This window comes from Salvelinus sp. IW2-2015, linkage group LG13, assembly GCF_002910315.2.
Source record: "Salvelinus sp. IW2-2015 linkage group LG13, ASM291031v2, whole genome shotgun sequence".
NCBI lineage: Eukaryota > Metazoa > Chordata > Actinopteri > Salmoniformes > Salmonidae > Salvelinus > Salvelinus sp. IW2-2015.
The window spans coordinates 39927270-39999172 of NC_036853.1; the positions used below are offsets into that span (position 1 = coordinate 39927270).

The 71903-nt window shown below is 43.7% G+C and overlaps 5 protein-coding genes across 8 annotated transcripts in view; all 5 read left to right on the forward strand.

Annotated features, from left to right (window-relative positions):
• Positions 1-1818, forward strand: part of LOC111971442 (ceramide synthase) — a 17771-nt gene extending 15953 nt beyond the window's left edge. The window contains exon 7 of the mRNA XM_070446259.1: positions 1-1818. This exon is cut by the window's left edge and continues 2284 nt beyond it. The gene's annotated coding sequence lies outside the window, so the exon portion shown is untranslated.
• A 10300-nt stretch (positions 1819-12118) lies between these two features.
• LOC111971443 (major vault protein) lies at positions 12119-33695 on the forward strand. 4 transcript variants are annotated; one of them, XM_023998219.2, is made up of 17 exons: positions 12119-12210; positions 15317-15486; positions 15949-16144; positions 16749-16872; positions 17693-17824; positions 17983-18077; positions 19218-19454; positions 19647-19772; positions 20007-20216; positions 23764-23999; positions 24235-24432; positions 24578-24722; positions 24922-25133; positions 25869-25985; positions 32067-32193; positions 32386-32574; positions 32949-33695. In XM_023998219.2, the coding sequence occupies exons 2-17, from the start codon at positions 15317-15319 to the stop codon at positions 33069-33071; spliced, it is 2637 nt and encodes an 878-aa protein (XP_023853987.1). In that variant the 5' UTR covers positions 12119-12210; the 3' UTR covers positions 33072-33695. The 4 variants fall into 4 exon arrangements, with proteins under 4 accessions (XP_023853987.1, XP_070302361.1, XP_023853990.1 ...); XM_070446260.1 differs by having other exon boundaries at positions 20010-20216; XM_023998222.2 differs by having other exon boundaries at positions 20013-20216.
• A 962-nt stretch (positions 33696-34657) lies between these two features.
• LOC111971445 (trafficking regulator of GLUT4 1) lies at positions 34658-50534 on the forward strand. Its single transcript, XM_023998224.2, has 5 exons — positions 34658-34967; positions 40920-41171; positions 42907-43193; positions 44745-44877; positions 45789-50534. Exons 2-5 carry the CDS (start codon positions 41003-41005, stop codon positions 45803-45805), a joined length of 606 nt encoding a protein of 201 aa, XP_023853992.1. The 5' UTR covers positions 34658-34967; positions 40920-41002; the 3' UTR covers positions 45806-50534.
• Positions 50535-62276: 11742 nt separating this feature from the next.
• On the forward strand, positions 62277-71614 carry LOC111971446 (uncharacterized). Its single transcript, XM_023998225.2, has 3 exons — positions 62277-62563; positions 62849-63767; positions 71152-71614. The coding sequence occupies exons 1-3, from the start codon at positions 62356-62358 to the stop codon at positions 71354-71356; spliced, it is 1332 nt and encodes a 443-aa protein (XP_023853993.1). The 5' UTR covers positions 62277-62355; the 3' UTR covers positions 71357-71614.
• Positions 71615-71857: 243 nt separating this feature from the next.
• LOC111971447 (uncharacterized) overlaps positions 71858-71903 on the forward strand; it is a 3901-nt gene continuing 3855 nt past the window's right edge. Inside the window, exon 1 of the mRNA XM_023998226.2 lies at positions 71858-71903. This exon is cut by the window's right edge and continues 261 nt beyond it. The gene's annotated coding sequence lies outside the window, so the exon portion shown is untranslated.

Genomic DNA, 71903 nt, shown 5'->3' on the forward strand with positions numbered 1-71903 from the left:
CTATACTTATTGCATCAAGTGAACACAGAGGGACTACTTTATAATATGCTGGACTATACTTATTGCATCAAGTAAACACAGAGGGACTACTTTATAATATGCTGGACTATACTTATTGCATCAGGCTGTCTTCTGCTGAATAGCTGCATGATAGGAATGAGAGAATGGCTTTTTGACCATTGGCCGATATTAACTTGGGAACACTGTAACACTTAACTTAGTTACTATTTACAATGGTCAGTTATGGTACTATTTAAAATGGCTTATTGAGGATTTGTTAATCCCCGCACCCAGAACCGAATCATCTGCTCGATTTTTTGTTTTGTTTTGTTATGATAGATTTTTCTTTTCATTCTTGCTTTATAACTGATTTAAAGGCACTGATTAAAGGTACATTGATTGGGAAATTGTATGATCAACATTATTTTCCATGCCAAAAAGTAGACCTAAGCGTCCGACAAGGGATATCAACTGTAGAGTTGATCGTACAAATCAAATGTCATTCCTAAAAAATGAATTATGTTCACAAATGTCAGTTCACATGCGCCCAATACAWCAGGTATTACAGTGAAATGCTTACTTACAAGCCCTTAAACAACAATGCCGTTTTAATMAAAATAAGAAATAAAAGTAACTTCATTAAAGAGCAGCAGTAAAATAACAATAGCGAGGCTATATACAGKGGATACCTGTACAGTATCAATGTGCGGGGGCACCGGTTAGTCGAGGTAATTGAGGTAATATATACATCTAGGTAGATGTAAGATTAGGGGGTCTATTCAATCTGCATCACGAAAGTTCAGCTTTTCAGTGTGATTGAAATTTAAAAGGCAATGTTCCCGCTTTATCAGAGACTGCATTGACGGTAAACGCTGCATGTCGACTCAATCTGAAATTGCCTACACATTTCTATAGCGGAATCTGTAACGCTTCAGCTTTACAGATTGAATAGAGCCCTATGATTTATTTTTATGCGTATTCAACACCAGAGCAATTTTTTTCTATTCCGCATCTGTCAGAGGTCACTGAAACTGCCACTAAATATAATTTGTACTCGATTACAAAGTTTAGTTCGAGGAGATACGCTTTGAGTGAGTGAGAGAGGTGTTGGGAGTTAAGACAAGTTGATGATGATTTAAGCCAAAAATGTGATATCTTTTTCTAGTGTTTACTTTTGCAACTGGCCCCCTCTAGTCCATTATAAATGATGCCTTCATGTTAAACCCTATGAGCAAAAAAATATGTCTTTGACCAATTTTGCTCACTAGGTAGTGTTACCTCCCAAAAGAAAACATCATCCATTTGACCAGTTCCTACAGTTCGGTATGTCCTCTGACATGGAAAGTATTACAAAAAAATCGACTGCATCTTCCATATTGTTTGTTTTATACATTTATTTTAATGTGTCTCTGTTATTTATTGAAATGGTTTGAATGTACATACGAATACATATATAAATGATATATTTCTTGTACATATGGGCTTGTGTTCTGTCTGTTGACTGCTGCTTGACTAACCGTGGGCTCTGTATCTGAAATGGCACCCTGTTCCCTACATAGTGCACTACTTTTGACCAGGGTCTGGTTAAAGTAGTACACTACAGTATGTAGGGAACACTGGGGTGCCGTTTCGGACGCAGACCTGTTCTGTTGGCTGACATACTCTGCTCTCGTCTTCTGCTCTGACGACCAACATGACATCATGATTCTACTGTTCTAGCACCACTGCACYGCTTTTCAAAATAAGCACCAAGAACTTTGAGTGAACTTTTGCTTTACATGCAACAGATTGACCAATAAAATCCTCCCCTTTGTTTGTGCATAAAGAAGATTCCTGGTTGAGTCCATTTATTTCATTCAAGAATCACTATACTTTGAACAATGATGTCACTTTAAATGGTGTTCATTGAGACTGCTATTGTCATGTCTGTACCTCAATTTCATTTTTAAACTTGAGTGGGATTCTATAAATGAAAAACATATATACTGTATTATATTTATAATATATATTTTAGTTGACATAGACTAATTCCTTTTAGCTATGATAACATATTAGTTTGTAGAGAATTGTGTACGGTGCCAATAGAAAGTCTACACCCCCTTGAACTTTTCACATTTTGCTGCCTTAAAATCCAATCGAAAAGGGATTCAATTATATTTTCTTCTACAAATCTACACAACCTACACATTTTCAAAGGGAAAGAAAGTTAGACATTTTCCAAATTAAGAAAAAATATATAATTGGATAAGTCTCCATCCCCCTGAGTTAATACTTGGCGGAAGCACCTTTGGCAGCCATTACAGCTGTGAATTATTTTCATTAAGATTTTACCAACTTTGCACAACTCTTAGGGCATTATATATCGATAGTTATATAAGGCTCAGTAAATTTGGTTGGGGATCATTGATGGACAGTGATATTTAAACCTCGCTGATTTTTTAAAGCAGGACTGAGACTAGACCACTCAGGAACACTTAACACCYCTTGGAAAGCAATTCTCGTGTCTTTGGCATTGYATTTTGTGTAATTGTCTCGCTGAAAGATAAACCTCTTATCCCAGGGTTAGGTTTTTAGAAGACTGAGGCAGTTTTCCTCTAACGTTTTACCTGGGCTTTGCTCCTTTCATATTTATTTTGATCCTGACAGTTRTAAGTAACAGCAAACTTTCCAGGACATAGATATGTCTTATATGGGCAGAAACGTAAATTYGTGTTAATATAACTGCACTGTCCACTTTACAGTAGCTATKACAGTAAAACAAAATGCCATGCTATTGTTTGAGAGTGCACAACAACATCACAGAAACTGGTTTGATACATTCACCTCTGAACGTAAATAATGTACTTACTTTATCTTGCTCTGATTTGTCATCCTGAGGGTCCCAGAGATAAAATGTAGCATAGTTTTGTTTGATGAAATCCATTTTTATATTCAAATGTAGGAACTGGGTTCTACAGTTTGAACCCCTGCTGTCTCTGGCTCCACACCCACCCCGCCCGGCCATCTAGATGTGTGAAAGTTAGTGTATAAGCTAATGATCCATCATGTATGACATTCCTGGGAGTGTGTAAACTTACAAAAATGATATGGTAATACAAAATGTATGTTCTCTATAGTTATGTACTTGAAAATGTATCAATTGACCARTTCGGCACATTTGGGCACACTTGATACAAAATATTGTCCAGTATTGCAAGRCATCACTGGATTAATCTGAAACTTTGCACACACACTGCTGCCATCTAGTGGCCAAAATCTAAATTATGCTTAAACTGTAATATATTATGGCCTTCCTCTTGCATTTCAAAGATGAAAACGCAGTTTTTTTTGTTTGTATTATCTTTTACCAGATTTAATGTCTTATTCTCCTACATTAATTTCACATTTCCACAAATTTCAAAGTGTTTCCTTTCAAATGGTATCAAGAATATGCATATCCTTGCTTCAGGTCCTGAGCTAGAGGCATTTAGATTTGGGTATGTCATTTTAGGCAAAAAAAAAATTAAAAGGTACGATCCTCAAGTGATAATGCCCTCGAAGCCGGTGTTTGTTGGATATATTGGCACGGGTGTTGTTAGGCCCCAGAAGAAGTCGAGGGCCGGCAAACCGTGCCAATATATCCAACAAACACCGGTTTCAAGGGTATTATTCCTTTTATACAACAGCTTACCAACATATTCAAATAATGATCGACATATTTTAATTAAAAGTAAAAGTCACCCAGTAAAATTCTACTTGAGTAAGTCTAAAAATATTTGGTTAAAAATATACTGAAGTATCAAAGTAAATGTATAAATCAATTCAAATTCCTTATATTAAGCAAACCAGATGGCACCATTTTCTTATTACCTTTATAGGCAAGTCAGGTAAGAACAAATTCTTATTTACAATGACGGCCTACACCCGCCAAACCCAGACGACACTGGGCCAATTTTGGACCGCCCTATGGGACTCCCAATCACAGGAGTCCCATAGCCTAAATTCGAACCAGGGTGTCTGTAGTGACGCCTCTAGCACTGAGATGCAGTGCCTTAGACCGGTGCGCCACTCGAGAGCCCCAAAGAAAGCCACGGGCACACTCCAACATTCAGACATAATTTACAAACGAAACATGTGCATTTAGTGAGTCTACCAGATCAGAGGCAGTAGGGATGACCAGGGATGTTCGGTTGATAAGTGTGTGAATTGGACWATTTTCCTGTCCTGCTAAGCATTCATAATGTAACGAGTACTTTTGGGTGTCAAGGAAAATGTATGGAGTAAGAAATACAATATTTTCTTAAGGAATGTGGTGAAGTAAAAGTAAAAGTAGTCAAACATATGTATAGTAAAGTACAGATACTCCAAAAAACTACTTAAGTGGTACTTTAAAGTATTTTTACTTAAATACTTTACACCACTGCTGGAAAGACTGCAAACTAAACTCAGCAAAAGAAGAAACGTCCTCTCACTGTCAACTGCGTTTATTTTCAGCAAACTTTTAACGTGTAAATATTTGTATGAGCTTAACAAGATTCAACAACTGAGACATAAACTGAACAAGTTCCACAGACATGTGACTAACAGAAATGGAMTGTGTCCCTGAACAAAGGGGGGGTCAAAATCAAAAGTAACAGTCAGTATCTGGTGTGGCCACCAGCTGCATTAAGTACTGCAGTGCATCTCCTCACGGACTGCACCAGATTTGCCAGTTCTTGTTGTGAGATGTTACCCCACTCTTCCACCAAGGCACCTGCAAGTTCCCAGACATTTCTCGGGGGAATGGCCCTAGCCCTCACACTCTGATCCAACAGGTCCCAGACGTGCTCAATGGGATTGAGATCCGGGCTCTTCGTTGGCCATGGCAGAACACTGACATTCCTGTCTTGCAGGAAATCACGCACAGAACGAGCAGTATGGCTGGTGGCATTGTCATTCTCGAGGGTCATGTCAGGATGAGCCTGCAGAAAGGGTACCACATGAGGGAGAAGGATGTCTTCCCTGTAACGCATAGAGCTCAGTCCGATGATGCTGTGACACACCGCCCCAGACCATGACGGACCCTCCACCTCCAAATCGATCCCGCTCCAGAGCACAGGCCTCGGTGTAACGCTCGTCAGAGCAGAGCACTTTTTGCCAGTCCTGTCTGGTCCAGCGACGGTGGGTTTGTGCACATAGGCGACGTTGTTGCCGGTGATGTCTGGTGAGGATGTCTGGTGATGTCTGGTGAGGATGTCTGGTGAGGACCTGCCTTACAATAGGCCAATAGGCAGTTGTTGCCATCCTGTACCTGTCCTGCAGGTGTGATGTTCGGATGTACCGATCCTGTGCAGGTGTTGTTACACGTGGTCTGCCACTGCGAGGACGATCAGCTGTCCGTCCTGTGTCCCTGTAGAGCTGTCTTAGGCGTCTCACAGTACGGACATTGCAATTTATTGCCCTGGCCACATCTGCAGTTCTTATGGCTCCTTGTAGCATGCCTAAGGCACGTTCACGCAGATGAGCAGGGATCCTGGGCATCTTTCTTTTGGTGTTTTTCAGAGTCAGTAGAAAGGCCTCTTTAGGGTCCTAAGTTTTCATAACTGTGACCTTAATTGTCTACTGTGTCTTAACGACCGTTCCACAGGTGCATGTTAATTGTTTATGGTTCATTTGAACAAGCATGGAAAACAGTGCATAAACCCTTTACAATGAAGATCTGTGAAGTTATTTGGATTTTTACAAATKATCTTTTAAARACAGGGTCCTGAAAAAGGGACGTTTCTTTTTTTGCTGAGTTTAGCTGCACTTCGTTTCACCTTTTTTCAATTGACATTTGTATATATCCATAAAAAGTATGCCAGCTGATTCGTGATTTCGACTGGCTGAGAAACGCTGCCCGCCTCTCCCTCTCGTCCCGACTCCCACACGTCCATTACTATGGGACAGTTGGAAATCGAATATTGAAACAAATTAGTTAGTCTAAAATAAATGTGAGATAATGTCTAGATGCTTTTTATGATGGAGATCAAATTTATAACTTCCCTGCCTGGGCTGATGAGGCAGTTAGATGGAAAAGAGTAAATAGGACATTTTAATGTCATAGATTTAGCAGGTGGTAATTTGTGGAATAGACACCAYCATCACACAATTATATCCAGTGCTGTGAAAAAGCATTTKCCCCCTTCCTAATTTCAGATTTTTTTGCACATTTGTCACACTTAAATGTTTCAGATCAAACAAATGTAAATATTACACAAAGATAACCCAAGTAAACACAAAATGCAGTTAAGTGAAGATTTTATTTATTAAGGGRAAAAAAGCTATCCGAACCTTCATTGCCCTATGTGAAAAAGTAATTGCCCCCTAAACCTAATAAATTGTTGTGGCACCCTCAGCAGCAACAACTGCAATCAAGTGTTTGCGATAAATGGCAATGAGTCTTTCACATCGCTGTGGAGGAATTTGGTCCACTCTTCTTTGCAGAATTGTTTTAATTCAGCCACATTGGAGGGTTTTCGAGCATGAACCGCCTTTTTAAGGTCATGCCACAGCATCTCAATCAGATTCAAGTCCGGACTTTGACTAGGCCACTCCAAAACCTTCATTTTAAAAAAAAAAGTCATTCAGAGGTGGACTTGCTGGTGTGTTTTGGATCATTGTCCTGCTGCAGAACCCAAGTGCGCTTTCAGCTTGAGGTCACGAACTGATGGCCGGACATTCTCCTTCAGGATTTTTTTGTAGAGAGCAGAATTCATGGTTCCATCAATCACAGCAAGTCATCCAAGTCCTGAAGCAGCAAAGCAGCCCCAGACCATCACACTACCACCACCATATTTGACTGTCAAATCAACGTTTTTTTATAATGCCTTCGTTACAGTCAGCTAATAATCTCGAAGTGCTGTAAAGACACCCACTAAACCCCAAAACCAGCAAGCAATGCAGTTAGAAGCACGGTGGCTAGAAAAACTCCCTAGAAAGGCCAAACCTAGGAAGAAACCTAGAGAGGAACCAGGCTATGAGGGGTGCCAGTCCTCTTCTGGCTGTGCTGGGTGGAGAATTATAACAGAATCTATGCAAGATGTTAATGTTCTTAAGTGACAAGCATGGTCAAATATATAATCATGAATAATTGCAGTTGGCTTTCATAGCGACAATCAGAGAGGTTAAAATAGCAGGTGCCGGGACGGGTGGCGGTTCCCTAACCGCAGGCAGATACAGCTGAAACTGGGAATGAGCAAGCAAGGCCAGGTGGACTGGGGGACAGCAGGAGCCATCACGCCCGGCAGCCCCCGACGCACGGTCCCAGGCTCAGGTCCCCGAGAGAGAGAAAGAGAGCAAAAGATTTCAAAATGTTCATAAATGACAAGCATGGTCAAATAATAATCAGAATAAAAGTCAGTTGGCTTTCATAGCTGATTCATTAAGAGTTGAACAGGTAAGGGGTTCCATAACCGCAGGCCGAACATTTGAAACTGGAACAGCAAGCAAGGCCAGGTGGAGCTGGGGACAAGCAAGGAGTCATCAATGCCCGTTTTGCCGTGACGTATTAGCTTTAACATTTAACGTCTTTAGCAGACGCTCTTATCCAAGAGCGACTTTACAATATTGTGCATTCCCTGTATGATATCCAGTGGAACACCTACTTTACAATTAGTGCATCTAACTCTTTTAAGGGGGGGGGGGGGGGGGGTTAGAAAAAGGATTACTTGATCCTATCCTAGGCTATTCCTTAAAGAGGTGGGGTTCATGTGTGTCCACACAAAGGTGGTGATTGACGTCCGCTGACTTGGCGTCTGGAGGGAAGTTTGTTCCACCATTGGGTGCAGAAGCAGCGAACAGTTTTTGAACCCTGGGCTGAGCGGGAACTGTACTTCTCAGAGGTAGGGAGGCCGAGCCCAGGCCAGAGGTGGATGTAACGCAGTGCCCCTTGTTTGGGTGTAGGGGCCTGATCAGAGGCCTGAAGGTACGGAGGTCGTTCCCCTCACAGCTCCGTAGGCAAGCACCATGGGTCTTGTAGCGGATGCGAGCTTCCAACTGGAAGCCAGTGGAGAGAAGCGGAGGAGCGGGGGACGTGAAGAGAACTTGGCGAAAGTCCTGACACCAGACGGGCTGCGGCGCTCTGGATGAGTTGTAGGGGTTTAATGGGCACAGGCAGGTGAGCCAGCCCAAACAGCGATTGCAGTAATCCAGACGGGAGATGACAAGTGCCTGGATTAGGACCTGCCGCCGCTTCCTGCGTGAGGAAGTGTCGTACTCTGCGAATGTTGTCAGAGCATGAACCTACAGGAACGGGTCACCGCTTGCTGTTAGTTGAAGACGAACAGGGTGTTGTCCCCAGGTACGCCAGAGGTCTTAGCACTCTGGGAGGAAGGCCCAATGGAGTGTCAACCGTGATGCGAGATCATGGAACGGGCAGTCCTTCCCCCGGGCGGAAGAAGCAAGCTCCTGTCTTGCCGATGGTTTCAGCTTGAGGTGGTGATCCGTCATCCAACTGATATGTCTGCAGACATGCAAGAGATGCGATTCACCACCCTGGTTATCAGAGCGGGGGAAGAGAGAAGTTATGTGTGTGTCGTCTGCAATAGCAATGATAGGAGAGACATATGTGAGGATATGACAGAGCCAAGTGACTTGGTGCTATAGCGAGAATACTGGAGAGGGCCTAGAACAGAGCCCTGGGGGAACCTAGTGGTGAGAGCCATCGTGGTGCGGAGACAGATTCTCGCCACGCCACCTGGTAGGAGCGACCTGTCAGGTAGGACGCAATCCAAGCGTGGGCCGCGCGGAGATGCCAGCTCGGAGAGGGTGGAGAGGAGGATTCTGATTGGTTCACAGTATCAAAAGGCAGCCGATAGTCTAAGAAGGATGAGAGCAGAGGAGAGGAGTTAAGCTTTAGCAGTGCGGAGCGCCCCGTGACACAGAGAAGAGCAGCTCAGTTGAATGACTAGTCTTGAACCTGACTGATTTGGATCAAGAAGGTCATTCTGAGAGAGATAGCAGGAGAGCTGGCCAAGGACGGCACGTTCAAGAGTTTTGGAAGAAAAGAAAGGGATACTGGTCTGTAGTTGTTGACATCGGAGGGATCGAGTGTTGGTTTTTCAGAAGGGGTGCAACTCTCGCTCTCTTGAAGACGGAAGGGACGTGCCAGCGGTCAGGATGAGTTGATGAGCGAGGTGAGGTAAGGGAGAAGGTCTCGGAAATGGTCTGGAGAAGAGAGGAGGGATAGGGTCAAGCGGCAGGTTGTTGGGCGGCCGGGCCTTCCCAAAGCAAAACGCAGATTTCCTCCTGGCGAGAGAGGGGAGAAAGAGGTGTCCTAGTATGGTCCTAGGGCTCAGGTTCTCCGAGAGAGAGAAAGAACGAGAGAACGAGAGAATTAGAGAGAGCATACTTAAATTCACACAGGACACTGGATAAGATAGGAGAAGTACTCCAGGTATAACCAACTGACCCTAGCCCCCCGACACATAAACTACTGCAGCATAAATACTGGCTGTTGGTATGATGTTCTTTTTCTGAAATGTTGTGTTACTTTTACACCAGATGTAATGGGACGCACACCTTCCAAAAAGTTCAACTTTTGTCTCGTCAGTCCACAGAATAATTTCCCAAAAGTCTTGGGGATCATCAAGATGTTTTTTGCCAAAAGTGAGACAAGCCTTTATGTTCTTTTTGGTCAGCAGGGGTTTTCGCCTTGGAACTCTGCCATGGATGCCATTTTTGCCCAGTCTCTTTCTTATGGTTGAGTCATGAACATGAACACTGACCTTAACTGAGGGAAGTGAGGCCTGCAGTTCTTTAGATGTTGTTCTTTTGTGACCTCTTGGATGAGTCGTCGCTGCGCTCTTGGGGTCATTTTGGTAGGCCGGCMACTCCTGGGARGATCCACCACTGTTCCAAATGTTCTCCATTTGTGGATAATGGCTCTCACKGTGATTTGCTGGAGTCCCAAAGCTTTAGAAATGGCTTTGTAACCCTTTCCAGACTGATGTCAATTACTTTGTTTCTCATCTGTTCCTGAATTTCTTTGGATCGCATCATGATGTCTTGCTTTTTGAGATCTTTTGGCCTACTTCACTTTGTCAGACAGGTTCTATTTAAGTGATTTCTTGATTCAACAGGTCTGGCAGTAATCAGGCCTGGGTGTGGCTAGTGAAATTGAACTCATTTCTTTTGATTAACCACACTAAATTCATGATTTAACAAGGGTGGGCAATTACTTTGTCACATAGGGCCATAAAGGTTCGGATAGCTTTTTCCCCTTAATAAATAAAAGTATCACTTAAAAACTGCATTTTGTTTCCTTGGGTTATCTTTGTGTAATATTAAAATTTGTTTGATGATCTGAAACATTTAAGTGTGACAAATGTGCAAAAAAATAAGAAATCAGGAAGGGGCAAATACTTTTTCACAGCACTGTAGTTGCCATGGCGCCCTAGTAGCAGCCTAAGCAGAGAGCTCCTGTAAATGTGTAGCTACAAATGTAGTTATTTTTTAGGTGATTTCAATTATTGTTTTTTAAGCAGCTCTTCTATTTTTGATAGCATTTAGATTGTATTGCATATATCTGATGTTTATAAGCCACAGATTTGCAGATTGACYGAAAAGTTAAGACGTTTTGAGAAATAGAAAAAAACGAATAGCCTAAATCAAACAAAACAAACCATTTCGACATTGCAGCAAATTGTTGACTGTGATGCATTTTAAACTGTGAGTCATGGGTGGCGCATTAGAGGAAATCCCTCACGGATGACGTAACATGCTGACCAGACCGGACACGTCGCATGCGCTAGCTTCGCAAAATACATTTAGAAATCCATGTTATTCAATTATTGCACCCACACTGCTCGCGCCGCCAACGAGCGTCTGTGATGCCAARGGCTAAAATATAACTAATTTCTATTTCTGACGCAGATCGCGCTGAAAGTCCTGCCTCTCCAATCTCCTCATTGGTTTATAGAAGCAGGTACTCACTTGCCATCTCCTCATTGGTTATACCCACGTGGTTGATTGAAAGACGAACTGTTTTGCCGTAGTCGTGGTAATACTATGAAAGTTTAGATGCCAATCACCATATAAATTCAAAGATGAAAAAGCCTGGAAGGAGGAGAGATGACTAGAAACGATTCGGTTGACCGTTTTTCGTGTGGATTATTTGGGGGAGTAGAGGAGCTTGTGCATTTCAGGTAAAATAACAACTCAATGTTTATATCCCAGGACAAATTAGCTAGCAACAGCAAGCTAGCTAAATAGGACAAATTAGCTAGCAAGTGCAAGCTAACTAGCTAAATTACCATACATGTTTAATGCTTTTTGACCTGTCCCCAAATTAATGTCATTGGTTGAGTTTGTTTTGATATTTTAACCTGCGTTTGGTGTAGGGGGACAAAATACATTTATGCACGATGGCGCACGCGCGCAGMCGGTTTGGGTTCAGTGTTAAGAAACAGTGCAGTAGTACCACAGGCTTATGCCGCGTTCATGTGCCAGTCGGAATTTAGAAACTCGGATATTTCAGATTTGTTAACTGTTTGTAGTTATACACGTGCCGCGACATTTCTGAGTTTCCTGGTTCCGACTAGCACTTGAACGCGGTATTTATAAAAAAAAATATTTGGCAGTATTGCGTCAATAGGATCCTAGAGCAAAGGAACTAGACACTACAATGGTCAAGTGTATCTAGTACATGTATGAATGGGCGGCAGGTAGCCTAGTGGTTAGAGCGTTGGGCCAAAAAACGGAAAGGTTGCTGGATCGAATCCCCGAGCTGACAAGGTAAAAATCTGTCCACATAACCCACTGTTCCCCGGTAGATCGTCGTTGTAATTAAGAWTTTTTTCTTAACTGACTTGCCTAGTTAAATAAAGATCAAATAACAGCTGTCGTCCAGTAAACCACGTCACTTGTAATCGTTCTTCCGGGATTACTTCCGCATGGTTTCCACTAGATAGCCCAGACACAAAGTCAAAATGTCTATATCATTAAAAAAATATTTTTGGCTTGCCTACGGCATAACCGTATGAACTTGAAGGTTGGTGTTTAGGCAGTTAGGTTATAATCACATTTTAATGAAGAGAAATTGTAGAAATAGGCGGGGTTTATGACTTTGTGGCTGTGGTAACTAATGACAGCACGCCCACCAACCAACTGAAAACACACAGAAGCGTAATAAAAGCAAAATAAAAGAGAAGCGCATTGATCCATTTGACTCTGCCAAGCTAGGAGAAGAATCTGTCCAATTATTCATCAAAGGTAAGAAATTCTCTGGGCTACCAACTCTAGATTGGTTGGTTGCCATTCTCAAATGCATTGAATAGTGGCAATAAAGTAGACCTAATAAATGTAGATTGCCTTAAAGCTCTGGTAGTGGATAAGTAAACTTCTACTTTAAAAAAATGACAGCGTTTATTTGTATGACGGTTAGTTGTGAAAAAGGTTGTTCACAGATTGCTCTTTCAACTTAAAAAAAATAAMATTTACACCTCAACTTGGTCGATGGTTTACATTTACATCTGCTCAGAAGACATTTAAAAAGTTGCTAATAAAACGCCTAGAACGGAACTACTCTTCCAAATGACTAAGGCTATTATGTTGATCGATAAATTTAGCCTTAAGATGATTTTGGGAAACCGGGCCCAGATCAGTGAGGACTGAATAATGTACTGTTAAAGTATTGGAACTAGCCCTTACTAGAATGTTTTGTGTTCTATTTCCTAATTCTATAAGGGAAACACCCATATCACCTGGTACTGAACTCACTGCAAAACGGTTGCACTTTGCCCCCTCAAAGAAACTTTATTATGTCCATATCTCCTACACCACTGATAGTAAATGCTATATCTATTTGGTTCCTCCCTCCCCCCAAGCAACAGAGATGAACGTTATGCTCTGTGACTCTTTCTGGAACCTTATATTTTCCACTGTGKTGTTCAATGTAGGACAGGGCAGGCTAACTTTTCTGTGGTCTGGAAGTTGACTGTCTGGCTTAGATTTTACCTAAGTTTAAAAGGGAGATTTATTTTGTAGACACGCACACTTACATCTGTATTTCTGCCTCTCAAACACAGGGCATTATCAATGCCAAACATGTTGCTGTGGAGACAGCAAACTTCACATGGCAGATGAGTTTTGGAGCATAAGCGGTAATTGCAATTTGTGTCACACCTTTTCTAGAATTCTTTTGTTGTTAAAGCCACTTCAACAGAAAGCACTACCTCTTACACTCAAGAATGCACAAACAAATCTTAACCTCAAYTTAACCACACCCCCCTATAGTCCAATAACTAGGACACATTTATTTGACCATTTTTTATTTAACTAGACAAGTCAGTTAAGAACACATTCTGGCCAAAATAGCAGCACACAAAGTTTCACACACCGTACTGCAGTATGTGTGCACAAGCTTGCGTGTGGGCCTAATCATAGAGTTACATATAGAATCCCGATTTGTTCAATAGGATCTCTGTGGGCCTAGTCGTAAAGATTTGTCATTTAACTTTTAAAATGTATTACCTTTTTACTGTGACATAAACACAACCAGTCAATATGTTGTCATCTGATTGTCAAACAATCACTTCAATGAGCTCCTTTAATACACGCACACATTCATCCACTCAACATATTTCCAGCCTCCAAATAGTGGTGAATGGAAAGAGACAACAAAAAGTGTAATGACATTTAGCCATTGTCATTAGGCCAGAATTTATGCTTCCGCTAACTTTCCTGAACCAACACTTACACTTGATAGTTCTTGAGTGGGTGGAGGCACTGGAATGTATAGTGAAATAGCAATAGTATTGGGCGTGCCAGTTTGTGAAAGGTGTGCCTGTATGACCGATTTRTCATGTTTGGCTCAGATTTGTGTACATGGTGGGAGTGTCCATAGTTTTGTCATATAAAAAGAGACATGTAGTACTTAAGTTTTGTTCTCTCAAGCCCCCCTGTGTACCTAGTACCTGGTCCAGCCAGTTTGTGTCAGTCATTATGTAGTGTCGTTGTCAGGTGTATTTGCTCTCACCATTCAGGAGCGCTCCCACAAATGTCTGAGTATGTCAAAGGACACTGTCTAATGGGAATCTTTTCTCTTTAGTTATAGCATACACTCTAGTACAGTATAAAKAATAGTTCTCTGAATGCAGACAGCGGTGGAAAAAGTACCCAATTGTCATACTTGAGTAAATATATAGATCCCTTCATAGAAATTACTCAAGCAAAAGTGAAAGTTACCCAGTAAAATTATTTGGTTTTAAATATACTTAAGTATCAAAAGTAAATGTAATTGCTCAAGTATTAAGTGTAAATTATTTCAAATTTGGTATATTAAGCAAACCAGGTGGCACCATTTTATTTTTTGTGTAGCCAGGGGCACACTCCAACACTCAGACATCATTTACAAACGAAGCATGTGTGTTCAGTGAGTCCGCCAGATCAGAGGCARTAGGGATGACCAGGGATGTGTGAATTGGACAATGTTCCTCATGCTAAGCATTCAAAATGTACTTTTGGGTGACAGGGAAAAGGTATGGCATAAGAAGTACATTMTTTTCTATAGGAATGTAAGTTAAGTAAAAGTATTGTAAAAATACTTTAAAAGTACTACTTAAGTAGTTTACACCACAGGTGACTGTAAGCCTTGTCCTGGTCTGAAAGGCACTTCTCTATTGGACATCTTTTTAGTCCAGAAGTAGGCTTGAAGCCAATCGAATTCTTGGCACATGTTCTTACACAAGTGTTTCAAAATGGCAGAGAGAAGCTACTTGAGAGAAGAGCTAGATAATGGATTCCTAGTGGGGGATCAGCTTTCACCTGGTCAACTCCTTCAGATCAGAACCACCGAAAGAAAAGAGGCAAGAAGGGGAGAAACATTTTAAATGCCCAAAATGTAACAGACTCATCCAGAGGGACTTGCAGTCAGTGCATTCCACTTGCGGTAAGATGGCTACAGTCTGAGGAGGAGATTGAGATCCACCCAATGRGGCAGGAGGTCAGTGGGCGTTTTCGAAATTGCAGTCGACTTTAAAGGTGGGTCGAAAACGGATTGATATACAAATAACCTTGCATCATAATTAACTGCTCAATATTATTTGTAGGTCAGTCTGTCACAATTGACCTATGATACATCACGGTTTTGATGCTCTCGAACATGACCAGTGTCGCCTTTAGGCAGTAGGGCAGGCTACTTCAGGGGCCTGTTCTGGAGGACATAACATTACAGAACTTTTCAGATAATCATATCTGTTCTACACAATACTTGTCKATCTGTCAGATAGAATAGGAAATCGTGCCAGCTCAATTATATTTCGGAATGTTTCACATCACTGAATAGACCCGTTAACCCTTTCCACTCCGGCCATTCCAGATGACGTCCATGAATGGCGGGAGCTCAGGCGGGATGAAATTTGAGGGCCTGGTAGATGCATCAATCATCCGTGTCCCGCCCCACCACTTCATCCATGTCCTGGACCAAAACACCAATATCGCCCGTGTGGAGATTGGACCGCTCACCTACATCAGACAGGACAATGAGAGGTGAGGAGTGTGTGTGTGCGTTTATCTGTCATTTATCTGTTAGTCTGCGTGTAATTACCTAATTACAAGTGCGGTTGGTTGTTGGTTTCTTCTAAGCCTAATGACACCAATCAAGCTGTTATCGCTGTGGTTACAGCGTCACACAATGTGTGACAGCACACTTTGAACGTTGCTAAATATCACGTTTTTAATGGCATCTTTTACCCAGATTAAATCAGCATGTGCTCCTCTGTGGCTGGTTTAACCATATGATTACTCACTCACACATGCATACACATGAACAGGTGCGTAGAGGTTGATTACATTGCTAGAGTGGAAGTAGATGGTTCATTCTGGGTGTTTCTTTACAAGTTTAGGTTAGTCAACWTATGCCATGTACAAACACGTTTACACTCAGTATGTACAGTATCTGTGTAGACTAGTATTTCAGTCAGTAGGTGACTATTGTGCCCTACTTCCCAGAGTGCTGTTCTCCCCCGTGCGAATGACCATGGTCCCTCCTCGCCACTACTGCGTGGTTCTCAACCCCGTTGCTCGCGATGACCACGGACAGGTGCTCTTCGACCAATCAGGACAGGCCAAGCTGCGCCATGCCGACCTGGAGATCCGGCTCACCCAGGACCCCTTCCCCCTCTACCCTGGAGAGGAGATCCAGCAGGTACGGTCTGTTTGTTAGACGTCAGCGCTAAAGCCTAGGTGTTAGAAGTGCAGGGAGCTAATGCAAGTCTTCAGGTCTCAGTGCAGAGATTGCTCAGCACACAAGTGTGGTTCACTGAACCACCTCCATTACAATCACGTTGAGCTAAAGCCTAGGCATTCACTTGGAAAGATAATATAACTGTCTGGGACCTGGGTGCTAACCTGGTTCTTCTGCATGCTACAACTGTGTTAGCTTGCAGAGTTAAAGCCTAGGCATTAGAAGTTTGGAGAGTTGAAGCAATTCCTATTACATGTGTGTTAATCTCTTTTTTTTTTATATATACAATTGAAGTCGGAAGTTTATATACACCTTAGCTGAATACATTTAAACTCAGTTTTTCACAATTCCTGACATTTAATCCTAGTAAAAATCCTAGGTCAGTTGTTGGAAAAATTACTTGTGTCATGCACRAAGTAGATGTCCTAACCGACTTGCCAAAACTATAGTTTGTTAACAAGAAATTTGTGGAGTGGTTGAAAAACKAATTAATGACTCCAACCTAAGTGTATGTAAACTTCTGACTTCAATATATATATATTACACTCTCCCCACCCCCTCCCAGCACGTGACAGCGCTGCAGATCGTCTACCCAGACACCGCCCTGCGCCTTCAGGCTCTGCTGGACTTTGAGGAGGTGGGAGGAGAGAAGAGGGTGGGTGGAGATGAGTGGCTGTTCGAAGGGCCAGGTGAGTTCTCTGGGTACAACTCCTAACACATCCATTACAATTTCCTTCGGTCCTTACACATTCATCAATATGACTCCTGTATATTTTCTTCCACCAAATCAGAGCATTGTTTTAACAAGATAAATAGTGCTCTTTCAATTTGTTTCTAATTTGACTTGTTGAAGTCAAATCCAATTTGATTCATCACGTACACAGTTTATAGCAGGTATAAAAGGTGCAGTGAACGACTTTCTTGCATTCTCCCTCAACAATGCAGTACAAATATTAATAAAATAACAAGTAGTAGAAGAAAGTAGTATGCAAGAAACGTAGTATGTTCCACCCTAGTCATAGACTGTTCTCTCTGCTACCGCATGGCAAGTGGTACCGGCGCACCAAGTCTAGGTCCAAGAGGCTTCTAAACAGCTTTTACCCCCCAAGCCATAAGACTCCTGAACATCCAATCAAATGGCTACCCAGACTATTTGCGTTGCTGGTGCTACTCTCTGTTATTATCTATGCATAGTCACTTTAATAACGCTACTTACATGTACATATTACCTCAATTACCTCGACTAGCCGTTGCCCCCGCACATTGACTCTGTACCGGTACCCCCTGTATATACTGCTGTTCTTTAATTATTTGTTACTTTTATATCTTTTTTTTAAGGTATTTTTTCATAACTGCATTGTTGGTTAAGGGCATTTCACCTGTTGTATTCGGCGCATGTGACAAATAGTATATATATATTTTTTTACATTCCAAACAATGTGTAGTACCCGGTTCCAAACACAGCCTGATTGCCTAATAATGCTTCTCTAACCTCTGCCCCCCCCATAGGGACGTACATCCCCAGGAAGGAGGTGGCAGTGCTGGAGACCATCAAGGCCACGGTGATCAAAGAGAACCAGGCCATCCGCCTCCGAGCACGCAAGGAAGGAGTGGACAGGAGCGGAGTCCGCAGGGTCACTGGTGAGACACATATACTGTATTTTATATTTTTATTGTGCATATAATGCATGTACACAAAAGTAGCAGATGTTGTATCGCTATCATACACAGATCTGCGCACACACACACACACACACACACCTACCTAGCTGAGTGATTCCCTGTGTGTGTTTGTCCAGGTGAGGAGTGGCAGGTGAGAAAGGTGGGGGCGTATCTACCAGGGGCTCATGAGGAGGTCCTCGACATCGTCAACGCTTTCATCCTAACTGACAAGGTAACACCGCCCTCCTCTCTCACCCTCACTTCATCTAGCACCCCCTCCTTCTCTCCATCCCTTGCTTTACCTATAACTCCCCCCCTACTCGCTCCCTCACTTTATCTATCGCTCCCCTCTCTCCTTCACTCTCTCCCTCTTTACCAATCACTCCTCATTCCTCCTTCTCTCTCTCTTCACCATTTACTCCCCCTCCCTCCTTTCTCTCCCTCTCTTTGACCTATCACTCACCTTCCTTCTCTCGCCTCTCTCTTCACCATTTATTCCCCCTCCCTCCTCTTTCCCCCTCTCTTTACTTTTCCCTCCTCTCTCCTGCCCCTTTAAAAAAATATATTCATTCACCATCTCCTGTTCTCCCCCTCCCTCCTCTTGATTGGTGGTCTCCAATAGTTTAACTGTTGGATTATTTTGCTCTTCACTCGCAGTTGCTTAGTAGCCTAAGCCTATTCCTGACCAAAAGCCTGTTATTTCACTGACTGATAATCAATCAATGTGATTTTGTTTCACTGAATTTCCATCTGTATAGGCTTTTTGTTTAATTGGTTTCTGGCTGGGCAAACAAGTGGAGGYGGTATGTCTCATATATTCGCTGATCCAATCTTTTTGCGTGCAATGTGGCCTAAATCAAGAGTATTATTTTGCTTGCGTATTAGCAACTCCAAAAACCCGCGGAGGTTGGGAAATACGAATATGAGACTCGCATGTTTTTGAAAATAGGATTGGATATTATTTTCTATCAGTATCATGATAAGATCCTACGCCTGCTCCTAACGAGGTGGAGTGAGGGTAGGAAAGGGATGAAACGTGGATAAAAAAATGCATGTTTCAAAATCTAACTTTTTTTAATTTGATAGCGGTTCCACACATCCCYGTGGGAAAAATATTATTTTGTATTTTATTCTGTTATATTYGTATATTCTGACTGTGATCAGATAGGTGTGTCTTGTCTGTTTTAATAAACAAAGTAACGAACTATTGATTTTATTTGAATGGCGCAGGCAGGGCTGCACTGACCCGTAACATAGGCCTAATTAAACTCCATATGCTCTTCTATTTTTTTGTTGTTGAAAATACATGTTATTAGTCTTGTGATGTTTCTTAGGACCTCCCTAAACAAATTCATGTTTTTTTTTCACTCAGAAAGCACTGCACGTGCGAGCAATACGGCCATTCCGTGACGCCGGGGGGCGGGACCGGCGCACTGGGGAAGAGTGGCTTGTTACCATGGCGGAGCGGGAGGCACACATCCCGTCTGTTGCCGAGGAAGTGGTGGGAGTGGTCAATGTGACCACGCTGAGCAGCCGTCAGTACTGTGTGATCCTGGACCCGGTGGGACCAGACGGTAAACCACAGCTGGGTCAGAAGAGGGTGTGCAAGGTGAGACTGAAAGAGAGCGCTGTCTTTCACTCCTGTGTTTGGTCAAATGTTTGTTTAGTCACTCATTGCTGTTTTACACACTGGTGAGGAAGTTCAGTGACTTCATTTGTTTGTTCATTAATTTGCCTTTTGTAGCTTTTAGTCACTTCCCCAATTTAGCTTTAACACTGCTCTCTCTCCTCCTCCTCCCAGGGTGAGCGTTCGTTCTTCCTGCAGCCAGGGGAGCATTTAGAGGAGGGCATCCAGGACGTTTATATTCTCTCTGAGGAGGAGGGCCTGGTGCTGAGGGCCATAGAGGCCTTCAAAGATACACAGGAGGTGAGGAAAGAGGCGGGAGGGAATGGTGGAAGAATTTAAATGCAGATGGGAGGGGAAACAAATGGACCATAGTCAAATACAACAACGATCCTTAACAGGACTGACTGGTTTGGCCGGTACACAATCCATTCAATGTACACTCTTTCTTTCTCTCTCATTTTCCTCCCTCTCCTTCTCTCTCCCCTTCACTCTCTCCCTCATTCTCTCTCTCCCTCCTCCTCTCCTCTCTGCCAGCAGGAGGAGGAGGAGGAGGAAGAGGAGGAGGAGGAGAGGGCCAAGCTCTCCCGGAGGGGTGGACTCCAACGTCGCCCCGGTGACCGCTGGATGCTACGTGGACCAATCGAGTACGTCCCCCCGGCTGCCGTGGAGGTGATGCTACGGCGACAGGCCATTCCATTGGACGAGAACGAAGGGATCTATGTCCGTGACATCAAGACAGGAAAGGTGAATTTTTACCCAGCTGAATGTTTGAAGACTGGATACGTCCCAAATGGCAACTCGACCGTTAAGTTTAGGCAGTCGTTTTGACTGATAAGGTTTGGGCTAGGTTAAACAGAACTTGAGTACATTTTTGGCATTCATTTTGACTTGTTAAAAAGGTTTAAGATGGGCTGTTAAAACAGAAAAAAATGAARCAAGTGCCAAGCAMTGGGATTGAACCCACTATCTTAAGAGCCCTAGCTCACGGTTTAACTAGATGGTAATAGGCGCTCACATTCCTCTTAGTGGACAGTATGTCTCCACGTCTTGGGGACCAGGGKCCTCCATTTATAAACTGTGCTTATGTACAAAATATACCCCGACATGTGCGTGCTCCAGTTTTCACACAAAAGTTGGCATTTATATTAAAACCAATTTTGATGTGAGAATGTGCTCACCTCTCTGCTAACTTTAGACCATGTGTATGCACATCTGCTAGTGGTTGAAATATTATATTGAAAGCTGGCAAGTAAGTAGGCTATTTTGTGAAAATGGGGGAAATTATGAAAATTAAATGCAGGAAAGCATAAGCAAGAATTCAGCCATTTGCTGTTAGTGAGAAGAGCAAAAATCTTTTAAACATGTTTTAATACAAAAATAATTAACTAATAGGAATCTTTTTCCTATTTATTTTATTTTCATAACCATTGCAGAATAAATTCCTCACCTTTCCTGGCTTGTGATGAGTTCATATTCCTGAAGTAGCCATACAACACATTACCATGTGCATCGCTCACTTAATTAGACCTAGTAAATAGATATAGGCTTTATATCAAGTTTTGCAATCCCATAGGCRCTGCGGTTTATAATATACAGTCAAATTTAACAGGTAAACAGTTTATCTTTTGCATTGAAGTAGGCCTACTGTACGCTTCTGTAATTGCATTAAAAAAAATTGTAGGCAGCCATAGACAATGTTTCAGAATTCGCGGGCAGTCCATGTTTAGGTTGGGGAAAAGTCAATGCAAAACATTGTTGAATTCAAATGTTCTGCTGACAGGTCCGCAACCATTTTGACACAGTCCTTTGTCAGATACAGCATAAATTACGCAGGTTGACATTTTTGTAATGAGTCTGGCCCTGGAAGYAGAACTGAGTGGTTTCCGCTAGATGGGTCAGCTGCATAGTCAAAATTGACTATATCGATCAAATTCATTAGAACAAAAATKTGCTTTTTAGTCTTAATTTAAGGTATTGGGGTTAGCAGTGTGGTTAAGGTTAGAGTTAGGTTTAAAATCTGATTTTATGACTTTGTGGCTTTGCCAGCTATTGACCATTCTGCAGAGCTGCTTCCAATACATGAGCCATCTCAATAAATGCCAACCAAAATAAATTACTGCAAAAGATTTGAACATTCTGCCAACACAGTAAATATACCGGTAACTTATGTAAAATATTTGACAGTAGGCCTATGGATAGGCTATTGCTGTGCGATTGGAGCACAGCATCATTGCCTATTAATCTCAGAGCCTATACAGGACCTAGAAACATAATTTATTGATAAATGAAATATTGAACAATTCTTCTTTTGCATTTAGCCTACTTTTAAGTTGTTTCGAATATACTATCAATCTTGCTGAATGCACGGACAGGCACTCGCTATAGACGGCATGCATTTTTWGTTTGAAAAAGTCTCTGCAAAATATCAAAACATTCTGCTCACACCTGCAGAAATGTGATCAAAATTGCCATGGCTCTTTTAGAAACTGCTGTGGCTTAATTCCAATAGTTCCAATTTATACAGTAAATAAAGGGTGTTATTTTCAACATCCAAATGTTGAATGGGGGCGTTTTCCAGGCAGTTTTAATGCTTGTTCACGCACACACAGTTTTACGACCGGTCTGATTTATAAGGAGAAACGTGCATAYTACCTGCCCCAATGCATAGTGCCAACTAAAGTTTGGTGGAGGAGGAATAATGGTCTGGGGCTGTTTTTCATGGTTCGGAGTAGGCCCCTTAGTTCCAGTGAATGTTTTTATATATTTTTTGTTTTGTTGTTGTATTYTACCCCCTTTCTCCCCAATTTCAATCTTGTCTCATCGCTGCAACTCCCCAACGGGCTTGGGAGGTGAAGGTCGAGTTATGAGTACTCTGAAACATGACCCGCCAAGCCGCGCTTCTTAACACTCACCTGCTTAACCTGGAAGCCAGCCGGACTGGCTTCCGGGTTAAAACCGCAAAGCGGCTACGGTCCGCTCGCATATGGGGCTCAGTCAGGACTGTTACTTTTGTAACTGAATGAAAACATTTTAACCGATTTTTAATGTTGGGAAAATATATGATSCAAATGCAGAATGGTGTTAAATGCCTCTAAACAGCTTGGGGAGAAATTCATTCACAGATTTAATCATGTAATATTAGGCCTACTGATTATTTCTCCGAATCTTCTTGTGAACTACTCATTGCGAGCCACCGGACATGCAGTTTTCTGCAAAGGTGAAATATTTTCTAGGCTGATGGAAGGCTACTTGGAGTCAGTGGGAGAATCTCAATTGCATACTCCTTGCGTCCTCTCTCCTTCTCAAATCCGATTGGGTGAGAAAGCCAGATGTCCAGCAAAGCCTAATCAGACATGCCCGTGCTCACCATGGTTCATACTGGCAAAGTGAAATGGTGCACACCTCTCAAAAGATATGTAACAACAAACACCCTGAGTGCATCGGACATGAAACAATGATACAAATGTAACGGCACAACGAAATAGATACATTTTATTAATTTTAAACACCAGTGGTGCAACTAGTGCTTTCTAACGGCGCTGAACCAAAACAGTGGCATGCGAGAGGGAAGCAAAACTTTCCCGTGGGAAAAACATTCATCTTGAGGCGACGGGGGATGCAATATGCAAATGCAATATGTAGAAATCGCTCCACCGTTTCCTGGTTGCTAAAAGTCTAATAGTTTGCCTAATTTTTGTTTGTGACAAAATAAGCATTATTGTACCATCTAAACCACTGTGAAATATMTTTTCAGTAACCAAAAATAWAAWTTTTCTGTTKGAAGCTGTCAGACTCAAAAACAAAACTTAACAGGAAGTGTAGAAGTAGCGCACATGGAACAGATCTACCCCTTCTTAGATCTGTCTATCTCACTGAAAGCAAGTCTATCTGTAACTCCCACTTCTATGTGAATTTGGTCGGCTCGCCCAGAAAGTTRCATATTGCAGCTTTATTTATTATATAACATCGACATATGTATTTTAATATAGACTAGCTCAAAACATTACTAATCATTGAAAATTGACATTACCCATTGATACTTTTCTGGTTAAAAAAGTGGGATTGCACCTACTCCATTGCTCGGGTTCCTATGATATAGTGCACTATTGACCAGGGCCCACAGGACTCTGGTCAAAACTAGTGCACCATGTACTGTAGGGGGGCCATTTGGGACGTACACTAAAACACCTGATTCGAATGATCCAGGGAATCCATTCACCTGTTATTTATCAGCCTTAAATCCCCACCCACCTTTCCCCATCCCTCTCCCCCATTGGCTGCCTGGTTCTAGGTCCGTGCTGTGATTGGCCACACCTACATGCTGACGCARGACGAGGAGCTGTGGGCCAAGAATCTGCCTCAGAATGTTGAGACCCTCCTGGCCTCCACAAAGGACCCCCTGGCTGACCGCTCTGACCGCAGCAAGGAAGTGGAGATGAAGGACCGKGACAAGACCAAGGTGGTGTCCTACAGGGTGCCCCACAACGCTGCCGTGCAGGTCTACGACTACAGGGAGAAGAAGGCCAGGTAAACATGGCTGACAGACAGACGGATGTGGAGGGACAATGACACTGGCCCTGTCCAGAAAAAAACCATATACTAGCCCAGGGTTGCATTCCAAATGGCACCCTATTCCCTATATAGTGCACTACTTTTGACCAGAGCAACATTGGGCCCMTAGTGTTAACTTTTCGCCCTCACTTTCTCTTCCCACCCCCTCTCCTGTCTTGTCCTCCCTCCTTTTCTCCCTCCCCTCTYTCAGGGTGGTGTTTGGGCCAGAGATGGTAATGTTGGGTCCTGATGAGCAGTTCACCGTGCTTTCCCTGTCAGGGGACAAGCCCAAGAGGGCCAACGTCATCAAGGCTGTGTGTCTGCTGCTGGGGCCGGACTTCTTCACTGACATCATCACCATAGAGACGGCCGACCACGCACGCCTGCAGCTGCAGCTCAGCTACAACTGGTAGGGTTTGTGGGTGTGGGAGCACGACGACGACGACGTGTGTGTTTGAGGATCCTCTGCGATTTGGCGTCCTTAGTCTAGTCTGTAGGCCAGCTGATGTATTTAATATCTCTCCCTCTCCTCTCTCTCGCTCTCTCTTTCTCAGGCACTTTGACCTGAAGTCTCCTGCGGACCCGTCCCAGGCTGCCGCTCTGTTCTCGGTGCCTGACTTTGTGGGGGATGCCTGTAAAGCCATYGCCTCCCGCGTCAGAGGAGCCGTCGCCTCCGTGCAGTTTGACGACTTTCACAAGGTCCGTCCACACTTCAATCATCTAAATCTGCACTTTTCTGGCTTTTTAATACACTTTTTAATTCTACATGGCCTCCAGCCCTTAGCTATCGTAGTTAGGTAGGCCTATACGCCGCTTTGGAAAACGTATGCCAATTGATTMAAAGACAACAATAACACCCCACGCTTTAACCTCTTCTTTAACCCCCTCCACTCTAYAGAACTCCAACCGGATCATCTGCTCCTCTGTGTTTGGCTTTGATGACAAGCTGTCTGTGCGTCCCAGCCTGCGCTTCCACCAGAACAGTCTGGTCATCAGCAGTGTGGACATCCAGTCAGTGGAGCCGGTAGACCAGAGGACCAGAGACGCCCTGCAGAAGAGTGTCCAGCTGGCCATCGAGATCACCACCAACTCCCAGGAGGCTGCCGCACGGTAGGACACATGACAMGCACGCACACATGGGGAGAACGAATGCCACCTCTGAAGCCATCGATGTTCAAGGCCAACCGTGGTATTGCAGGCATTGTAAGCATAAGACAGGATCCCCCCCATTCTAGTGAATGGAAAAATGTCAATCTTCCTAAATTTGTTTTTAATCATTTGAAGACGATCATGGTACCAATAATTGCTTCTAATACCAGATATATTTCCTTGAACCGATCCTTTTAAAATCTCATTACAGAAGAAGTTATGAGAATTATTGATTTGCTAATGGCAGCCTGCAGTACCACTGTCTGCCTTCAACTTGAGTTATTTCATGAGATTGGGCAGCACTGARCTAGCCTGMAACTCACTTCCTGGAGTAGCTCAAGCTGCACATGAGACGCCATCTTAAGACTTAATTTGGCTTCAATGCGCTATTGAGTCTTCACATAGGAATGAATGGTGTCACGTGATCGATGRCTTTGTCCATTCATATATACATGCATGCACACTTACAGGAGCAAYTGGGGTTAAGTGCTTTGCTCGTGCACATTGACAGATTTTTCACCTAGTTCGGCTCGGGGATTCAAACTTGCGACCTTTCAGATACTGGCCCAACACTCAATTACTAGGCTATCTACCACCAGACAGACACACACAGGGTTGTTTTTACCTGTTTGGTAAGAGTTAACTTCTCTCCTGTCCCTCTTTGTATTTCTCTCTCCCCTCCTTCCCTYCCTGCAGCCATGAGGCAGAGCGTCTCGAGCAGGAGGCGCGTGGTCGTCTGGAGAGGCAGAGGATCACAGACCAGGCGGAGGCAGAGAGGACCAGGAAAGAGCTGTTGGAGCTGGAGGCCCTCAGGTGACCATTGATGCTATGCTGTTAAAACAACGCATGTTAGCATCGCTTTTGGGAAATATAATGGCAGAGGGATATCATTAGCRTAATGCTAACACATTAGCTTCACTGATGGTAAAATTATGGCAAGGAGCTAGAATTAGCATGGCTAGCGTTAGCRTCATGCTGTTCTTAGTAGTGTGAWTGCRAAGCTGTACCGAGTAACATTTAGATCAGAGATCCTAACATAATGTAGCTATGCTATTGTGAGTTGTRTGAATGCGGAGGTTAGATCTGTGGTGCTGGGGTGAAGTTTCCCCTAGGTACAGATCTAGGATCAGTTTTCCCTCCCCCAGAATGTGTTTTATTTAAATACTGGTGGATTCAACTAATAAAAGAATGGATGACCTGACCAGAGAGGTCCAGGACCTGAAGAATATTTTGCMGTTTTCCCAGGGTCAGCTCGATGAGTTGAAACAGGAGAACGGCAAGATGACAGCAATCTGTAAGTCATTGAGAGAGGACATCAGTTCTGTGTGAATCCATGATAACAATGACTGATAAGGGAGGGACAATCAAGGCGAAATAACATGGTTCGGGACAGAATTGCAGAATCTCCACATGAGACCTGGACAGAGTCTGAGGACAAAGTGAGGGAAATGATCTCTGAGAAATTGAAGATCGACCACAGGAAGATTAGGGTGGAGCGCGGCCACAGGACTGGACAACCCACCACCGGCCCAGGTGACAGGCCCAGGCTGATAGTGGTCAAGTTTCTGAGGGTCAAGGACAAGGTAGCTGTTCTGGAAAGAGCCAAGAACTTGAGAGGAATCTAYATCTTCCTCAACGAGGACTATCCTGAAGCTGTGGGGACATTGCTTACATCTGTTATGACAGGCTCATTGTCCACCCTCCCTCCCAGAAGCCTGGAAGGGATGAGAGAGCCAAGCCTATGGGTTTGTAGTTTCAACCTCGCAGCACGCACACCAATTGATTAATTGACTGCTGAATGTATATTTTTTTTCCTCTTGCCTTGTTTGCTCTTTTCCATATTATGTCTTATCTCTGATAAGCTACCCAGGAAAGGGCTGAAAATAGTCCATATTAATATATGTAGCCTTAGAAATAAGGTTCATGAAATCAATAACTTCTTATGGCTGGGGGCAGTATTGAGTAGCTTGGATGAATAAGGTGCCCAGAGTAAACTGCCTGCTACTCAGTCCCAGTTGATAATATATGCATATTATTATTATTATTATTATTGGATAGAAAACACTCTGAAGTTTCTAAAACTGTTTGAATGATGTCTGTGAGTATAACAGAACTCATATGGCAGGCAAAAAATCCAACCAGGAAGTGGGAAATCTGAGGTTGGTCTCTGTCCCATATTAGCATCTGGGACAGAGTAGGAGGCAGTTCACTCTGGGCACGCTATTCATCCAAAGTGAAAATGCTGCCCCCTATCCCTAAAAAGTKAAATAATTAATTTGATGATACACCAGTAGCAATACAAGGATATAACATCTATAGAAGAGACAAATGCTTATGGGGGAGATGTTGCTGTATATATTCAGAGCCATAATCCCTGTAATGCTTAGAGAATATATTGTAGCAGGCTCAAGGGTGTGGGGTTTCCACGTCACCAAGTTCAATAACAAAACACGCACAACTAGAATGCAAATGGGGAGTTTATTGGGGAGCTTTGCACACTGGGGAAAGGGGGGGGGAATTCACCAACTATTTCACAGTCCACAATCCGTTCTCGTTGTCCGTTCCGTTCTCCAGGGGTAATCCTAAAACTCAGGTCCTCAGCCAATCTGGTACATGGATCACAGTCCATGTCACAACGGGTAATCRCACAGACATTGCGCTCTATTCTCACACTTTGCATAACACACACTTCACTCTCTGTTCTCTGCCCCTTTAGTGCAGACCGCTCCCTCTTTTATCCCCCAGTACTCCCTGGCTTAATGAACCACAGCCTCGCCTCGTTGGGGCAGGAAGTCCATATAAGGCTTGGGGTGGAGCCAGCGGGCTGCAAGATATCTCCCTTCAATAACCACATAACCACTCTCCTCACCTCTCCCTGCCGTCTGCAACCCCCCCCCCCCCCCCCCCTTCCTCAGGAGGGAGGGGTGGTCCAGCTCCCTAGAGCAGTGGTTCTCAATCCTGGTTCTGGGGACCCAAAGGAGTGCACATTTTTGTTTTTGCCCTAACACTACACAGCTGATTCAAATGATCAACTCATTAAAAGGCTTTGTAGTGCTAGGGCAGAAACAAAAATGTGCACTCCTTTGGGTCCCCAGAACCAGGATTGCGAACCACTGCCCATGAGCATCCCTCCTGGAGAGGGTATCGATATTTCCATGGGTTGCACCTGATCTGTGGACGACAGAGAACGCAAAGGGCTGTAAGGATAGGAACCAGCGGGTGACCAGGGAGTTACTGTCCTTATTTTGTGGTCCATTACGAGGGTGAAGTGTCGTCCCAAAGTAATACTTCAGCGTCTCCAGTGCCCACTTGATCGCTAGACATTCTTTCTCAGTGGAATGTCTTTGTTCCCGCGGCAACAGCTTCCGGCTAATGTACATGACTGTGTGTTCCTCACCTTTTTGTAGCTGTGATAGGATGGCACCCACACCTGTTTCGGACACATCAGTCTGTACCACCAGTGGTTTGGAGAAGTTCGGGGTCACCAGCACGGGTCCAGAACACAGTGCTCCCTTTAGGTTCTGGAAGGCTTTCTCCGTCTCCTCTGTCCACGTCATCTGGGCGGGCAGACTGCTCCTGGTCAGATCTGTCAGGGGGCTGGTCAACCCCACAAACATGCGTACTTGCTTCTTGGTGAGGGGGCGGGGCCAGTCTCGAATCGCCTCCAGTTTCTTCACCTGGGGTTTGACACATCCCCTCCCGGTCGTGTACCCCAGGTACTCAGCCTCCAGCAGGCCGAGCCAAAATTTCTTTGGGTTTGCTGTTAGCCCCGCCTCCCGTAAGGCCTGCAGTACCGCACTCACCTGGTTTAGATGCGTCTCCCACTCGCTCCCATGGATCACAATATCGTCGATGTAGGCCACCGCGTACTCACGATGGGGGATGGAGAATCCGGTCACCAACCTCTGGAAGGTGGCCGGAGCCCCGTGCAACCCAAAGGGCAGCTTCTTGTAATGGAACAGCCCGTCAGGGGTGGCCAAAGCAGTTTTCTCCCATGCCTCGGGAGCTAAGGGCACATACCAATAACCCTTTGTCAGGTCGAGCGTGCTGATAAATCGGGCGGTCCTGAGCTGTTCTAATTAATTCATCAGTTCGGGGCATGTGGTAGGCGGCGAACTTCGAGATTTCATTTACCTGTCTAAAATCCTTACAGAAGCGAATGGTGCCGTCTGATTTTTGGCACCAACGCTATGGGGCTTAACCACTCACTATTCGACTCTTTGATTATATCAGCTTTCAACATCGTTTTTACCTCCGTCCTGACAGCTACTCTCCTTGCTTCCGGTATGCGGTAGGGACTCAACTTCACCTTTTTCCCAGGTTCGGTGATGATGCTGTGCTGTACCAGATCGGTGTGTCCTGGTTCACTGGAACACTTCCTGGTTCCGGCCGACCAACTCCCTCAGCTCCTGCTTCTGTGCTTGGCTCAGCTGCTCCCCCAGTGACCCCTCCGCCGGGTTGGTCTCTGTGGTAGCCTTCTTCGGGGAAATAGAGTAGAGTACATCACTTGTGTTCCATTTCTTTAGAAAATTCACATGGTAAATCTTGGTCAGATGCTTACGTCCCGGCTGTCTGACCCTATAGTTAACTTCAGCCACTTTCTCAAGGACTTCGTATGGCCCATTCCATCGGGCCAAAAACGTACATTCTGAGGTGGGGACCAACACCAACACACATGTGAGAGAACGTAGAAATTGATCTATGACCACTTTCTCGATGGCCGTCAGTGGTTCAGCAGGCTGGCCAAGAGTTGGCTAATTAGATCATGCATTTACGATCGGGGTGGACGCTGTAGGATCATACGCCCAATCATGGAATCTTTGTGCCCTGCTAATCAGGGTGTAACCATACCAGCGCAGGATTGACTTTTTCAGCCCCTCGTAATGCGACTGGTCAGCCGTCAGATCCTGATAGCGCTTCTGTGCCGCGCCTGACAGGAAGGGTGCTAGCAGACTGGCCCATTTCTCATGGGGCCTTTCCTCCCTAGCCGCCGTCCTCTCGAAGGCTTGGAGGTAAGCCTCGATGTCGTCAGCCTCTGTCAACTTCAGTATAAACCTACTGGGTTTGGGACGAGAGACTGCTGCACCTGCCGCTATGCCGGCCTGGGCGGCTGACAGCTGGCTGAGTTCAGATCGCAGGAGAGCGGTCTGCTGACGCTGTTCCTCCAGCAGTTCCCGATGCATAGCCTGCGGTGCTATGTTCGCCTCCACCAGCTGTTTCACCAATGCTTCCATTGTGCTCTGTGTCTGTTTAGTTGTTGAGCTTGGTTTGGCGTGCCTGCATTCTCCACCATATGTAGCAGGCTCAAGGGTGTGGGGTTTCCACATCACCAAGTTCAATAACAAAACACACACAAGTAGCATAATTATGAATGCAAATGGGGAGTTTATTAGGGAGTTTTGCACACTGGGGGGAATTCACCAACTATTTCACAGTCCACAATCTGTTCTCGTTGTCCGTTCCGTTCTCCAGGGGTAATCCTAAAACTCAGGTCCTCAGCCAATCCGGTTCGGTACATTGGGGGGGGTAAATATCCTCACACTCTCCATAACACACACTTCACTCTCCTTTCTCTGCCCCTTTGTGCAGGTCGCTCCCTCTTTTATCCCCCAGTACTCCCTGGCTTAATGATCCACTCGTTGGGGCAAGAAGTCCATATAAGGCTCTGGGCTGGAGCCAGCAGGCTGCAAGATATCTCCCTTCAATAACCACTCCCCTCACCTCTTCCTGCCGTCTGCCACAATATATATAAATATACACACACACACACACACACACACACACACCACACACACACACACACACACACACACAGTTAAAGTCGGAAGTTTACATACACCTTAGCCAAATACATTCCAGATACTAGCCAGATACATTTCACAACTCCTGACATTTAATCCTAGTATAAATCCCCTGTCTTAGGTCAGTTAGGATCACCACTTTATTTTAAGAATATGAAATGTCAGAATAATAGTAGAGTGATTTATTTCAGCTTTCATTTGTTTCATCACATTCCCAGTGGGTCAGAAGTTTGCATACACTCAATTAGTATTTGGTAGCATTGCCTTTAAATTGTGTAACTTGGGTCAAACGTTTCGGGTAGACTTCCACAAGCTTCCCACAATAAGTTGGGTGAATTTTGGCCCGTTCCTCCTGACAGAGCTGGTGTAACTGAGTCTGGTTTGTAGGCCTCCTTGCTCGCACACGCTTTTTCAGTTCTGCCCACAAATGTTCAATAGGATTGAGGTCAGGGCTTTGTGATGGCCACACTTTGTGATAGTCAAGGTACCTTGACTTTGTTGTCCTTAAGCCATTTTGCCACAACTTTGGAAGTATACTTGGGGTCATTGTTGGTCATTTTTTTATGGCGGTTTTGGAGCAGTGGCTTCTTCCTTGCTGAGCGACTTTTCAGGTTATGTTGATATAGGACTTGTTTTACTGTGGATATAGATACTTTTGTACCTGTTTCCTCCAGCATCTTCACAAGGTCCTTTTCTGTTGTTCTGGGATTGATTTGCACTTTTCGCACCAAAGTACGTTCATCTCTGGGAGACAGAATGCGTCTCCTTCCTGAGCGGTATGACGGCTGCGTGGTCCCATGGTGTTTATACTTGCGTACCTGGTTTTAAAAAACAGATAAAGCAACACCTTACGGCACAACGCCTCTCCCCTATATGACCTAGTTTGTGTGTATTGATATGTAGGCTATGTGTGCCTTTTTGTAATACTTTATTTTTATTTTTTATGTAGTTCTGTCCTTGAGCTGTTGTCTATTAATGCTCTGTATTGTGTCATGTTTTGTGTGGACCCTAGGAAGAGTAGCTGCTGCTTATGCAACAGCTAATGGGGATCCTGACAAAATACCAAATCTAAAGGTGTGTAGTTGTGTTGCAGTGCGGCGGTGGAGAGTACAGGGGCAGCCAAGGCAGAGGCCCAGTCCAGAGCAGAGGCAGCCCGTATCCAGGGAGAGGCGGCAGTCAACGAGGCAAAACTGAAGGCTGAGGCCCAGCGGATTGAGGCTGTACGTATCCTCTCACTATGCTGCGTGTGTATGGTCGAAAGTGTTGTACATTGTGTAATTCTGAAAGGTACACAACCAGTAGTTCACGTGTGTGTGTGGTCTGTGTTTGATAAATGTTTGAAGGTGTTCTACATTGTGTAATGCTGAAAGGATCACATACTATGTGTAGCTGACCTGTAATTCTGTGTGCAGGAGGGCGAGCTGGACCGTCTGTCCAAGGCGAGGGAGCAGGAGCTAAACTATAAGTCAGCAATGGATCGTTTGGAAGTGGAGAAACAGCAGAAGCTGGCTGAGATAGAGAGCAACCGCTTTAAAAAGCTGGTGGACAGTATCGGCGCCGACACCCTGAAGGAGATGGCCAGAGCCGGCCCCGAGCTACAGGTACAGAATTCCTTACATACCATAATACCGTCATATTTGTGCTACACAATACATTTGTCTGAATAAAAATGGCACCTGGAGAATCCTTAAGCTCAGGTCAGAATCAATCTGTAATGTTTTACTTTACTGTAACGTTTCACTGAGCAGGTCTGCCTTTCTCCCACCCAATCTCAATTTAATTAAATGAGCTATATTGGTGTGACAAGACATTATAAAATACAGTTTAGGATATTGGAACTGGAACACAGGATCTTTTTCAATCAGTTAAAACGTAAAGCAGAAATGATCATATTAAATTAATAATATCTCTCTGTTTCTGTCCCTCACTCCCCTCTTTTCCCCACTCCCTCACTTTCTCCCCCACCCTCTCCCAGGTCAAGCTGCTCCAGTCTCTGGGTTTGAAGTCAACCCTGATCACAGACGGCTCTTCTCCAATCAACCTCTTCAGCACGGCCAACGGCCTTCTGGGAGCTCTTTCTCAGAGCCAGGGCCAGTGAGAGGGGGAAGAGAAAAGGAGAACGTTCACAATAAGAGAATAATGTCCAGTCTGATCCCCTACATCCCCTACAGATGTAGGATTTCTGGTTGTTTTTTGTCTGATGTAGTAACTGACAATTAGGCATATGATATGTATGACTGTACGGTGGCGATTATTCTGATGTGTGTGTGTGTGCACATAGATGTGTGTCTGACTAAAGACGTCCAAGTGAACATTCCCCTTGGTTTACATGGCTTTTTTGCTCATCTGTTTGGTGCCGTCGATGCCCTATAAAGTGCTGTCCACTCCATGTGTTGCGTATCTATACTAACCATAATCCTGGATAGTAAGGAATCTTTCCTTGTTTTGCTTTTGAAGTTTATGCAAATGTGTTTAATTCATTTGTTGATCCATTTATCAAAAAAATTCAAGCATGGCTTTTCCCCGACACCTTAAATGTCAATGCTTCAGTTTGTATCCATGGTCTGTCTGTACACACACACACACACACACACTGGATGAAGTGTCTCAATCCATTTGAACGAACCATATTTTTGCAATGACCACCATGTATCAAACTCTTCATCTACCTCTTCTGTCTGTAACTCATGCAGTAGTGACTAATAAAAACAACATTAAGCTACATGCTCTGGCCTGACTTATTACACAATCTTCTATTGGCTTCTCAGCCAAATGGCAGCCATAAAGCTGAGGGATGGCCAGAGCTTGAGAAATGTATCATCAAAATTGTATCATATCAATGTATATCATAAATTGAAATGAGCATTACAAATATTACTGATTGCACCTTTAATCAATGAGTTGATACTGATTACATTTTTATTAGAAGACCACTGGRTATTTTGGCACAGATTGTTACTCCATTTGGTCTATTCCCGACCATCCCAATGCATATTTGGCCATGTAAAATACATAGAACAAATGCGGTTTAATTGCAGGTAGCTGATAACTTGATCAAATGTTTTGTTTGTCCAAAGAGCAACCAGACTCACTATAAYTTGGCCTACATACAGGAGGAAGGTMATTTGTGTAATTTTACTCTATTTTCTATGTTTGTGTTGTGTGTGTACAATTTCTGTCCACAGRACGTCGCTAGCGTGCAACACTTCGTTAAAGTATCCCTCATGGCTCGGCCTGACTGGTACTGTATAACTCCACTTCAGGTGCGATGAGCAAAGTTGGGCCAGAAATGACCAAATAATAGCCAAGCATGCACTGTATTTTCAACTGCTGGTGAATACTGTCAACAATATTGACCACATGATGGTTGGTTCACATGACCCCTAGGAATAAACATAGACCTACATAAATCGGTCAGTGAACCAGCGACAAAGGAATGCTTGAGGCAGTATGCTTAGCTAAATTGGTATGTGGACGGCGCAAGTGGCGCAAGTTTGTCTACTATTTCCCCATCAGCAAAATAGACCCTGGGAGAAAAAAAAGTAAGGGTAAGCGGGGTGAGAGAGAAAAGCGAGCAAAAGCATCCTATTGCATGTGCTGCGCCGATTTCTCCCTCTCTCCCCTCCTTTCTACCCGCCTCCGGGCATAGGAGTTTCCTGTCTCCCCCTCCCTCTCCTCAATCTTGCAGCGCGGTTGAACAAAAGAGAGAGAGARCGAGAGATGATGAGGTAGCAACATAGCAAGCACAAGAGCGCAATTTGACATCCCCCGGCGTGGTCTGTAGCCTAATTTGACCGTTACCGTTTACCATAACCTGTATCAAAAGAAAAAGACAATTCGACGAATTCTGGGTGGAGATTTTAATCGTAGCCTACTGAACTTGTGTCATATTTTCAATTTTTTACTACACGTTGCATTTACAGTAATATTTGGAATTGTGATCAAGAAAAGCAAAATGTTAAGGATAATGTTTCATGTCACTCAATAAGATCAGGTAGGCCTATGTGATTTAGTTCATATTTTGCTATCTGTGGTGTACAGTAGCCTATCTGTAGTGTACAGTATGCACTGCATGTGTGGTTTGAAGTGGGTGTGTCATCATTGTGTGTGCATGCAGACAATGGCGCGCGCATGTGTCTGTGTGAGAGAAAGAGAATGAGAATGCACCAGTAATTTGTTCATTCTTGTATTTTACTCCTGTACATGAGAGAAAGACCAAGCGAGGGCAGGGAGAGGGTGCATGTGTATTTATTCCTCTCCTGTGTGTGTGTGTGTGTGTGTGTGTGTGTGGTGTGTGTGTGTGTGTGTGTGTGTGTGTGTGTGTGTGTGTGTGTGTGTGTGTGTGTGTGTGTGTGTGTGTGTGTGTGTGTGTGTGTGTGTGTGTGTGTGTGTGTGTGTGTGTGTGTGTGTGTGTGTGGTGCGTGCGTGGTGCGTGCGTGTGTGTGTAAGTGTAAGCAGCCATGCATGTATGTCTGTAGGCATCTTTATTATGCATTCAGTGGTTTTCCAAACAGATCTATGTTAGTCTGCATAAGTCACGTAGCATTCTAATACATATTTTATCGTCTTTACATAGAATTTGCTGGAATTTACAGTGTTCCTGCTTTTTTTGTTGAATTACATGTGAAATTCACCGCAAGTCCTTCTCCATATTACACTCCATCCCTCCCTCCACACACACACACACACACACACAACCCACACACACACACACACACACACACACACACACACACACACACACACACACACACACACACACACACACACACACACAGAGGTCTAGGTGTGCCAAGATCACCTTTTCCGTGATGTGCTCATCCCCCTTTCCTCCCCTTCCTTCTCTCCTCCATCCCCTCTTCATTCTAACCACATCTCCTCTACTATCTCCTCTACTCCCTCCTCTACTATCTCCTCTACATCTCCTCTACTCCTCTACTATCTCCTCTACTCCCTGCATGAATGGCAGATCATTATACTTAAATGTCATCATATTGTACAATATTTATTATAATACCCATTACATTTCCCATAGAAGTTCATATTTTCACAACATTMATCTTTGTAAAGTGGGTTGGGTGGTACTTAGATTCGATTTTATGACTCAACAACTCCTTTTAGCGAGGCCGAACCCTTTTTATAAATGACATGTACATCCTTAATTAGTGTCTCAGCCAAACTGCAGACCAGCCATTTGGTTTTTCGATAAAGCTGAGGGATGGGAGCTGGAGAAATGTAACCGCTCTCAGATTCATAGATGGAGCTATGTTGAGTCCAAATGGATACACACAGTATACTCTAACAACCAGTGGCGGTTCTAGCTTGTATGGCTTCCTGGGCAAACCCCCACTTCAGCCCCCCCCCCAAAAGCGCCATTCTACACTAACTGTAATTTTTTTTCAGACATTTGGAACAACACAAATAAATAATTATAACATTTAAAACTATAAAAAAATATATACAAAAATAAGACTCAAATATCAAAATAAGTAACCAAAGACAAATAGAAACAAAATTGACCCATCCCCCAACACTGTCAACAAAGAGTCAAGACTAAACCAATTCACATTGGTGGTGTGCAGACTAGTTTTATATTATTCTTAACGATTTCGCACAAACCAGAAAAAAATGTAACAATATGTCTGTGAAACTATATATTCGCAGTATTATGAATGAATTGTGGCTTATTTGGTATGATTTCGTAGTGTGACTGATTTTACTAATTGCATTAGTACTGTACAAAGTTAGAGGTGGGCTATTTGATAGATTCCCCGCTCCCCCTACATTGGGCTTCCAGTGGGGAGACCTGAGGTCAACATACCCCCGCCCCATCTCGTATTTCTGAGTGGGAGACTTTCCCAGCCAGTAGCCTGCCTAGCTCACAAACAAGAATCAGGGCGCCCACTCCGACAAGGTTAATTGACTCACAGTCCAACACGGTGACATGATATCATTGACGTGACGTGCAAACGAGCGATAGAAAACCGGCAAGATGACGCCCTGGGCGGCTGCCCATGTGGCCTATACCTAAATCTGCCACTGCTAACAACCCTGTAAATGGAATGAAAGTATTTACAAAACAATTAATTTTCAGATGTCAAGGTGTAGAAGTACKGCCGGGAGTCAGTCAAAGGTACCTTGTCGGCAAGCGCATTGCACTTAACTTTTAAAGATAATTGACGCTAGATAGCTGCATTCCCCTTTTGTTGGGTTTGCGAGATCAAGTGCGCCTAATATGTGTTGTCTCAATTAAATAGACTGTAGGCTATATGCATGAGCGGATAAGCCCGGGCAGTTGTCTTTTCAGGGAAATTAACTTCCGAAGTATGACAGGCTATAGTTAGGCTCCTACTTTGTCTAGATATTAAGTATTGGTAACACATTTATTTGTCTCTGCCTGCTAAAGGTTATGCAAAACGTAGTTTAAGTGAAGTGCAAGTGTCCAGCCTCCTATTCTATTTCACCCCAACTCTGTCTCTCTTTCAAACGACGYCTAGCCTATTGGCTGATATAGCCCAATAATACTGGTAGCCTAAACCTAATATAATGGACCACGTCACGCAGTGCCGAGAGCAATTAACCGAAATTTMGTTTTTTTTCTCAGATTATTAAACAACTAATTGACCAACGTCGGTTCAATTACATAGTTCCTTTTTTTGTGAGCTCAACGCGCCGTTTSTCTAGAGAGAAATCCTATCAAGCACGAGMGATATCAAATCAAAAACGCAGCAGGGAATTTAGTTTTCAATAGGCAAATATTAAACCTAGTTCAGCGCAGAAAATGTGGTAATTAACTTCAATGACCAGAATCCATTGCGCATATTCTTCCTGGCAGACCCACACAGACCGCATGGGAGAGGAATGTAGTCAACACAGCAATGAGAGGGATAGAGAAAGTTCTGGCAGCATAGTTATACTACCCGATTGATAGTTGTAGCAGTCTTGAAAGTATGCCATACCTACTTCGATGAACTACTAAAATAGTGATTTTATCAGCTATGCAGCATGGGCAGATGTGCAACCAAATTATCACGGGGAACTTGGCTYGTTGGGGAGCACAGAGACAATGTTAACTGCGCTCAAACTGCGCGTGCCCAAATATATTTTGTTCCCCCACCAAACGTSATCACTGCACGCAGGTTGAACTATCTAAAATTCATTAGGCCCTTATCWATGKATTTCATATGACTGGGCAGGTGGCACAGCCATGGATGGGTCTGGGAGGGCATGAAACATGGGACCAACACTTTACATTTATATTTTTGTTTGATGATTGACTATGACTTTTCAAATCACCCAGCAATGCTATCTAAAGAGTTAGCTCCAAGTAAATGTTGCAATTCTTCAGCCATTCCTGAACCTGCGACCATCAACCAAAACGAGTGATCCAATGATTCTGTCTCTGGCGGGTTTGAATGAATCCCAKCCTTTGTCTGTTCGATATGGACTAATCCTTATTACGTCTAATCCTCACTCTAACTCTTATTCAAAACAATAAGAGGGTTGACAGAATTGTCTTAATGTCAGATTTGGTCAGTCAAGTGACTGTGATATGTGGTTGTCTAACTTAGGTTGTGTAACTTGTGTAAGGGAATAGGGCTACGTAGGTGTGATGTAACCTGTCGGAAGACTTTGGTCGCATCCCAGGCTGACTACATTGCAGAAGTTGCGTTTCACCAACTAATGCCTGCGTGCCACATCATCGACTGGGGATTCAGGCATCAGATTGTTCTATTATATGATGTGGTTAGCAGATATTTAAAACACCTATCAAGGCATTGTGTAGTCAGCCTGGAACCAAAGGCTGAGAGAGGTATGCAGATAGGAGGGGTGTGGCATAAAGGTTAGAGGGGTGGGGCTTGGTGGGTTTGGCTTATCTTAAGGAGGAGTCAGATACTTCATGACATCCTACAAGGGAACTGATATTTTTACATTTCCTGTCATGGTCAACAGTTAGATATTGTGGCATTATAACCAGGGGTTGGAACCACATAGATCGGATTTTCTTTTTACCCTGTTTTTTCAACCCGTCCAGTTGGCAGAGGCAATACACCTTTTGGGGTTGTAGTCTGCCATTTATAGCTGGCAGGCACAAACTGGAATATGTTTCTAAGTGACAGAGTGAGGGCTTTGCATAGGCAGTTTGTTGCGATTTATGTGGGACTGGGGGGAAAATCCCGGATCTTAATAGAACGTTATTAACCGTTTACCATGCATTTAAAAATAATGGTTCTGTTTCGGAACAGTATAGACCACTTTCATTTTTGGTTTGGGTTCTGTTCMTCAAATAATTTCCTTCTTTTTCGGTTTTCTTTCTTTTCCCTGAACCGGTTCCAACCCTTGATTATAACACAGACTAGTTATAAGAGAAGTGCCTTTTCTTCTGCCATTTACTCTGTATAACATTGCAGGTCTTCAGTCATAGCCTACTCCTTGCTGTGTTATTGCTTTATTGTATTGCATAGTTGTAACAAACATGTTCTCTTCAAAAAAAATCCTCTCTTTAAAGAACATCTATCACATTCCCAGAGGCTGTCATACCTATGTGGAAAGATATTCTCATTGGTCAGTCAGTTGGTTGCTACCGGCAACAGTGTATTATTAACAGAGCAGGTACAATGTTTATTGGCCGCAGTCTCTATGGACATACTGGTTTCATCCCAAATGGTACCCTATTCCCTACAGTATATGCCTTCACAAAGTATTCATACCCCTTGACTTATTACACATTTTGTTGTGTTACAGCCTGAATTCAAAATGGATTAAATAAATAAAAATCTCAGCCATCTACACACAACAACCAATAATGACAAAGTGAAAACATGTTTTTAAGAAATGTTTGCTAATTTAAGTATTCACACCCCTGACTCAATACTTTGTAGAAGCACCTTTGGCAGCGACTACAGCTGTGAGTCTTTCTGGGTAAGTCTCTAAGAGCTTTCCACACCTGGATTTTGCAGCATTTGCCCATAATTGTTTTCTGAATTCTTCAAGCTCTGGTTGTTCATCATTGCTAGACCACTATTTTCAGGACTTGCCATAGATTTAAGTATATTTAAGTCAAAACTGTAATTCAGCCACTCAGGAACATTCACTGTCTTCTTGGTAAGCAACTCCAGTGTATATTTGCCTTGTGTTTTAGGTTATTGTCCTGCTGACATGTGAATCTCCCAGTGTCTGGTGGAAGGCAGACTGAACCAGGTTTTCCTCTAGGATTTTGCCTGTGCTTAGCTCCATTCCATACATTTTTTAATACTGAAAAAATCCCCAGTCCTTAACAATTACAAGTATACCCATAACATGATGCAGCCACCACTGTGCTTGAAAATATGGAGAGTGGTACTCAGCAATGTGTTATAAGGACGGATTTGCCCCAAACATAACACTTTGTCTTCAGTACAAAAGGTGAATTGCTTTGCCAAATTTTTGTAGTATTACTTTAGTGTCTTGTTGCAAACAGGAGGTATTTCTTTTAGTATTTGTATTCTTTACAGGCTTCTGACTTTTCACACTGTCAATTAGGTTAGTATTGTGGAGTAACTACAATGTTGATGCAGCCTCAGTTTTCCCTTATCACAGACAATAAACTCTGTAACTGTTTTAAAGTCACCATTGGCCTCATGGAGAAATCCCRGAGCAGTTTCCTTCCTATATGGTCCCTAGATGTTGCTGACCCGCCCCTCAGATGGTTAGCTGACTACGGTTTGGTAAAATGTCAAGTTTAATCTAAGCAGTCCCCCAATGAAGAAAGCCATAGCTTCCTGGCTGGTTCCTGGTATAACTGTATAAAATGTTTATAAACAATAGACTATAGTATACCGTATGGTTGATCAGAACATTGCAGGAGCTGTAAGACTTCCATGCTAACAAACTGGTAATTCGATAACACCACAATGCAAGTAACTGTAAAATGTATTATGTTCCCTATTTCCCCCGTTCATTTCAGTTGAAGAAGATCAAAAGTCCAATCAAGACCAATCATCAAAAAGGCCCAAACTACCAGTGAAACAACATTGTCCGCATTCCGCCATGGCTTCCAACACCAGTGCTGCCCCCAGTGGAGCGGAGGGAGAACAGCAGCCGGAGCAGACCATCACCTCCCAGCCAACCAGCGCTGAGCACCAAGAGACAGCCCCTGACTCCAGCCAGTCGGAATCCAAAGACCACTTGGCAGTAATCAGCGAGAAGATGGAGACAAGTAAATAAATATTTGACAACCTCCCCCATATCGTCCTCCACCCTCCGCCCTCCCACCCTCTCCTTCTTCTCAACCCTATCCATCCCAACTTACAATTAACACCCCTCTCAACACTTTGAGCTCATCTCTGTTGTTGTGTTCTACGACTCTACGAATGTTTCTGTTCTAGAGCTGTCCCCTCACTTCCCCTTCTCATTTCCCTGAGTGTCTGGCCCTGTCTGTCCAGGAATCACTTAAGACAGATGCATGATTTACAGATAGCTGCCTTCTCTTCAGCACCCTTTATTTTTTCAATGACTCAATCCCCACCTTCCTTCTCTAGTCTTKCAATTACACTCTCTCCCAAACTAAAAGTCAATTTAGGTTATTGGCTTGACCAGACAATACGTCAATCCCTTGTGCCCTTAAAAAAAAAGTGCCATAACTGCAATCAACTGTGGTACTTTGGACGCAGTATTTGCAATTATACTGCACTCTGACTGCAATATTTTTTTGTAAGGGGTTTCAGAGCCTTTTGAGAATTGTACAAATATATTGATTAATTACTGTTGTTGTCAGGTTGTGCAGCATAATTCAACAAGTGTGTCAATAACAGGATTCCTTCAGATTAAAAATGAACACGCTCTAGAACAGTTTTGAACTAATTAATTTCTTCCAAAATGAAGGAGAAGCAAGAGAGAGAGAGAGCTCTAGATTACACCTATCTATACATCAATGGTGGTCAGTGTCATCATGAGCATGGCCTTATTTCTATTACATTCTATTGTCATTCATATTCCATTCACCCAGTTCAATGTAACAGCGATAGGTTTAGGCTACTACATGATACTCAAATTTTTCCTATACCCATCATGAGGTTGCTACAACCTAGCCTGTGAATGAAAGTTCACAATGTAGGTGCACACAGGCTGAGAGAAACATTTGAGGAGACAGACAGTATCACATGGACAGACAGTGAGTGACACATTCAATAGCGCCATGCACACTCTTGCCTGCATCTAGCTGATATAGGGTGTAATCATTAGTCCAACAGTTGCAAACCAGAGTATGTTTATCCCCATTTTGTTCCGTTTAAGAAACGTTTTTTAACAGAATTTGCAGAATGAATACACCCCTGATCACGCGTAAACACAGTTCACTTTCATAACAGCCACGGATTATTCCTTCTCGCATCTATTCGCTCTCCTCCTCTGACCTTTTCCCTTCGCGTATGGACTTCAATGCACAACACATCAGCTGTATGTGACCAGGCGAAAAAACCTTTCCAAGCCAAACCATACTATAAACGCTACACACAGCCCACATCATTGTCAAAATATTAGCTAAAGTAACATCATAGTAAACATAGCTAATATAACTAACGCGTTAGTAAACCAGCTACAATTATGCAGTAACGTTACAGTGTAGTCAGTAGTAAAATGAAAGCAATCAATCCAGCGAGATTTAAGTGACAAGTAGATTTTGCACCACTCAAAACACAGGAAATAGATGCCTGAAAAAGACAGATCCTCAGGTGGGCGGGGCATGCACGTTGCTAATGGCAGCTTCTTGGCACTGTTGCTAGTTATCTGACCGTTCAGAATCATAACAACACACACCTTCCAGCCAACCCATCTATAAATGTTGAATCATGTCAGGATTCTCGATTTTGGTGACGAAACAATGAGGACATTCTCTCGTTCCTTCTTCCTCCCTCCTTCCTTCTCCTTGCCTCCCTCTACCCACCCTACTGCAGGTAATGGAATGTGTGCTGCCAACTCCTCGCCCACATCTTCCATCTCGTCCCCAAAGCGACTGCAACACGCCAAACCAACCAACGGCCGGGCACGGAAAGGAAGCCGCTCTGGGTCCCTGCTGGGTCATGGGGCAGGGTCTCCCAGGCCTTCCATCAGCCGTCAGCCCAGCACCGTGACAGAGGAGGACGACGGCAAGCCCCCTAGAGACTACCTAATATTGGCCATACTGTCCTGCTTCTGCCCCTTGTGGCCGATCAACATCGTGGCTCTCGTCTTCTCTGTTATGGCGAGTGGAACTTTTATGTACACTGCTCAAAAAAATAAAGGGAACACTTAAACAACACAATGTAACTCCAAGTCAATCACACTTCTGTGAATCAAACTGTCCACTTCAGGAAGCAACACTGATTGACAATAAATTTCACATGCTGTTGTGCAAATGGAATAGACAAAAAGGTGGAAATTATAGGCAATTAGCAAGACACTCCCAATAAAGGAGTGGTTCTGCAGGTGGTGAACCAAGACCACTCTCAGTTCCTATGCTCCTGCTGATGTTTGGTCAGCTTTGAAATGCTGGCGTGCTTTCACTCTAGTGGTAGCATGAGACGGAGTCTACAACCCACACAAGTGGCTCAGTAGTGCAGCTCATCCAGGATGGCACATCAATGCGAGCTGTGAACAAGAAGGTTTGCTGTGTCTGTCAGAGCGAGTGTTCCACAGAGGCAGTGGAGGCTGAATCAATGCACATTGTGGCCTGCTGGAGGTCATTTGTGCAGGGCTCTGGAAGTGCTCCTCCCTTGCACAAAGGCGGAGGTAGCGGTCCTGCTGCTGGGTTGTTGCCTCCTACGGCCTCCTCCACGTCTCCTGACGTACTGGCCTGTCTCCTGGTAGCGCCTCCATGCTCTGGACACTACGCTGACAGACACAGCCAAACCTTCTTGCCTCAGCTCGGCATTGAAGTGCCATCCTGGATGAGCTGCACTACCTGAGCCACTTGTGTGGGTTGTAGACTCCGTCTCATGCTACCACTAGAGTGAAAGCACCCGCCAGCATAAAGTGACCAAAAATCAGCCAGGAAGCATAGGAACTGAGAAGTGGTCTGTGGTCACCACCTGCAGAACCACTTCCTTTATTGGGGGTGTCTTGCTAATTGCCTATAATTTCCACCTTTTGTCTATTCCATTTGCACAACAGCATGTGAAATTTATTGTCAATCAGTGTTGCTTCCTAAGTGGACAGTTTGATTTCACAGAAGTGTTGGAGTTGGAGTTACATTGTGTTGTTTAAGTGTTCCCTTTATTCTTTTGAGCAGTGTATTTGACATGTGGTTTGTAAGTGTTATCTGTGAAGGAATGTGTGCATGCGTGCGTGTGATATCTAAGAAACACCACAAAGAAGAACAGCTAAAAGCAGTGGGAGGCCGCGATGTGTTAGTGATCACCTGCTGGGAAATGAACAGAAAATGATGGCCAATGTTCTGGTCAGAAGAGATGGGACTGCCACCCACTTCTTTTAACCTTTTGTCTTCACAGTGTGTTTTGCCTATGTGTCTGTCTCTCCGTCTGTCTGTCTACCTGCCTGCATGGGTCTATTTGTGTATGTATGTTGAAGCAGGGGTATGTGAATGAATTACTGTGTGTATGTATTTACATGTCATGTCTGTGTTCTTCATGCAGTTGTCCCTTTATATACACCAACTAGGGTCCCAAAGATGTTCTGCTTATTCCCTCCAGATTCCAGGAGTCTTCCAACCAGGATTTCTGGACAACCTGGGAATTTAGGGAAACTTAACCAGCATTTTGTAACCTAATTAATAACATTTCACCCTATTCTCCAGTCGAGGAACAGCCTGCAGCTGGGGAACGTAGACGGGGCGCGGCGTCTGGGCCGGAACGCAATGGTGCTGTCCATCGTTTCGCTAGTTGGCGGGGTCATCATCATCATCGCAGCCATCGTCTTAAACTGGGGAAGTGAGTGGCCAAAGTGGCTGAGCTCTCAAGTTCTTGTTGCGGTGCCGTTTTGTGTCTGTCGTTATGTGCAGCTTTTGTCTGTTTGTTTGTGTGTGTTCTATCTTGCTTTTGGTCATGTTTGTGCTTGATTTTTGGTGGTTGGTTAGGTTAGTGCCCTTTGTTGTACCTTTGTTTTGGGTTTTCTTTTCCCCATCTTGGCCGTGATTCAATCTGATTGCGTCAACAATACTCCATTTAAAGGTAATTTCCTATTGAGTTGACATATGCCGAGTTTACCGTTAATGCGATTGATGGATCATTGCCTTTAAAAGCTGCATTGTCTACAAACGCGATCGGATTCAATCCCATATTTTATTTTTGTGCAGGTTGAAATTTATTGGCAGGAATCTTSTCCCGGAGGCAGAGCTGAGCGGTTTTCGCTAGATGGGCCAGCTGCAAAGTCAAAATTGGCTATATCGTAAAAAAGCTAGGGGAAAAAATGTAAGGTTAGTCTTAGGCATGAGGTTAAGGTTAAGGTTAGGGCAGTGCCAGTTTACAGAACGGGAACACAGGGCACGTGCCCCTGGGCCCCCGACCTCCAAGGGGCCCCTAACCAAATTATTATTATTTCTTATTTTATTTTGGGTTTGGGTTCCCAAAAGATAAATGGGAGCGGTGGGGGGCCCCTGGAGGTCGGTGCCTGGGTGTGGGTTTAAAATCTGAGTTTATGACTTTGTGGCTTGGCCAGCTAGTGACCACCCTGCAGAGCTGGCTCCAGGACAAGATTCATGCCAACCTGCGTTTGATGTGTCTGGTTCTTCATTTGCGTCCATCTGTGGCTGGTTTGAGTTAGACCGTTTTCAGTGTTTGTATTATATAACATTATTGATGACATCTTTGCAAACACCCTTGTGCTTTCTCTTTATTATTAGGTATAATCAAATCCTGAGGGTCACCATGGAAACCAGGAGCAAGATCGCAAGACAGCACACCAACAACCATCCCAACCAGACTTTTCCCCTTTCCTACGATCAAAACACTATTCTACAAAAGCGCCTGCAACCTACAGCATACCCATTTGACCCCTTTTTTTGCTGCACGATCATGTATGGCCTGTAATATGTTCTCTGAAACAGCTAAGACAAGTCCGTCACCTCTACCTCCTACACCTCGGACCCCAACGCTGCCACCAGTGGTGTAGTGCAGGGTAAACGTACGTAAACGTCGTTTACACACATTTTGCTCCAGTGTTTATCCACCTTTTGCAGACAAATGCATTGAAAGTATAGAGGGCGTTACTTTATTGACCGTCAACAGTGATCAGGAGTTACCCACCTATTTTTTTGACCACTCGTCACTGGCTGCCACCATCACTCAGAAGGTCGAAGGCGTCATGTAGAACAACACTGAGGTAGGATAGACAAGTGACAAACAGACTGGTTCCTCTGAATGAGAGAGATGCGTCTAACGAGTCTAACTCTGGTCAACGATGCCATGATCTTCTGCAATGGTTGCCTGAGTCTCAGAATGTATTTAAAGTCTCTGCATGATTTTCCGGGACCAGGCTGCTCCTCCCAGGCTGTTCCAATGTGACAAAACACAAAGTGTCTCTATTGTCGCCGGAAAGGACATTTGGTTTTCTCTGTAATGTTATTATTTCCTTCCACTGAATCATTCATCTCCAGTCAGTCCACACCTCAGTAACACAACCAAGGAATCCTTTTAACTGTGACGCCAAAACCAGCCCACCCTATAGGATAACGTTAAAGATGGCAAAGGAAGAGTTAGGAAGAGGTGACTGGGATTGGAATTGATCTTTGATAAATGTGAGGATGTTGATGGGGCTTTTTAGTTCTGAATTTTTTCCAGATTGTTATATTCTGTGAAGGTAAGGAGGAGTTAGAGACAGATGGGACCATCTGTACTTTAATTTAGGGACACCCCTGGGGTCTCCATCTCTTTGCTTCATCGTCTTTGTTTAAAAATAACTGGAATCTGGGGAGAATGAGCCACTCTGGGTTGGGGATTGAGGCAGGGCTGGTAACTCGCATGCACTCTGAAACACACTTGCTTACCCCCCCCCCCCGCACACACGCACAAACACCCATACACACAGAGTGTGTAAGAGAAGACAGATGTACGCAGTTACACACAAGAGACACAGGCAGGCACACCCATACGGCGGAATGACATTCTCATTGGCTGAGAGAAGGAGGGAGATAAAGAACAGGAGAGGAGAGGAGGGAGGGGAGGATTGGGGATAGCTGCATGGGCTTCAGTCCTTTGTTTGGCACAGATAGAGACAAAGAGGATGTGTGTGTGTGTGTGTGTGTGTGCGCGTGCGTGTGCATATGTGTGTGTGTGTGTGTGTGTGTGAGAGAGAGACAGAGAGAGACAGAGAAAGAGAGATGGTGTGGTGCTTGATACTGATGCAGGATAAAACGTCTGAGAATATACTAGACTGAGCAGAGCCGGTTCTAGAATAAACACAAAAGACAAGCAGTAATTTTTATTTTGTTGCTTACTCTTCATTTTCCCAGCTTCTGTCCAGTATATACCTCCATATCACCTATTCCTTATTCATTTTACCTTTACTTTAACATGGTGTCCTATTGAGACCAGGGTCTCTTTTGCAAGGGAGCCATGCATCTTCCAATTCCACAACAACAATGTTATGACAGTCTGCTTGACAGTATTTACACAATTCTAAACATAGTCTACCATCTCTGGTCAGTTTGGATTCATTCCTCTCACTTCAGTATTGCAAATGTATTGCCCACTTTACCTCTCAAAGTATGTATTCATTATCTTTGATGGTTGCCTCTTTTGTTAAAATTCTATGCAAATACCTCGCTGGGGTATTTGGTCAGTTGGTACTCCTTCTCCAACGTGGTCAGTATCAGCTCCTATGTGCTTAGTGTTTGCCCTTGCCTGGTTGTTATTCACAAAGCAGAATGACCTCTTCTCCCTTTGGGAGTCAGTCAGTGTGTCACTGTGTGCCAAAGCCTGGAATGTGAGCCAAGCCACGTACAGTAGGGGCCAGGCAGTCTTTGGCTTGACTCCAGCTAAGTGTGCGTGTGCGTGTGTGTGTGTGTAAGATAGTCTTTAAGAGTGTGTGTGTGTCTGCCCCTGGATGCTGTTTTTAGGGAGAAGCAGGTGAGTCAGTCCCYTCCCACTCAGTTTAAAGGTATCATGTTCTACTTGGCACCCACACTCCCTTCACTTCCCAAGCCCAGTCCCCTGTGCATGTTTACAGTATCGTTTACAGTGTGTTTATACTTAAGAGTTTTTAATGGAGAATGGGTTAACTCTAATGCTTTTACACCAAGGACATCTTTATGTAGCTGAGAGGCTCGTTGACTTGTGCAGCGCATTGTAAATAAATAATATGCATATTTATTTGCCGTGATGACATGATGTTCACGTCCAAAGTTGACTTTTTCACTTAGGCTTGTTTGAGTAGTCCAGAATAATCAAAGCCAATTTGTTATTTTGAGACTCTGCACCACCCGACCGTTTTGAAGCACTTCCTCCGAACCACCCTTGAAGGCTAGACTAGCTACCATAGAAAGGCAACAATAAGGTTGAAAACCAAAAGAAGGTTTCCCATTGGGAATGACGAGTGAGGATGTTCCACTCTGACAGTGCCAGGGTTTGGAGGGTTAGTGAGGGGGTGTGTCCCAATAGTATTGCCTTTCTACTGAAGTGTACACTCGTTCACTACTTCCCAAAAATCTAAAAGCATTGRATTAGTGGAGGCATGCAGGGTGAGAAATAACATTTTTGGTCCACCAGCCACAGAAAACGCGCACTCACTCACWCACACACACACACACAMACAAAGTTTTGTACAGCTAACCTTGTGGGGACACACAATTCAGTCCCATTCAAAATCCTATTTTCCCTAACCCCTAACCTGTACTCTTACCCTAGCCCTAGCTCCTAACCCTAAAACTAACCCTAGCTCCTAACCCTAACCTTAACATTAAACCCCCTAGAAATAGGATTTGACCTCATTGGGACTAACAAAATGTCCCCAGTTTTTGTTTGTTTACTATTCTTGTGGGGACTTCTGGTAAAATAGATAAACACACACACAAACACACAATTWAAAAAWTKWAAAACAAAACTTCTCCCAAATGCTCTGTGTGATCACCCACCAATGTGGCTGGTAATAATAGACATTCTACCAGCCAATGCCAAAATCTGCCAACATTTGGCTGGTGGCTGGTTTTTATTTCCCATCCTGAAAGCATTGGCTAGACGCAGTTTCTACAGTATTTATCGTACCAGTTATTTCTTTTCAAATCAGTGAAGGGAAGTTAACAAGTGCACACTTTGGGAGGAAGGAGAGGACATTGTCGAAGTCTCCTGTAACCCCATTCACGCCAAAGTGTAGCATGTCTGTTTGTACTAACCACATATGCAAAAATGTTCTCAGCTGAAAGTGAATGCTGAATTTTGGCTTCTTTTATTTCCATTTCTCAATGGTTGTGCACAACTATGGATATTTAACCTGCTTGCACTATATTGTAGATGTATGTATATATTTATTTATATACCTGATTATGCCTTTGGTTTGATATTGACTGTTATTGAGCTATTAGTGCTATTATTTGTATTATTCCATTATTATCATCACTAGTATTACTATTGTCATTATTATGGTTACTATTTCTATTTTCACTGTTATTTCTACTAGCGTTGTTGTTCTCTTTATGACATTACAATAGAACAGCAGAAAACAATATTCTATAATGGCCTTCGCTGTTATCCAACTGGTTGATTGTGAGCTTCCTCGACGACAAGAAAACTGCTCTAAAGAAAGCATGTTTACAGTTAGTTAGTTACACAATTCATATGCTTCGAAGGTAGATACCTTGTGTGATTACAACGATCACGACCAACCAGTTCACGAGATAATTTATACACAAACATAAATGTCTTTCAAGCCACCAGGTGAGTAATCTCCATCTTTTCTTCATGTCTTCTTAGTAATTTCACATTAATCTCTCAGGTCTTTCTTTCTCCTACTAATTCATTAAGAACAGAATTATTCCCAACCAATTAATGTTCTTCTTCACCTTCTATTTTCTATATTATTATATTGTCATATACTATTTAGCAGACGCTTTTATCCAAAGCGACTTACAGTCATGCGTGCATACATTTCTATATATGGTTGGGAATCGAACCCACATTCCTGGCATTGCAAGCGTCATGCTCTACCAACTGAGCCATACAGGATCACTTTACAATTATCTATTTGCTACCGTTTTCTGTTTGTTATACGCTACTTCCTGTCCAATATAATCTATATCCTGTTTGATATGTTATCTCTTTGGAGGAGGGATCTTGGGTGACTCCCAAATGACACCCTACTCCCAGGGCTCTAGTCAAAAGTAGTGCACTATATAGGGAATATGGTGCCATTTCGGAGGTATCCACAGACTGCAGCACCGGTGGTTCCAGACCATTGGCCCACTTAGTTAATCAGTGTTGTTCTTTTTATTGTCGTTGGTTACGGATCTATACTATAATCCTGAATCAGACATCTGTGCCGACTTGCCTGACTGTGCATGCCTTAATTGACTGCTTTATAAACATACAGTATGAGTATGTATGTACACTACTATGTTAATCCAAGATATTGATAAAGAACTCTGTATTGATCTTGATCCTATTCTGATTTTGTATGATTAATGATGAAGTTTGAAAGGAACCTTGTGAATCAATCAATCAAATGTATTTATAAAGCCCTTTTTACATCAGCCGATGTCACAAAGTGCTATACAGAAACCCAGCCTAAAACCCCAAACAGCAAGCAATGCAGGTGTAGAAGCACGGTGGCTAGGAAAAACTCCCTAGAAARGCAGGAACCTAGGAAGAAACCTAGAGAGAAACCAGGCTCTGAGGGGTGGCCAGTCCTCTTCTGGCTGTGCCGGGTGGAGATTATAACAGTACATGGCCAAGATGTTCAAACGTTCATAGATGACCAGCAGGGTCAAATATAATAAATGACAGTGGTTGTAGAGGGTGCAACAGTCAGCACCTCAGAGTAAATGTCAGTTGGCTTTTCATAGCCGATCATTCAGAGTTAGAGACAGCAGGTGCCGCAGAGAGAGAGAGTCGAAACAGCAGGTCCGGGACAAGGTAGCACGTCTGGTGGACAGGTCAGGGTTCCATACCGCAGGCAGGACAGTTGAAACTGGAGCAGCAGCACGACCAGGTGGACTGGGGACAGCAAGGAGTCATCAGGCCAGGTAGTCCTGAGGCATGGTCCTACAGCTCCAAGAGAAGAGAAAGAGAGAGAGAATTAGAGGGAGCATACTTAAATTCACACAGACACTGATAAGACAGATATAGATATAACAGACTGACCCTAGCCCCCAACACAGACTATTGCAGCATAATTACTGGAGGCTGAGACAGGAGGGGTCGGGAGACACTTTGGCCCCGTCCGACTATACCCCCAGACAGGGCAACCAGGCAGGATATAACCCCACCCACTTTGCCAAAGCACAGCCCCCACACCACTAGAGGGATATCTTCAACCACCAACTTACTACCCTGAGACAGGCCGAATATAGCCCACGAAGATCTCCCCCACGGCACGAACCCGAGGGGGGCGCCAACCAGACAGGAAGATCACATCAGAGACTCAATCCACTCAAGTGACGCACCCCTCCTAGGGACTGCATAGAAGAGCACCAGTAAGCCAGTGACTCAGCCCCCGTAATAGGGTTAGAGGCAGAGAATCCCAGTGGAGAGAGAGGACCGGCCAGGCAGAGACAGCAAGGTGGTTTGTTGCTCCAGTGCCTTTCTGTTCACCTTCACACCTTGGGGCGGCGGGTCTTGGGGTGCAGGTAGCCTAGTGGTTAGAGCTTGGATTAGTAACCGCAAGGTTGCAAGATCGAATCGCCGAGCTGACGGGTAAAAATCTGCCGTCCTGCCCCTAAACAAGGCAGTTAACCACCTGTTCTTAGGCTGTCATTGAAAATAAGAATTTGTTCTTAACTGACTTGCCTAATTAAATAAAGGTAAATAAAAAAATAAATAAAACACCCCTGGGCCAGACTACACTCAAACATAGGACCTACTGAAGAGATGAGTATTCAATAAAGACTTAAAGGTTGAGACCAAGTCTGCATCTCTCACATGGATAGGCAGACCATTGCATAAAAATTTTGCTCTACAGGAGAAAGCTCTGCCTCCAGCTGTTTGCTTAGAAATTCTAGGGACAATAAGGAGGCCTGCATCTTGTACCGTAGCGTACGTGTAGGTATGTACGGCAGGACCAAATCGGAAAGATAGATACTGGAGTAATATGATCACACTGGAGTAATATGGTCACATTTTTGGGTTCTAGCCAAGATTCTAGCAGCCGTGTTTAGCACTAACTGAAGTGTATTTAGTGCTTTATCCGGGTAGCTGGAGAGTAGAGCATTGCAGTAGTCTAATCTAGAAATGACAAAAGCATAAATTAATTTTTCTGCATAATTTTGGGACAGAAAGTTTCAGATTTTTGTTACGTAGATGGAAAAAAACTGTCCTTGAAACAGTCTTGATATGTTCGGCAAAATAKAGATCAGGGTCCAGAGTAACGCCGAGGTCCTTTACAGTTTTATTTGAGACGACTGTACAACCATCAAGATTAATTGTCAGATCCAACAGAAGATCTTTGTTTCTTGGGACCTAGAACTAGCATCTCTGTTTTGTCTGAGCTTAAAAGTAAAACATTTTCCGCCATCCACTTCCTTATGTCTGAAACACAGGCTTCCAGGGAAGGCAAATTTGTGGCTTCACCATGTTTCATCGAAATGTACAGCTGCGTATCATCCGCTTAGCAGTGAAAGTTAACATTATGTTTCTGAATGACATCACCAAGAGGTAAAATATATAGTGAAAACAATAGAGGTCCTGWAACAGAACCTTGAGGAACACCAAAATGTACAGTTTATTTGTCAAAGGACAAACCATCCACAGAGACAAACTGATATCTTTCCGAAGATAAGATCTAAACCAGGCCAAAACTTGTAGACCAATTTGGGTTTCCAATCTCTCCAAAAGAATGTGGTGATCGATGGTATCAAAAGCAGCACTAAGGTCTAGGAGCACGAGGACAGATGCAGAGCCTTGGTCTGACGCMATTAAAAGGTAATTTACCACCATCAAGAGTGCAGTCTCAGTGCTATGAKGGGGTCTAAAACCAGACTGAAGTGTTTCGTATACATTGTTAGTCTTCAGGAAGGCAGTGAGTTGATTTAGGCCGATAGTTTTTTTATATTTTCTGGGTCAAGGTTTGGCTTTTTCAAAAGAGGCTTTATTACTGCCACTTTTAGTGAGTTTGGTACACATCCGGTGGATAGGGAGCCATTTATTATGTTCAACATAGGAGGGCCAAGCACAGGAAGCAGCTCTTTCAGTAGTTTAGTTGGAATAGGGTCCAGTATGCAGCTTGAAGGTTTAGAGGCCATGACTATTTCCATCAATCTGTCAAGAGATATAGTATTAAAAAACTTGAGTGTCTCCCTTGATCCTAGGTCCTGGCAGTGTTGTGCAGACTCAGGACAACTGAGCTTTGGAGAAATACGCAGATTTAAAGAGGAGTCCGTAACTTGCTTTCTAATGATCATGATCTTTTTGTCAAAGAAGTTCATGAATTTATCACTGCTGAAGTGAAAGCCATCTTCTCTTGGGGAATGCTGCTTTTTAGTTAGCTTTGCGAAAGTATAAAAAATTAATTATCCACAATTAAGTTGAAAAAATAGGATGATCGAGCAGCAGTGAGGGCTCTTCCGTACTGCACGGTACTGTCTTTCCAAGCTAGTCGGAAGACTTCCAGTTTGGTGTGGCGCCATTTCCATTCCAATTTTCTGGAAGCTTGCTTCAGGGCTCGGGTATTTTCTGTATACCAGGGAGCTAGTTTCTTATGACAAATGTTTTTTGTTTTTAGGGGTGCGACTGCATCTAGGGTATTACGCAAGGTTAAATTAAGTTCCTCAGTTAGGTGGTTAACCAATTGTTGTACTCTGACGTCCTTGGGTAGGTGGAGGGAGTCCAGAAGGGCATCTAGGAATCTTTGGGTTGTCCGAGAATTTTTAGCACAGCTTTTGATAATCCTTGGTTGGGGTCTGAGCAGATTATTTGTTGCGATTGCAAACGTAATAAAATAGTGGTCCGATAGTTCAGGATTATGAGGAAAAACATAAAGATCCACAATATTTATTCCACGGGACAAAACTAGGTCCCGAGTATGACTGCGGCAGTGAGAAGGTCCGGAGACATATTGGACAAAACCCGCTGAGTCGATGATGGCTCTGAAAGCCTTTTGGAGTGGGTCKGTGGACTTTTCCATGTGAATATTTAAGTCACCAACAATTACAATATTATCTGCCATGACCACAAGATCCGATAGGAATTCTGTATGCGGGCCAGGAGGCCTGTAAACAGTAGCTATAGCAAGTGATTGAGTAGGCTGCATAGATTTCATGACTAGAAGCTCAATAGACTAAAACGCAGTCACTTTTTTTTGTAAATTAAAATTGGTATCGTAAATGATAGCAACATGGAGKTGAGGAGAAGCCTCATTTAACACAGTAAATTCATCAGGTTTAAGCCATATTTCAGTCAGGCCAATCACATCAAGATTATGATCAGTGATTAGTTCATTGACTATAACTGCCTTGGAAGTGAGGGATCTAACATTAAGTAGTCCTGTTTTGAGATGTGAGATATCACAAACTCTTTCAATAATGACAGGAATGGAGGAGGTCTTTATTCCAGTGAGATTGCTAAGGCGTACACMGTCTTGTTTAGTTTTGCCCAACCTAGATCAAGGCACAGACACGGTCTCAATGGGGATAGCTGAGCTGACTACACTGACTGTGCTAGTGGCAGACTCCACTAACCTTAGCAGGCTGGCTAAAAGCCTGCTGCCTGTCCTGCACCCTCTCATTGTGGAGCTAGAGGAGTTAGAGCCCTGTCTATGTTCATAGGTAAGATGAGAGCACCCYTCCAGCTAGGATGGAGTCCGTCACTCCTCAGCAGGCCAGGCTTGGTTCTGTTTGTGGGTGAGTCCCAGAAAGAGGGTCAATTATCGACAAATTCTATCTTTTGGAAGGGGCAGAAAACAGTTTTCAACCAGCGATTGAGTTGTGAGATTCCCCTAACTGGGAGGGGGCCAGAGACAATTACTCGATGCCGACACATCTTTCTAGCTGATTTACACGCTGAGGCTATGTTGCGCTTGGTGACCTCCGACTGTTTTATCCTAACATCGTTGGTGCCGACGTGGATAATAATATTCCTATATACGCCAGTTTTAGCCTTAGCCAGCACCATCTTCAGATTAGCCTTAACGTCGGTAGCCCTGCCCCCTGGTAAACAGTGTATGATCGCTGAATGATTCTTTTTAAGCCTAATACTGCGGGTAATGGAGTCGCCAATGACAAGGGTTTGCAATTTGTCAGAGCTCATGGCGGGAGGCTTCGGCGTCTCAGACCCCGTAATGGGTGGAGGAGAGACCAGAGAAGGCACGGCCTCTTGACTCCGACTYGTTGCTTAATGGGGAGAACCGGTTGAAAGTTTCTGTCGGCTGAAAGAGCGACACCGGTTGAGCATTCCTACAGCATTTCCTTCCAGAATTCATGAGAAAACTGTCCGGCTGCGGGGACTGTGTGAGGGGATTTATACTACTATCTGTACTTATTTGTGGCACAGACGCTGTTTCATCTTTTACTACACTTAAATTACCTTTGCCTWACGATAGCCGTGCGGCAAACCCAGCTTCAGACGCAATCCTCACCATAAGGCGATCGTTCCCCTGTATATTATGAGTACAGCGACTGCAATTAGAAGGCATAATGTTAATGTTACTACTTAGCTTCGGCTGGTGGAGGTCCTGTAGAACCATGTCCAGATATAGCATCCGGGGTAAAAAAGTTGAGTGAAGGAAAAAAKAAAACTATAACACGGTAATTAAAAAGTAAAAACCGTAAAGTTGGCAGGTAGCAAAGTAACGCTAGCAACAAAATGCAAAGCAGCACGTAAACAACAATAAACCCTAGTTGAGTACGAGCTCTGTTTCACATGGTACATTGCTACACCGAACAAAAATGTAAACGCAAGAATTTCTAAGATTTTACAGTTCATATAAGGAAATCAGTCAATTTAAATAAATTCATTAGGCCCTAATCTATGGACTTCACATGAAGTCACATAAATCCAAACCTTAAAAAAAGGCAGGTCATGGATCAGAAAACCTGTCATGCAGCGCAACACATCTCCTTCACATAGAGTTGACCTTGCGACACGGGCCGTGTATTATCCTGCTGAAACATGAGGATGATGGCAGCGGATGAATGGCACGACAATGGGCCTCAKGATCTCGTCCCAGTAACACAATTGTKTTCGCTGTCTGTAGCTTATGCCTGCCCATACCATAACCCCACCGCCACCATGGGGCATTCTGTTTTCAACGTTGACAGCAGCAAACTGCTCGCCCACACGACGCCATACACGCTGTCTGCCATCTGCCCGGGTTAGTTGAAACTGGGATTCATCTGTGAAGAGCACCCTTCTCCAGTGTGCCAGTGGCCATCGAAGGTGAGCATTTGCCCACTGAAGTTGGTTACGATGCCGAACTGCAGTCAGGTAAAAACCCTGGTGAGGACAACGAGCATGCAGATAAGCTTCCCTGAGACGGTTTCTGACAGTTTGTGCAGAAATTCTTTGGTTGTGCAAACCCACAGTTTCATCAGCTGTCCGGGTGGCTGGTCTCAGAMAATCCCCAGGTGAAGAAACCGGATGTGGAGGTCTAGGCTGGYGTGGTTACACGTGGTCTACGGTTGTGAGGCCGGTTGGACGTACTGCCAAATTCTCTAAAACAACATTGGAGGCGGATTATGGTAGAGAAAGGAACATTCAATTCTTTGGCAACAGCTCTGGTGGACATTCCTGCAGTCAGCATGCCAATTGCACGYTCCCTCAACTTGAGACATCTGTAGCATTGTCTTGTGTAACAAACCAGTACATTTTAGAGTGKCCTTTTATTGTTCCCAGCACAAGGTGCACCTGTGTAATGATCATGCTGTTTAATCAGCTTCTTCATATGCCACACCTGTCAGGTGCATGGATTATCTTGGCAAAGGCAAAATGCTCACTAACTGGTAAACAAATGTGTGCACAGAATTTGAGAGAAATAAGTTATTTGTGTGTATAGAATATTTCTGGGACCTTTTATTTCATCTCATGAAACATGGGACCAACACTTTACATGTTGCGTTTATATTTATGTTCAGTAATACATCTCGCTACATGTTTTTCCTGAACTGCGTCAGACTCGCTCTCCTTCCATTGTTTTCCCTACCTCAAGAATGTGCTTGAGATAGGGTATCTCTCTTGTCTTGTGTGTGTGAATTTCTGTTATGTGTTTCTAGGATGTTGCGGTTGTCAAGGCAACGGTTGGCAGGGAGGGAGAGCAACCGGAGAAGCGGGGATAGAGCAGGTGGGAGTGAGGTCTGACTTCTCAGTATTACTAAAATTTACATTTTAAATCCATATGAATTATTAAAAGCTTCTGCCACTGTGGGTGAAAAATAGGAGAGAAAAAATGACGTGGTGAAAGAGAGGGGGCTGCAGAGAAAGAGGGATAGGGTGGATAGAGAAAGAGCGGTGTAAGGAGTAGAGAGAAAAAAGGAAGGGAGAGAGGGGTAGAGGGGGGAGCACGACGGGTTGGGGAGGATGGCTACTGGAGATAGCAGTAGAAAGGAAGAAAAGGTGATGGAGGTAAACAAAAATAAACGGGGTAGCTACAAATCCCAGACAAGTGGAAAAAAACATGGCATACCAGACAGATAATGAGATGGATAGACTTGTTCTGTTTGTAAGGAGTGGTGGGGGTGGGGAGGCAGAGAGCAGAGTGGGAGTACAGATGGCGAGAGAGAGAAAGAGGGAGATATTTTTTTTTAAACACATAGAACGACACAAAAGCAGAAAAGAAAGGAACTAGAGAGACAAATAGAGGTAAAGATAAAGGTAGACATATCGAGCAAGGGAGAGAAAGAAGAAAAAATCTTCCAGACTATCACAATGCAGTYGAATGCAGAGAGGAAGGGGGGAGAGGGAGGGGTCTGAATCAAAGGTAAAAAGGAGAGCTGTAATAGAGGGAGGGAACGAGCGACACAAAACGATAAATAGTGTATTGTATGTGCTGTGCTTTTGATGTTCTGAACCAAGAGCCACGAAACAAATACACACACACACGTCTTAGTAGAGTTCAAAGGAGGGTGTGTGTGTATGTAGGGCAAAGGATCCGAGCGGCAGTAAGAAGGGATTGGTGTGTCTACAGACTTAACTCTGTGAGAAGATGCATTCTGACTTGCCGGTTTCAGCAGACTGGGAGAAAGAATGCAGTGTGCTGCAGAGGACAGGGGAAAGGAAGGGAGAGGAGATCTCTTGGGAGATAGCATTTGGGACTTAAAGTGAGGGAGGGAATGACACCGACTGCTACACTCCATATTCTGTAAGAGTATTTTTTCCCATTGAATACAACGCTTTATCGAAAGCCTCCCCCCTTGAATGTAACACAGACCATCCCTGTACAGCAGACCCAGGCTTCCATCCCACGTCAACAACACTGTGCTCCAGAAGCTAGCGTGCTAACCTCACAATGTACATTGTTAAATGATTCAAATTCAAATTATTCCAGCTAAATAACTATTTCAAAATTGTTCTGAAATGGCTGATTCAAAGCATCTTTCAGTTCAGGCTGATGATGCAGTATGTAGCCTTTTAACCTCCTAGCAGAATCAGTATTCAMTTAATTGCAGATTGTGGCCTTCCACATAGTCAGATTTTTCTGGTATTGTTTTTTACTACCCAACATTTTTTTCAGACTTTTTCTACTGATCACGATCCTTACATTAACATGCTTGTGCAWTATTGCTTACAAATACAATGAAAAGACAATAAACATTTGGCATCTTTCTTATTTCACAGTTTCCTACTTGGTGGGGGGGGTGGTGGTGGGAGGGTGACACAGTGGCTATACATGATACCACACTGGCCCCAGAAACTAAACAGTCAAGACAGTCGAAAACCTTCAACTCAGGCCAAAATCATATCATTCAATAGTTCTCAACTCTACAGCTAAACATTTAATAACTCACCTGCAAACATTCTAACTCAACCTTTAACCATAAGATTTATTCTGTACGAGATGCAGTAATATATTTTCTACCCCTTTTCCAACAAGAAGAGAAAGAAACACAGAGGAAGTGAGAGAGACTATGGGAATATCTCAATTGCATACTCCTCACGTCTTCTCTCCTTGTCTCCTTCTCCAAACCAATTGGATGAGAAAGCAAAAGGTCCCGCCCCTCTGACCTTCTCCTCCAATGCGGTTTGAGGAGGAGACGAGGAGAGAGGACATGAGGAGTATGTCATTGAGATCTTCCAAGAGAGAAGGAGCGAAAGAGAGGGAGAGAGTGACAGAGAGAGAAGTCGAGAGAGAGAGAGGGAGAGAGATAAAGAAAGGAGACATTTAGAGAGGGTTACAGTTAACCTTCAGGGATTTCATTTTCTTCTCTGACTGAATTATCTCATCGTTAAATCTGACTGAATTATCTCATCAATAAATCAGATTCAGGGACTGCAGCCTCTCCCACACAATCTGCATCTCCTCTTCCTGCATGTAGGACGGCAGTGGGCAGTCCAGTCCAGAGGGTCACGCACCTCTTCGTCTCCCGATAAAGCCCTGATGTTGATACCACAGGAAGATAAGAGGCAGACCTGGGATGTGTCCCAAATGGCACCCTATTCCCTATATAGTGCCATTGAGCCCTGGTCAAAAGCAGTGAATATGGAATAGGGTGCSATTTGGGATGTACWGTAAACCCAGATGACCAATCACAGCCCCAAGGGATTTGTTTGGCGGAGGACCTAGGCTGGCAGTGGCTCACTCTGTCCAGTTACCAGATTCGGAATTCTCTTGGGTTATTTTTCTTAAAATGTAGCTACTGTTATTAACCTTTCTTAGACACTCAGGTGACACGAGACACTTTCTTTTGCACTTACCTGCATTTTCCCAGGAGAGCCAMCGCCTGCAATGACCCGGGGGAGAGTTGCAGAGGAGTAGAGAGTTGATGTTAATATAGCCCCCTCCTACGTGGCAAAGATAGTTATACTTGAAGAAAGGAAAAACCCACACTCACTGAAATATTCTTCACATTTAAATGTCTTATATTTTAGCAGCAGTGATCAAAACAAACGGATGCTTTTCTTTCTTCCAGTRTATGCCCTTTGAACCCAGCACCCAAATCATTTTTTAGACGACAAAACGTTTGAGCTGAGCACGCCAATTTCTCTTTAAAGACAAAGAGAACCCATCTTTAATCGCCTTGACCTGTGATTCAATTGAGTTTCATTAAATATGCATACTACACTTGTGTAATGAGTAACCTTGCCTGAGACCTGAAGACTTGCCTTACTTACAAGCCCTTAACCGACAATGCAGTTTTAAGAAAATAGAGTTAGTAAAATATTCACTAAATAAACTAAAGTAAAAAATGTAAACAAAAGTAACACAATAACAATAACGAGGCTATATACAGGGGGTACTGGTACCGAGTCAATGTGCAGGGGTAGAGGTTAGTCAAGGTAATTTGTACATGTAGGTAGAGTAGGGGTAAATGTAGGTAGGGGTAAAGTGACTATGCACTAGATAATAAGACAGCTCGAGTAGCAGCAGTGTAAAAACAAAGGGGGGGGGGGGGGGGTAATGCAAATAGTCCAGGTGGCAGTTTGATTAATTGTTCAGCAGTCTTTTGGCTTAGGGGTAGAAGCTGTTTGGACCTAGACTTGGCGCTCCGGTACCATTTGCCGTGCGGAGGCAGAGAGAACAGTCTATGACTTGGTTGACTGGAGTCTTTGACAATTTTTTGCGCCTTCCTCTGACACGCCTGGTATATAGGTCCTGGATGGCAGGAAGCTTGGCCCCAGTGATGTGCGGGCAGTAAGCACTACCCTCTGTAGTGCCTTACGGCCGATGCCGGAGCAGTTGCCATACCAGGCGGTGATGCAACCGGTCAGGATGCTCTCGATGGTGCAGTTGTAGAACTTTTTGAGGATCTGGGGACCCATGCCAAATCTTTTCAGTCTCCTGAGGGGAAAAAGGCGTTGTCGTGCCCTCTTCACGACTGTCTTGGTGTGTTTTGACCATAATAGTTTGTTGGTGATGTGGACACCAAGGAACTACAGCCCAGTCGATGTGAATGGGGGAGATTGCATCATCTTCGGATCTGTTGAGGTGGTATGCAAATTGGAGTGGGTCTAGGGTTTCCGGGATGATGGTGTTGATGTGAGCCATGATCAGCCTTTCAAAGAACTGCATGGYTACTGACGTGAGTGCTACAGGGTGGTAGTCATTTAGGCAGGTTACCTTCGCTTTCTTGGGCACAGGGACTATKGTGRTCTGCTTGAAACATGTAGGTATTACAGACTCGGTCAGRGAGAGGTTGAAGATGTCAGTGAAGACACTTRCCAGTTGCTSCGCACATGCTCTGAGTACAYGCCCTGCTAATCCGTCTGGCCCTACGGMCTTGTGAATGTTGACCTGTTTAAAGGTCTTGCTCAAATCGGCTACGGAGAGAGTGATCACACAGTTGTCCGGAACAGCTGGTGCTCTCATGCATACCTCATGCTTGCTTCCCTCGAAGCGAGCATAAAAGGCATTTAGCCCGTCTGGTAGGCTAAAGTCACTGGGCAGCTCGCAGCTGTGTTTCCCTTTGTAGTCCGTAATAGTTTGCAAGCCCTGCCACATCCGACGAGCGTCAGAGCCAGTGTAGTAGGATTCAATCTTAGTCCTGTATTGACGCTTTACCTGTTTGATGGTTAGTSCGGATTAGTGTCCTGCTCCTTGAAAGTGGCAGCTCTAGCCTTTAGCTCGGTGCGGATGTTGCCTGTAATCCATGGCTTCTGGTTGGGATATGTACGTACGATCACTGTGGGGATGACGTTGTTGATGGACTYATTGATGAAGCCGGTGACTGAGGTGGTATACTCCTCAATGCCATTGGATGAATCCCAGAACATRTTCCAGTCTGTGCTAACAAAATAGTCCTGTAGCGTATCTGCTGACTTCACTAGGTCTGTCTGTTTAGTCTTATTTGTGTTTGGTCTTCTGTTCATAGGCCTACCYCTTTGATTAAGGGCTGAATGATAAATTAGTTGAGTAGTTGAATCAGATGTTGTTGGGATGGACCAGGMTTGAGGGCTCATGTTATAAAACTACTGATGCAGAGGAAATTATACAGGGTTGCACTGYCCCCTTGTGGCTCAACATAAACAAGACAGCCATTTCACTTCCCAAACAGCAGGTGGCGATAAAACAACATACACACTTCCTATTAACCCAACTACCAACAAACGAAGAGTAAAATCACAACATCAGCTGAGAGAGAGACGAGACATTATCCTGCAGTATTTTATGTCTTTAAAATGACCAAACTGCAGCTGTTGAATGCTTACCTGACAGAACGTTTAACGGTAGTGGTGCGGGAGATTCTGGACGTAGTCGGGGACACAGTGGCCGAGTACCGAGAAGAGACGGCTAGGACGAAGAGAGAGAATGAAAGCGCTAAGAGAGAAAATGAAAGCCTTCGGCGACAGCTCCGGGACATCTTACTCTTGGCGGAGACAGACTGGCGTAAGAACATTTTGTCGGATTTGTTGGATCATGCTAACTTAATGATCATGCAGAAATGAGTTGGCAAACTGTCAACGAGCTAGCTACATTGGGTGACGTCTGTCTGTTGACGATTGACAGCAACGTTACGTTGGCTCGCGAGAAGTGCCCGAATTCCGAATATCCCTCGCAGCAAACATKAACAACTAATAGTAGTACATGAATAATTACAATGTCATACATATTTACTCAATTTCTTACTTATTTAGTGACAGCACTTTGTCTTTACACCCTCTTTCTAAGCAGGTTCCACCAGCCTTTCTCTCTCTGGGCAGCAGCAGCTTTGTGAGCAAGAGTGGAGCTCCAGGCAKGAACAGGACCCAGAGCCCCTGCAGCAGAGCCAGGTCAACAGACGAGGGCTACAGACACAGAGCCAGGTAGCGTTGGGTAAGGATGGGGGTCTCACAGGACCAAACCAGGGACACACTGAAACRGTCMGARTAGAAGAGAAGCCCAGTYCAGGGSAGGCAATCMCAAAGACMGAGCACAACTCAGACCCAGAACCCAAGGGTTTTGGAAACACCTCGTCCTTGGCCCCATCTCCGTTCTCCTCCAATGCCCACTGTGCCACAACAACTCGAGCAGCCAACGCTGAATTGCCCGTCCTTAGGACAGAGAGAAAGAGGTCCTCTCCCATCGACCCAATCCAGGGACGGATCAAAATGGAACCCAAGGAATGCGACGTCACAGTGAACCTCACCAACCATGAACCTCAATCGAGTTCAGGCTACACAGGTCTTCCTATAACACTACTACCCCACAACCATGAACTCTCAGGCGACGCTGGCTTCAAAGACCTTCCAGATATGGACATCTCAGAGCTCCATAACACACCCGTACATGACCAGCAAACATATGAAACAGAGCCTGGGTCCAAGGACCGGGTGTTGCCATACAACGAGAGTAACAACTTCACCCCCACCGACCACCAGGAGGGGCGCCCACACCGCTGCACCCGATGTGGGGAGAGTTTCAGCCAGGCGGCCAGCCTCCACCTCCACCTTCAGTATAAGAAGGCCTACGCCTGTGACTGGTGCTGTAAGTCCTTTGCACAGTCGGCTGACCTGCGGCGCCACCACCGTATCCACACGGGGGAGAGGCCCCACCGCTGCTCCTGGTGCTCCAAAAGCTTTACCCAGAGAGGCAACCTGAGACGACACCTGAGGTTGGCATACATTATTATACTGTATTATTATGCAGTGAGCTCCAAAAGTATTGGGACAGTGACACATTTTGTTATTTTGGCTCTGTGCTGCAGCACTTTGGATTTGAAGTAATACGACAACTTTAATTGATGTGTATTTTCATTCATATTGTGTGAACTATTTAGAAATTACAGCACTTTTTGTGTATAGCCTCCATTTTAGGGGACCAAAAGCATTGGGACAAATTCACTTATGTGTATTAAAGTAGTCAAAAGTTTAGTATTTGGTCCCATATTCCTAGCACGGAATGATTACATCAAGCTTGTTGGATGCATTTGCTGTTTTCATTTTTGTTTCAGATTATTTTGTCCCCAATAGAATTGAATGGTAAATAATGCATTGTGTCATTTTGGAGTCATTTTGAATGCATTTTTTGGTCAATAAGAATAGAATATATTTCTAAACATCCATCTATCTTCACATAAAAGCTAAGTACTGACTCTGTGGCTGGGGCCTGGGCATTGGGCAGGTATGGCAGCATGGGATATATAGGTTGTTGGCCTATGACAACTTGTCCTCCATTGAATGTTGATTACCTGGTTCATCCCTATCACCAGGGCTGGCTCCAGGCATAAGCACCGCAGTTGCGGTCTCAACTTACTATTAAGAGTCAGAATAGTAGAATACACAAGGTGCAAGTTTGAAATTTGGTTATGCATCAGCAATTTTTCTCTTGTTTTGTCATCACTGACAGTCACTCAATTAGCCATGTCAGATAACCATTTTTAGAATGGTAAGTTAGTCTAGCAAGCTATCTAAACTTGTAGTAATCATGGCCAACTACCGACCGTGCACACAGGGCACATGCCCAGGGGCCCTGAACTCCAGGTGGCCCCCATTGATTTTGTTAGTCACTCTCACTCAGATATCATTAACATTGCATAAGTCATGAGAAATTGTGTATAATTGCAGGAAATTTAAAACAATTGAAACAATTATCTGCATCACATGGCAAAAGGGGTAGAATTGAAGAAAATTTGCTGTAAAACTGGAAACATTTTTGCCTTTGTCCCATGGCAAAAGGAGTAGAATTAATGTGGATGCTACCATGATTACGAATAGTCCTGAATGAATCGTGAATGATGATGAGTGAGAAAGTTAGACGCACAAATATTATACCCCCGCAAAATGCTAACCTCCTCTGTTATTGTGATGGTTAGCATGTGGTTAGCATGTGTTGGGGGTATGATATTTGTGCGTCTTAATTGTGAATAATAAAGTTATTCAGGACTATCTGTAATCATGGTAGCATCCACATGAATGTAGAAGTGTTTAGAAACATATTCTTATTTACAATAAAAGTGACTCCAAAACGACAATACATTACCATTAATTTCTATTCGGCACAAAATAATCTGAAACACAACCAAAACAAACAGCAAATGCATCCAACAAGTTTGTGGAGTCACAAACTTGCTGTAATCATTCCGTGCTAGGAATATGGGACCAAATACTAAACTTTTGACTACTTTAATACACATATAAGTGAATTTGTCCCAATACTTTTGGTCCCCTAAAATAGGGGGACTATGTACAAAAAGTGCTGTAATTTCTGAACGGTTCACCCGATATGGATGAAAATACCCTCTAATTAAAAGCTGACAGTCTACACTTTAACCTCAGTCATTGTATCATTTCAAATCCCAAGTGCTAGAGTACAGAGCCAAAACAACAAAAAATGTGTCACTGTCCTAATAGTTTGGTAGCTCGCTGTATATTGTAGGGAATGTAGGCACTAGCCCTGACCAGTGACTGTCAATCCAACACCTTCACTGTTACACCCAAAAATCCAAACCTCTTGACAAGGCTGCTAGGTGTTGGGTTAAAGTCTCTCCACTCCATTTATATATTATTATTATTATTATTATAATATACACTACCATTCAAAAGTTTGGGGTCACTTAGAAATGTCCTTGTTTTCCATGAAAACATACATGAAATGAGTTGCAAAATGAATAGGAAATATAGTCAAGATGTTGACAAGGTTATAAATAATGATTTTTAATTGAAATAAAAATGGTGTCCTTCAAACTTTGCTTTCGTCAAAGAATCCTCCATTTGCAGCAATTACAGCCTTGTAGACCTTTGGCATTCTAAACTCAGCAAAAAAAGAAACGTCCCTTTTTCAGGACCCTGTCTTTCAAAGATAATTCGTAAAATTCCAAATAACTTCACAGATCTTCATTGTAAAGGGTTTAAACACTGTTTCCCCTGTCTCTTATACACATCTAGATGTGTATAAGAGACAGCAAAACCTGCACAGGATCGGTACATCTGAACATCACACCTGCGGGACAGGTACAGGATGGCAACTACAACTGCCCGAGTTACACCAGGAACGCACAATCCCTCCATCAGTGCTCAGACTGTCCGCAATCTGTCTCTTATACACATCTAGATGTGTATAAGAGACAGGTACGCAATAGGCTGAGAGAGGCTGGACTGAGGGCTTGTAAGCCTGTTGTAAGGCAGGTCCTTACCAGACATCACCGGCAACAACGTCGCCTATGGGCACAAACCCACCGTCGCTGGACCAGACAGGACTGGCAAAAAGTGCTCTTCACTGACGAGTCGCGGTTTTGTCTCAGCAGGGGTGATGGTCGGATTCGCGTTTATCATTGAAGGAATGAGCGTTACACCGAGGCCTGTACTCTGGAGTGGGATCGATTTGGAGGTGGAGGGTCCGTCGTGGTCTGGGGCGGTGTATCACAGCATCATCGGACTGAGCTTGTTATCATTGCAGGCAATGTCAACGCTGTGTGTTACAGGGAAGACATCCTCCTCCCTCGTGGTACCCTTCCTGCAGGCTCATCCTGACATGACCCTCCAGCATGACAATGCCACCAGCCATACTGCTCGTTCTGTGCGTGATTTCTTGCAAGACAGGAATGTCAGTGTTCTGCCATGGCCAGCGAAGAGCCCGGATCTCAATCCCATTGAGCACGTCTGGGACCTGTTGGATCGGAGGGTGAGGGCTAGGGCCATTCCCCCCCCCGAACTTGCAGGTGCCTTGGTGGAAGAGTGAAGTAACATCTCACAGCAAGAACTGGCAAATCTGGTGCAGTCCATGAGGAGGAGATGCACTGCAGTACTTAATGCAGCTGGTGGCTACACCATATACTGACTGTTACTTTTTATTTTGACCCCCCCTTTGTTCAGAGACACATTATTCCATTTCTGTTGGTCACATGTCTGTGGAACTTCTTAAGTTTGTCTGTTGTTGAATCTTGTTATGTTCATACAAATATTTACACATGATAAGTTTGCTGAAAATAAACACAGTTGACAGTGAGAGGACGTTTCTTTTTTTGCTGAGTGTAGTTAGTCAATTTGTTGAGGTAATCTGAAGAGATTTCACCCCATGCTTCCTGAAGCACCTCCCACAAGTTGCATTGGCTTGATGGGCACCTCTCAGCTCAATAGGGTTGAGATTCGGTGACTGTGCTGGCCACTCCATTATAGACAGAATACCAGCTGACTGCTTCTTCCCTAAATAGTTCTTGCATAGCTTGGAGCTGTGCTTTGAGTCATTGTCCTGTTGTAGGAGGAAAATGTCTCCAATCAAGTGCTGTCCACRGGGTTTCTATTTATTTTAATTTTATTTAACCTTTGTTTAACTAGGCAAGTCAGTTATGAACAAATTCTTATTTACAATGATGGCCTACCAAAGGACGGGGGCCTGGGATAAAATATATATATATTTTTAAATACAATAATTATAGGACAAAACACACATCACAACAAGAGAGACAACACTACATAAAGAGAGACCTAAGACAACAACATAGCAAGGCAGCAACACGACATAACATGGAAACAGCACAAAACATGGTACAAACATTATTGGGCACAGACAACAGCACAAAGGGCAAGAGGGGAGAGACAACAATACATCACACAAAGCAGCCACAACTGCCAGTAAGAGTGTCCATGATTGAGTCTTTGAATGAAGAGATAGAGATAAAACTGTCCAGTTTGAGTGTTTGTTGCAGCTCGTTCCAGTCGCTAGCTGCAGTGAACTGAAAAGAGGAGCGACCCAGGGATGTGTGTGCTTTGGGGACCTTTAACAGAATGTGACTGACAGAACAGGTGTTGTATGTAGAGGATGAGGGCTGCAGTAAATATCTCAGATAGGGGGGGGAGTGAGGCCTAAGAGGGTTTTATAAATAAGCATCAACCAGTGGCTCTTGCGACGGGTATACAGAGATGACCAGTTTACAGGCGTATAGAGTGAGGTGATGTGTCCTATAAGGAGCATTGGTGGCAAATCTGATGGCCGAATGGTAAAGAACATCTAGCCGCTYGAGAGCACCTTTACCTGCCGATCTATAAATTACGTCTCCGTAATCTAGCATGGGTAGGATGGTCATCTGAATCAGGGTTAGTTTGGCAGCTGGGGTGAAAGAGGAGCGATTACGATAGAGGAAACAAAGTCTAGATTTAACTTTAGACCGCAGCTTTGATATGTGCTGAGAGAAGGACAGTGCACCGTCTAGCCATACTCCCAAGTACTTGTATGAGGTGACTACCTCRAGCTCTAAATCCTCAGAGATAGTAATAACACCTGTGGGAGGAGGGGCATTCTTCTTACCAAACCACATGACCTTTGTTTTGGAGGTGTTCAGCACAAGGTTAAGGGTAGAGAAAGCTTGTTGCACACTAAGAAAACATTGTAGAGCATTTAACATAAAWTCCGGGGAGGGGCCAGCTGAGTATAAGACTATCATCTGCATATAAATGGATGTGAGCGCTTCCTACTGCCTGAGCTATGTTGTTGATGTAAATTTGAGAAGAGCATGGGGCCTAGGATCGAGCCTTAGGGTACTCCCTTGGTGACAGGCAGTGGCTGAGACAGATTTTCTGACTTTATACACTGCACTCTTTGAGAGTGGTAGTTAGCAAACCAGGCCAAAGACCCCTCAGAGACACCAATACTACTTAGTCGGCCCACAAGAATGGAATGGTCTACCGTATCAAAAGCTTTGGCCAAGTCAATAAAAATAGCAGCACAACATTGTTTAGAATCAAGGGCAATGGTGACATCATTGAGAACCTTTAAGGTTGCAGTGACACATCCATAACCTGAGCGGAAACCAGCTTGCATACCCGGGAGAATACTATAGACATCAAGAAAGCCAGTCAGTTGATTATTGACAAGTTTTTCCAACACTTTTGAAGAAAAGKGCAAATAGAAATAGGCCTATAACAGTTAGGATCAGCTTGAGCTCCCCCTTTAAATAAAGGAYGAACCGTGGCTGCCTTCCAAGCAATGGAAACCTCCCCAGAAAGGAGAGACAGGCTTGGCGATGATAGGGGCAGCAACCTTAAAGAAGAAAGGGTCTAAACCATCTGACCCAGATGTTTTTTGGGGGTCAAGTTTAAGGAGCTCCTTTAGCACCTCAGACTCAGTGACTGCCTGCAKGAAGAAACTTTGTAATGGGGCAGGGGAAAAAGAGGCAGAAGCATCGGGGATAGTCGCGTTAGAAGGGGTGGGAGATGAGAACATTTTTGACAGGCAAGGAGGCATGGCTGAGTCAAATAGGAATCCTGACTTAATAAAGTGGTGATTAAAGAGCTCAGCCATGTGCTTCTTGTCAGTAACAACCACATCATCAACTTTAAGGGACATGGGCAGCTGTGAGGAGGAGGGTTTATTCTCCAGGTCTTTAACCGTTTTCCAGAACTTCTTGGTGTTAGACCCAMAGAGCGAGAACGGCTCCTTAAAGTAAYTAACTTTGGCCTTCCGGATAGCCTGAGTGCACTTATTTCTCATTTGCCTGAACGATAGCCAGTTAGCCTGAGTATGCATGTGCTGAGCCTTTCGCCAAATGCAATTCTTGAGGTGGAGTAACTCTGCAAGATCACGGGCTGAACCTGTTTTTAATTCTCATTTTCTTTATGGGGGCATGTTTGTTAACAATATCACTGAAAAGATCCMAAAATAATGTCCAAGCGTCTTCGACAGAGGGGATCAAGCTGATTATATACCATTTTACAGAGGCCAGTTCACAAGGGTCTATGACAAATCAGGACAGGTCGTTTCACTGAGCAGCCATTACGAACACAGGCGGTAAAACAGCGATCACTAAGGTCATTACAGAAAACACCAGACTGATACCTATCAGGATTATTTGTGAGGATTACATTGAGGAGAGTAGCCTTTTCTGGGTGTTTGGAGTCATACYTTATGGGATTGGTAATAATCTGAGAAAGATTTAGGGAGTATGGCATGGCGTTGCAAAATGGAGTGATAGCCTTCCTTCTTCAAGATCCCTTTTACCCTGTACAAATCTCCCACTTTACCACCAAAGCACCCCCAGACCATCACATTGCCTCCACCATGCTTGACAGATGCCGTCAAGCACTCCTCCAGCATYTTTTCATTTTTTCTGCGTCTCACGAATGTTCTTCTTTGTGATCCGAACACCTCAAACTTAGATTCGTCTGTCCATAACACTTTTTTTCCAATCTTCCTCTGTCCAGTGTCTGTGTTCTTTTGCCCATCTTAATCTTTTCTTTTTATTGGCCAGTCTGAGATATGGCTTTTTCTTTGCAACTCTGCCTAGAAGGACAGCATCCCGGAGTCACCTCTTCACTGTTGACGTTGAGACTGGTGTTTTGCTGGTACTATTTATTTAATGAAGCTGCCAGTTGAGGACTTGTGGTGTCTGTTTCTCAAACTAGACACTAATGTACCTTTCCTCTTTCTCAGTTGTGCACCCACTCTTTCTATTCTGGTTAGAGCCAGTTTGCACTGTTCTGTGAAGGGAGTAGTACACAACGTTGTACGAGATCTTCAGTTTCTTGCCAATTTCTCGCATGGAATAGCCTTAATTCCTCAGAACAAGAATAGACTGACGAGTTTCAGAAGAAAGGTCTTTGTTTCTGGCCATTTGGAGCCTGTAATCGAACCTACAAATGCTGATGCTCCAGATACTCAACTAGTCTAAAGAAGGCCAGTTTTATTGCTTCTTTAATTAGAACAACAGTTTTCAGCTGTGCTAACATAATTGCAAAAGGGTTTTCTAATGATCAATTAGCCTTTTAAAATGATGAACTTGGATTAGCTAACACAACGTGCCATTGGAACACAGGAGTGATGGTTGCTGATAATGGGCCTCTACGCCAATGTAAATATTCCATAAARAAATCTGCTGTTTCCAGCTACAATAGTCATTTACAACAATAACAATATCTACACTGTATTTCTGACCAATTTGATGTTATTTTAATGGACAAAAAAWTTGCTTTTCTTTCAAAAACAAGGACATTTCTAAGTGACCCCAAACTTTTGAACGGTAGTGGAGATATATTTATTTTATTTATTCTTATTATATATTATAGGATCCACACCGGTGAGAGACCCTACAGCTGCCCCTACTGCCACAGGACTTTCAGCGATGGAGACACCATGAAAAAGCACAAACGGACTCACTCTGGGGAGAAACCCTATCGCTGTGTCCAGTGTCCCAAGAGCTTCACTGTGGCCAGCGGTCTGAGGGTACACCTGAACACACACCTGACTGATGCAGGGCAGCTCATCACATGAGGTCAATGCGCTAGCTAATGAGCTACTGCTGAATCAGCTACACCTTTTCAAACACCGGAGGACATGAAAGGATTGTGAAACGTTGAAGTGTTTTAGCCATAGGAATATTTCCTAAATATATTTATTGGAATTAATAAAAACAGTGCAGTAGAAAACAAATGGATAATGTCATCTTAGCTGATGTTTCCAGCTTGATTGAAGAGTGTGTGTTTGTGAACATTAATTAAATCAGTCCGTCATTTAAATATTAAAATCACATGTCTGATTCTGTATTTATTTTGTATTAACATTGAACCATCTTCCAGGTTGTTTATTTCCAAAAGGAAGATGCCAGATGCTTGACTCACATCACCKTCACTCAAGATATGTATTAATATACTAGGTAATAAGGGTGCAAACCTAACAGTAGATTTTAAGTAGAAAATCCCTTTAAAAAGYTTGCCTCCCCTTTTTCATGAATTACGGTAGCGTTTTTATCACATGACCATGGAGAGTTAAAGAACCAGGAAGTGAATGCTTTCGCCGAGGTGTTTACAAAACAATCTAG

What these genes read in the sequence shown, in the direction of transcription:
- LOC111971445 (XM_023998224.2), top strand. Translation starts at nt 41,003, where the DNA reads ATGGCTTCCAACACCAGTGCTGCCCCCAGTGGAGCGGAGGGAGAACAG. An exon ending in CAGCGAGAAGATGGAGACAA is followed by an intron (nt 41,172 to 42,906) that starts GTAAATAAATAT and finishes ACCCTACTGCAG; the next exon opens with GTAATGGAATGTGTGCTGCC. An exon ending in CTCTCGTCTTCTCTGTTATG is followed by an intron (nt 43,194 to 44,744) that starts GCGAGTGGAACT and finishes CCTATTCTCCAG; the next exon opens with TCGAGGAACAGCCTGCAGCT.